This window comes from Achroia grisella, unplaced genomic scaffold, assembly GCF_030625045.1.
Source record: "Achroia grisella isolate CSIRO2021 unplaced genomic scaffold, CSIRO_AGI_Agris_v1 utg770, whole genome shotgun sequence".
Lineage (NCBI taxonomy): Eukaryota > Metazoa > Arthropoda > Insecta > Lepidoptera > Pyralidae > Achroia > Achroia grisella.
In genome coordinates, this window is record NW_026713016.1 from 1700982 (window position 1) to 1753700 (window position 52719).

Consider the following 52719-nt stretch of genomic DNA (forward strand, 5'->3'; position numbering starts at 1 on the left):
CGATAGTATGAGTACAACTTCATTTGAGCCAGGTCACCTCATATCTACCAAACACACCCAACCAGATAACGACAATATAGGAATTCCAATTATAGAAGACGCTATAGAAAGACAGCAAAAACAATTCTACATAAGGTCCACTCCAGGATCTATATATAGAGTAGAGGATAGGTCCACAAATTCTAAAACAACAATTAAAGATGTATTTATACCAATTAACAATACTGAATGCGAAATAATAAAATTTCTAAAAGAGCATACTGTAGCAGATAGAGTTTTTCAGTGTTACTTTCTCGACGAAAACCTTTATTTAGAATTTTCAAAAATATATACCACAGTCTTTAATGAAAGAGGCCCAAAGTTATTTAGGTGTACAACCCGTGTCACATTAGTAGAAAATAAGACAGAATAACAAAATCTTATAAAAAAATATATCACGAAGGTAAAAATATACATCGCGGTATTCAGGAAACGTATAAACATCTACGTAGAAATTATCACTGGCCGAACATGCTCCTATCAATTCAGGCTTTTGTAAATAAATGTGACATTTGTTTAAAAGGTAAATACGAACGCAATCCTTTAAGACCAACATTGATGAAAACGGAAACACCTACTAAACCTATGCAACACTTATTTATGGATCTATATTCTACTGGCGGAGGAACAAAACCAGTTTTTAAAGGCCCATATAAAATTATTCATTTACACCCTAACAATGACATACACTTCACTACCCCATATAACCCCAACTCAAATTCCCCTATGGCTGAAATAATAGGTAACCACCATATAACATTCCAAATCTATAAGAGTACATTTCAAGTTATTACGAAGACCCCACCTTGTTCCAGGACGATCATCTCCGACAAAACAAAACCAGAGCCCTCATGCTCACATCAGCAACCACCGTGAAAATCACTCCCATTGATAACTCTAATGGTATACTTTTGCTAAAGCAGGGGTCAGTCCTTAGACAAATAGATACTTTTTACAACTACATTAAAGCTGAGTTCTCTATATGCAAGTACCAAGTTTTATGATGATAAGATAATTCCAGGAGAGTTGCATAAATCATATACAGATCAAATAGAGTATAAAATACAGATGATACAAAGCAAAATAATAGCTATTATACCCCATAGTAGAGTACGACGCGGAATTTTTAACGGATTAGGTTCTTTAGTAAAAACAGTTACAGGCAATCTAGATTACGATGATGCAGTAAAAATAGAGCAACAAATTTCTAATCTCAATAATAAAATACATTCTATACAAGAAAAATCTATTGTAATAGCTCAAAAGACTATTGCAGAATTTGCGAATCAATTAGATAAGATAAATCAGAATCAAAATAGGTAAAGTTTAATTATACAAAATATAACGCAGCATTCTAATATAGTATTTAGGCAGTTTAGTTTATTACAAGTTCATATACAAATAGATTTTAGTTTACAGTTAATATTAGATAAGCTAATGATCTTAGAAGACGCTATGGCATTCGCACAAATAGGTATCATGCACCCCAGTGTAATAAATACTAAAAACTTAATTATTGAAATGTTAAATATGAAACGTAAATATAGCTTCAATCCCGTGGCACCGATCTATCTAGAAAATATTCACGAAATAGAAAAGTCTATAGAGGTTAAAGCTTATAGTACAGAACAATCATTAAATTTCATTTTAGTAATACCCTCAGTAGAAACAGCTACCTATGACCTTATCCATATGTATTCTATTCCTAACAAAGACAACCTTACCATTATTCCCAAATCCAAATACCTAGTACTTGGAAAGGGAGAGTACACGTACATAGATGAAGATTGTCGCAGCATCACCGAAGACGTACACATCTGCAAGCAGTTGTTACTGAAATCCTTACAAGACGCTGGAGATTGTATCACAGCAACAATAGAACATAAAATCAACCACGAATCTTGTCCATACGCAAAAATGATGATAAAAAAGGAAAAGTTACAAAATATTAGTCCTAGTAGCTGGCTTCTTATCACCAACACTCAAGAGGTCCTGAAAGCAAAATGTGGTACTGAAATAACGTATCACACCCTCAACGGAGTACATCTCATCGCAATCCCCAACGAGTGTTACGTACGTAAATAAAACTCTACAAACTCATAGCAATACTGTAACCATTGAAGACATTATTCCATTACCAAAGCAGGAGGCAATAAGAACAGATGAAATTCAAGCAAAAATACAACTAGAAGACATCTCCTTAGACAATATACATGAACTCATAAAAACAGCGCATTATATACAAGATGATGTGGATAATAATGAGACTTTCATATCACTAAAACCAAGTTGGACTCCCATCGCCCTATACCTCCTTGGGTTAGGCTATTTGAGCTGGAAATTAATTACATATATAACTACCCGAAGGAAGAAGATGGCCGCAGACCAGATTGCTAGACCATCCCCGCAGAAGAACAGCGAGACGCGGTTCTATCTAAAGGAGGGAGGAGTTACCATGGCGTAACGCCTGGTAAATTGCTGTGTGTGGCACAATAAGCTGACACCGCTACCAGGAACAGCAAATTACCACGAATCGGCACCTAACATCAATTATTAATTGTTATATTTTTACAGTAGTCTTGTTCGATCATTAGACATAATTATACATTTTATACTTTAATAATTTCATTGTTTTAATTAAATAAAATATATTTTTAAAAGGCAAATATAGCCCGCCGTAACATAAGTCTTGACGGTGACAATTTGTTTACAATTTTCGTTATTTATTATGAGTTGTTTTGTAATAAATATTACATTACATTACATTTGTGGGAAATTAATAATTATGACATAAATGATCTGTTGTTGTTTTGCACGTTTTGTTTTGATTCGTATTTGTTTTTATATTAGGTAAAATTTCCCGTACTGTAATTACAAAACAATACAGATTAAAGTTCACAATGATCCCGGGAAAACACTATTTGGCTATCTTGAAATTCGCATTTAATTTCGGTATTAAAACTGCTTACCGTTTTGATCCCATGGCTTTCTCTGTATCACTTATTTCTCCGCCAAAGTACTTTATAAGCTGTCTGATGAGATATGACAGTGAAATAGCAGAGTATACTGGCATGTCATCTTAGTCTCCTGAAACGGCAACACTTGCGTACCGACCACACACACACTTGATATGATGACAATATTACTTATTATGGTGATTCATTTTCTAGTGATATAATAGGTTGTATTTCCAATTAATCTAATTAAAAAATTATATATCTATTAATTATATTATTCTGTATATATAATATAAAGAAAGATTATTATATTTGGTTTCTCAACAGTAAGTAGTATATAAATTTTTATTATATTTCTTCAATAGAAAATTAATATCATTATACCAAATTTAAACGTACATAGCCTTTTAATTAGTAAATCATTCATAAAAATAAATCATCAGATTATGGTTTGTATTGGCTAAAACACGTTCTTATTGAGGTGTGTGAAAAAATGCCAAAGTTACATTATTGTAGTCATAGTTCGTATATTATGTGCTAACCCTATTTTTATCTGTTATTATTATCTAAGAAGAGAATATTTATATAATTTTATGTTATTCTCAGTTATATATATGATTGAAAGGTTATCTATTAATCATCGCGTCATTACGACCGAAATTGTAAATATATAGTAATTTGATCTAATTTCGGAACAGGAAATATATTAGGTCCGATTGTTTAGGCTGTTTGTTAATAGATCAGTCAGTTATCACTATGAACTAGTCACTTTATGAAGAGAAGAGAGAATTAGGAGAATGAGCGAGATTAGAAACGTCGTGTTACCAATGGATGATATTTATGTGTATTTTGTTATAATAATTATATTTCTTTATTCTTTATTGTACACACACATGGGAAAAAAACATTTATATAAAAAATGTAATATACATTTACAAGGTCGAGCTTATCTCTAAAAAGAGTTTCTTCCAGTAAACCTAGAATTCGGAAATTATTATGCTCTTTTTTACATAGCAACTGTTAATTCTTACAGTAAAAAAATATGTATATACCTAAGTTTTAAAAATGTCTTATATGATTGCTTGCAGAAAAAAAATACGTTTTTTAGTATTAAAAATGTCTTACGTATAGGAATAAATTATTTTCATGATGACTCTAATATCACAATGTACTATAATACCTAAGCAACTACAGTAACTAGATAACTACAGTCTCTAAATAACTACGATATCTAATCTCTATCCAAATTACAGTTCCTTTTTTGAACTGCATCAAGGACATCAAATTACCATGTGGTGATACGTCCGTCATACCATTCTGACGGACTAAGATTATCATATCCCTTTACCCTGTAATATCACCGCCTATACTACCTCCCTACCCTACAATCAAAACAGCTTATAAAGCATCCCAGACGAATTTTACAAACCTTTTTACTGTTTTATAAAGACTTTTTACCACTTACAATAAACCTGGACCTATAATATTTAGTCATTTATGGTAATTAAAGGAAATAGAGCAGGTAATCTGTGACGTAGTATTACGCAATGAATAAAATCCTATTAAGAGTCATTACAAACGTTTCAGGTAGGTAAATAAGTCAAACTTATATTCCATAAACGTAAAATTACATATATATAGAACTGGGATTATGGAACGTCATTATACAATTGTGAGGCATACAGTGTACACGTTGTTTGTTTATTAAATTAATACAGTGAACTTTCCGTAAACGAAGTCATAACAATAATTAACAATAATGGCTCCCATAACAATTAGTCTGTTTGTAAGTTTTTTTTTTAACTAGTTCGTTACTAGTAACTTTAAATGTATGTTTTTGGTAACTAGTTATATTCTAGTTCTGTAGGAGTTACCAAAATAATATTATGATATTGTTTTATATTATATTATATGTTATGGAACGTAGTCTGCGTAACCAAAACGGACTGTAATAAAAAGTAGTTCTAGACTACTTTTTATTACAGTCCGTTCTATAAGAAATATTATAATTTTACAAGTTCTTTAGGTTCTTAGTTGTACAATTAAGTTATGTAAATTATTGTTTGAATATATATACCGTCGAGATACAAATTATCTTCACGTCAAATTTCATTTAAATCAGTTCAGCCATTTGTCATTAAAAGGTATTAAATAGTAATCAGACCTTCAATTGGTTACTTTAATGTACCTGTGTATCTATGTCTATGGCACTGTAACTGCTACGAACCTATTTTTTATAAATAAAGTCGTTAAGCCCTAATAGTAAACAAACATTCAAACTTTTGTGGGAGTTAATATATAAATAAATATTGATACCTTTATTACTATCACAGATGGGGCAGTTTGACTTTATGTAAATTGTTGTGGTAAACACAAATTTCGCCATTGGAATTTAAATGCCTACATTTGAATTCAACATAGCAGTGGCTGTGCTTAACGTAGTCATTCTGATTTGGATTTGTTATCGTTTATATTTCTGGCTGACTCTTAATAATTACAGGGGAGTTCGAAATATAAATTAACACACAACATTTTTAGTTTGTCAAATTTGAACATAGGGTTCTAAATCCATGATGCTGTATATACGTTACAATTTATTTTATTTTATTTTCTAATTATTTTTTTTATTTTTAGTTCTTACTGGTGACTGTCGCTGTAGTATACGGCATGCCTAATGGCAACATAGAAGGTAAAATTTCAAGATTTTGTTCATGAATATTTTAAGTGTACTAACCAATCACACATATTTGTACATTACGGTGTATATAATAATAAAAAAAGTAGGGTGTTCAAGCAACGAAAAAACCGAATCGATTGCTCTATTGAAAATAAGTGGTCAAATCTTGATCAAATTTATATAAAGTTAATCAACCCATTTATTAATATAGCTCCGCCTTATATAATTTGTGAGTGTACCTTGGTCTCACATAGGTCAGCCGTTAAGCAGAAGACTTTTCGTACATTTCACGTTACATAAAAAAGAGGCATTTTATGTTATTTGGCTCAAATTTAATTGCATTTTTCTATTTCAGTAACTATGCCACAGCACTGCCAGAAGAATTATTGTACCACACCGAGTGAAAACTACCCATTTGAGCTAATAGATGATTTGCTTGCCGATCTGGTGAGTTATTCCATCTTTTTTTCCCATAGACATATGATCCGTGCTCTTTTAATTTGTTTTCTTTATTCATAATGCTAAGATTTTCATTTTATTCTCTCATAATCTTTTACCAATTCCAATTCTCAATGTATGATCACTGTATCTCCCACAATATGAATTGTTCCATCTGTATATTAATGTAAACCTGAAGTGTACCCGTTTTTTTTTATAAATTTTGATGCTTGAGTGGATGATCAGCTTATTATATTTAACAAATGCTTATAAGATATATGCAGCAGATACATATATATATATATATATATACATATAGGAATATAATATATATTATAATTAATGAAGATTCCATAGCAAAACGAGTGGGTGAAGATGAAAGAGGCGATTGTGAGAACACCAAAGATGTAAGTTTCTACATTTATTTCCGTAATTAACTACATAATAACAAATATAATAAAATTAATTAATTAATATTTAATATCTATATATATAAACATAAAACAAATATAATAAAATTAATTAGTTTAATATTCAATACTATATATATAATGTTTAAGGATGAAAATAATAATGTAGATATTTATTTTTCCATCAACAAACGTAATTTTCTTTCATTATTATAGCAGTAGTGTCGCCATGCGTATTGTTGTGTACATTATACAACTAATTCGCGTGTTTCTGCATAAAGGAAGTTTTATGTGAAATAATACCTATTCTACTGTATATGTAGGTCTGTTACAAATACTTATTAAATCTCTAACAACCAATATTATAGATATAGTATAATAATAAATAATATATTTTGACATTTTAGCCGCTTATGAACGTCAACATTTTTATTCATATTTTTTCACCACAGAATCAATTTTTTTTTATCAATTGAAATGAACTGGCTAAGAATTCACTGATTTTTTTTATTATTCCAGTTTATTTACACTGTGTACTTATATGGGTATCTATGTATAACATTAAATAAAAATACCGTGTATGAGCAACTATTGCTATGCACGTTTGTCATTTAACTAATCGTTTAATGAGTAATTTAGTTTAGTACGACTTAATAGCAACTAATAAAATGTAATTACTAGCTGTTCCCGCGATTCCACTCGCGTAAAGTTTATAGCCTATGTGTTATTCTGATGTATAAACTATATAATTGTAAAGTTACATTAAAATCCATTCAGTAGTTTTTGTGTGAATGAGTAACAAACATCCCTTCATCCATCCACACTACCAAACTTCCGTGTTTATTATAGTAATAATATCGTTCCTTTTATTTCAGATGAACCCGATATATCAAATAATTGACGAGAACGACCGCGTGCGCTACGTTGTACAATCGAAGAAGTACAAGCAAATTATTGAGATTGAGGAATGCGCGTAAGTAAAAATTTATATACAGCGAAATCCCAAAATGTCACCCACGTAAATTCTGGTAAAAAAATACCATAATTTCTCTATAACATCTGTGTATATAAAGATGGCTTCGGTGGTCTAGCCATTTAGCACACCGCTTCACTTCCAATGGTTGCGGGTTCGATTCCGCCTATTATAGTATATTATTATTATTTCTGTTAAGAACCTGAAAAACGTCAAGTACCTATTGGTACATATTAATGAATTATATTTACCGTTATTTGTATTATATTCTAATAATGTTTTAAGGAAAACAAGTTTTGTGTCTATATTTAAATCTATTTTAATTGGGAATATATAGTTGAGGCCGGGAATTTTTAGAAAAAACCATGGTAATTACCCTGATTAAATGTAATTTCATATGTTCCATGCTAGTTTTTTATGTTCTCCGAATGGCAACCACCCTGGTGGTAACCCTCGATTATATACATAAATAGCATGACGAATATCAGATCGCCATCTTAAGGGTACTGGATAAATGATAAAAAACTTAATAAAACACACCACGATCAATACAAAGAATCATACTCATTAATACACATATTTGTTTCGTACGAGGAATCGAACCCGCGTTCATTGGATCTAAAGCGTTGTGCCAAACCGCTAGACCACCGAGGATCGTGAGTACTGTGAGGACTCACAAAAATGTCTGCTAAACTACTGCAATCTGAGTTCAATAGCGCCTAGTCAATACTACGCAAAAAAACTAACGCTGTACGTGGATCTATTAATAAATTTATTACAATACAACTTCCTGCGTGGATCCAACATTTTCGAGTTTCGTTATCATGGGAATTTCGTTACGCATTTAAACTGTTATTATCTCATGTTCTGTATTTTGTCTATGAAAGCTGTGCACTATGATTCCTAGCTCACTAGTTATAGAGGTGCTTCGATATAAAATTAAGTGGCTTCTAAGCGAACATCCATAAATCCATCAAACGAGTTTCATTTTTTTAACCCCTCACTGCCCCCTCCTTGTCGCAGCTGGTTATAGTACATTTCTAAGAACCCCCCTTCCTGGTGTGAAGTCAAACATTTTCAAATTTTCAAGAAACTTCAACAAATGATATAAGATATATTTTAAAATTTTGGTTAAAAGTTCAAATTTCTATAATAATAAATTATTACATTTTTAACTGTAGCCTGAAGAAATTTACCCCTTCTCATCGCTTGTCATGCAATGTCACACTTTGTCGACCCCCTCGTCAACTTTGGAGGACCCCTAATCTCTTCGTTAGTTTGTGAATGGCCCCTAATATCATGTTCTTCATTAGTTATATAACAACCGAATATGATGTAACCTGTATTACATAATTACTACCATTGTAACAAACTGACAAATAAATAAATAATTATTGTTATTAAAATAATTGAACTTTATGAAATTTTCAACAGATATCCCGGTCGTCTAACCAGTGGGGCGATGCATTTTACTGACATTCAACTACAAGAATTCAATATGTCTTGCGAAGAAACGCATGTGGACTATAGTTTCTTGGTGCTCTCTCTGAATGGCACTAAACTGGAAAACGTCAAAGCTAAAGGCGGCATACCTGTCTACTGTGCTTGTTTATTGAAGAACATGTAAATATTAGCCTAACGCGCTTAGACTTCCTCCGGAATGTCAAGGTATGGGATGTACAACAGGCAACGCAGGATGGTGTTCGTTTGCCATTCATATATATCGACGACGGTCGCCACTTTACCGGTGGACTGTCAACTTATTTTAATTTGCAGTTACATAAAAAAACTTTCGAATCAATCGTTGGTATTTCCCGCAACAATGACTCAACATTGTTACAATCAAGGAACGTTCAAATGGACGTTACCGTTTGAATTGAAGCTAATAAATTCGAGTTCATACGTGAAACCCCCCATTAATTAGAACAGATGACCAATGTATTACATATACGACCTTTTGCACGAGTATCTACACCGCTTACACTCATTATTAGCGGTTATATCGAGAAAAAGACCTCAAATTTGTAAACTTCAAATCTTTATTCGATTTTTGAATAAGTACATCTCAAAACTGTTCTCAATGTAAAACACATTCAAGAATAGAAAATCATTTATTCAAATCGAACTTTTGAATTTAAATTTTTTTTTTTTTAATCGGAATCTGTATTCGATTTTTAAATACGTACATTTCAATATAGGTTCTATAATACGAATTGAATTAAGAACGAGAAAACCTACCGATTTAATGTAGCAGTTTATTTTTGTATGTTTATTTTTAAGTTGTTTTTGCTTGCTAATACGGACTACAATTAATCGTTATATATAAATATGCCAAGCATATGCATTTCTGCTTCTATATAATAGAAAGTTACTGTATTACCTATAGTTCCTATATTTTTAGGTTAAAGTTTATTAATTAATTTAAATTATAATAACACATTATTTTGTTAATTCTAAGCTTACTCTAAGATTATGTATGAATTCTTATAAAATGTATTCCAAGCTTAAAATATCTTAAAAAGCTTAAATTAATGGCAGCAAAAAATACTATAATATTATATAAATAATATACGCAATGATGTCTAATAGCTAACTATTTATCTTATTTATTTTCAGTATTAATAATTTTCTACTAAATAATAAACATTACATACGTAAATATAAAATGAAGTATTCATACTAGTAATTGCATGAAACGATTGTTAAGTACATTAGATAAAATTTATTAATTATAAAATACTTATTATTTTTTATTATAATGACTACTTTTAATTATAAAATGTAATAACGATTTCTTATTTCCATTCAATAATAATAGTGAATAATTGACATACATATATAAACAAAATAGAATTTATTTTTATATTTTTTAGCCTATGAGTTATAATATAAATAAAAATATTTGGAAAACGTATAAAATAGTTTCATTTAAACATTATTTCATCTTATTAATTTGTAAAAAGATGACAGAATCGTATCCTAGTGGTTTATTACCTTGATTTGGACTCTAGGTCTTAAGTTCAAATATAGCTGGCGCAAAAAAAAAACTTGTATTTACATTTCTGACTTACTAATAGATGAGTGGTTGGAGGGTAATTTTAGTATTAAGTAACAGATAATCAGACTGACCTCCACGCGGTGTCTACTGGAAAACCATAGTGAATTCGCCATAATGAATTAACTGACCTGACCTCATGCTCATCCTATCACACACAAGTTTGTTATAAAATTCTCATAATTTAAGAAACAGACTCTCCGTTGATGTACACAGCGATAACAAAATAAATTAATGACAGACAGCGGTGCACTTGACACGTTGGACTCAAATGTAGCCTGCGACGTTGACTGCATCTTCTTTTATACCTCATCATTATCGTGGTTCCTATTACTTGGGGTCAGCTTACAATAGAACATTTTCCTGGCATTGATTTTTACCACACACAAGGAAAATGGCTTTCATTAAATTGTTGCATAGTACATAAAATTACTGTTAATTTTTTTTTGTACTCAAAGATTTCTTTTTCCTTCAATAGAATTCTCTTACGTTAGAGTATGATTCATTTGCTGGATATCAGAAATGAATGCTAATACATGAACAATTTTCGACTTTATATATTATATATGACTGTACAGATATGTTTTTACTAATATATCAAATTGAAAAGGTTATTCAAACACGTTAATCTCTAGAACTGAAGAAAGATTTGAAATATTTTATTTTACAATTAAAACCCAAATTCTTTAGAAACGGTATAGATTGCAAAGTATCACGCTATCACCTTTAGATACCGAGTAGAAAGAAAAAAATATAAAATAAAATTTAAATGGTCTTATTACGACATCACTCGATTTTATTTTAATTAAGCCGCCGCAGGAGTCACAGTCGTATGCGTACTCGATCCCGCGACGCACGCATGGTGAAATTCCTTGTTTTTAGTGAGGAAGAGTCTCACAGTCTGTGTCTGTGTCTCTCACTCACACATAAGAGATATCCTCCCCAAAAAAAGGATAGAGATAGCCTGGAGAATATCGGTTGAAAGAAGCATACCTGCTGGTAACGACCCGGCACGACTCGGCCTTGAGGAATCGACAAAGATTATTATTATCATTACAAATATTTTTCCGGTTTGAATTACGATTTCTACACACAGGCCTATAACAGTACATTGTCTTGTGACGTAATAGATTTGTCAGTTGTATTTCCTTCCGAGAACTGATGACTCGTTTTGCCTTCTCATGGGTGTACCCGATAAGTCACACGATATTCAAAACCGATTCTAATTTCATTCAGTACATAATCCCATAACTAAAGAAAAGAAGACATTAAATAGTTTTTTGACAACATATAAACAATAAGTAAATAATAATACATCTATATATACATGTATATATATATATATATATATATATATATACACACTCACACACACACACAAACATACATCTATATGTACATATATATATACACACACTCACACACACACACATAAATTATAAGTTAGTCCTTTCCCACCACTGCCCATCAACCGCTTTCTGTTATTACCTAATGGTTAGCTGGTAGAGAATGCCATATGGCATTAAGCTCGCCAAATTGTACAATTTTTAAAAGTGCAATAAAGTATAAATAAATAAAAAATAAAAAAAACACACTGCAAATACATACATACATACGGCAACATGGACAACACTTGAATAAGGAATGAATGGAAGCGAAAAACATATGTATTACACCGACCGAATTCTTCCTTATACCATTTATTTGGGGTCGGTGTAGTAGGTGATGAACATGAATGACATTTACTGCACAGCACAGCAGCTGTCAGTGCATGACAGCTAACTACCGCGGCGCAGGTATGCTGTATCAGACAGTTAATGATTAATCATTAATGACTATTCTGATGTCATTAATGATTAATCATTAATGACATCAGAATAGTCAATCAATCAATGATAGTAGTTTAAAGAGATGAACGGTCGTATGGTAATATCGTTATTTTTGAAGCTTGAAACTTATTTTAGGTTGTTGATTAAATATAAATAAATATGACATTCAAAGTTTGCAAAAATGCAACCCTAAGAGAGTAAAATAAAATAGAGGATAACAGTTTTGAAAAATTTTGAAGGTAGAATGATGAAACTTTTTTCTTTGGCTTGTTTGGGTTAGAGTGTTAGACCTTCTCACTGTTTGATCAGAGTCACTAGGTATTTATCGAATCAATCAAATTTTTGACATATTCAGGATGAATGATTCATCGAATATACTTTGAATAATTTTTGATTCATCGCAAATAGGATCTAATATCATATAATTAATACATATTTTCCCTACTTATATTGATACCTAATGTAGACCATTCAGCGTACTTAGAATTACTGACTTTAAGTTTCTTTACTGTAAAATTTTTATCAAAATGATTTTTTATTATATTGAACTGTAAATTTTTTTTAAGTTTATTACATTATGTACTTACGTAGGTGACTATGTCGAATATATATCTGTCATTCAAGAAATTGATTATTGTGTAATAGGCTTTGCTCAATAAATATGATTTGAATTTATTTAAAGGTAATTCCACTTTATCCTTCGGTATTATAAATCTCACTGCTTTATCTCTTATTTCAACCAAAATATAGCTTACAAAGCAAGCTGCAAGCCAATAGGTAAGACAAAGACCCACGCAGGTGACCGGCATGGACGAAGTAGTGACGAATTACTTGGTACGGGGTACTTACGACCAAAGAAACGGCCGTTCACGTAATCCTGGAGTGCGTAGCAGTGACCACACAACGAGCACAAATCCGCGGAACTATAAAACCTGTGAAGACACCAGAATGTTTCTGCGCTTCTGGGAGAAGCTTGACTGGCTACTTTATTGGTCTCGACTCTACACGCACAATGGCCCAGATGAGAGGGTAAATGCCGAGAATAGAGTCTAATTTATATATTCACGTACATTTACTTGGTACAGGGGCATGATACCTCAGTCCTTTGGTATGTTGCCGTAGTGTATTATCACCTCCGATCGATCCCCCGTTCAATTCAAATCGGGGATCGAAATTACGACCGGCCGAGGTTCGTAGCTGTGCCTTAGACTAAAGTCGTATCCGTAAGGCGGGAGTTGACTTTCAGCCGCTCCTTAAGTCCATCCGCGGGGTTTGAGTACCATCTGCACTCGCCCTAATCGTCCGGTGAAAGTAAAGGCCAGCTGCAGCCAACAATATTAGACTAGTTCGAAAAAAAATGCTGGGTATCACATACTTATCACTTACCATGATTTCTATTTCAGTTATAGAAAAAAAAGTTACCCTTGGTAATGAAGTTTAAAAATATAACTGCCAGTGTACTATAGAGTTCCTGGGACATAATAATAAAGGACCTTGTGGGAAAACCCATATATCTAGTGTAGTATCCGTTATGATGATAATAACTTGTTCAGCTGCGATATACGCACAAAGATATCTCAGTTGCATGTACTTTGGATGTCCACTTTTGCCTATTCACACAATGTTAATGGGTAGTTACAAGCAGAAAAAAATTGAGTACACTAGCTATGCCCGTTACTTCGGCGTGGAATAGTGTGCGTAGTTCGCATTTTAATTAATTAGTCTTTTAGAAATAAGACAAATACGTATAAATACTTTAATAAGTGATTTGCATTGTTTAAATCCACGAAATCCATGAAAAATTTCATAACCTATTATCCTTCCTTAAATATAACTTTTTTACGATCCTTCATTATCATATTTATTATCAATTTTGAGTACAGCCAAAACAATAACTTACAAGTCTCTACCTTAAAACATGACAATAATTTTATACAAAATTTCGTTTCCCCTTTTTTCAAAATAAATAGTAACATATGTCTTTTCTCAGAATCTATATTATATGTAGGTATACCAAATTTCATTTACTTCGGTTCAGTAGTTTAAGCGTGATAGCACTATAGACAAATACATAGAGTTACTTTCGCATTCATAGCATTTACTAAGGATTTAATATTATACTGGTGAACAGGTGTTGCTTGTAGGGACTGATCTGTTCTGATCACTACGACTGATTGATTTTGTTGTTTAAGTAAATATTTATTTAATATTTAGAATTTTGCTATTTGACAATTTGTATGTATATTTTATACACAAATCCTTAAAAATATAAAATGGAACAAAATTGATAGCAATGTACCATTTCAGATGGATCCTGCGATTCTGCTGGTTCGAGATAAGTTCCTAGTAAATTTGTTACGATGGGCTAACTGACCTGACCACATCACTCATCTTATCTTCCATCACAAGAGCCGCGCCTGCGTAACCCGTTAGCGCTGGCAAGTGCACCGTTCCATTATTTGGTATAAAAAAAAATATCATCTATTAAAAAACTGCATTAGTATAGTCGAAGAAAAGCTTAATATGCTCAAATATCTTAGGATATATTTTAATCCAACATAGCAAAGGGTGACCCTACCATCGTAATTTTATAGTGGTATAAACATTTCCTTCATCCTCTGACTCTCCAGTCAGAAATATAAATTGACTCCTTCGTATTGCTCTTAGCACAACGGTCAGAGTTATTATGGTACATGGTACAGTGAGAGGCAGATGTCATCCGTCTTACGACAGCTTGCCACTTCTCCCTATTTGTACACTCGTGGATTGGACCAAGTTTATTATAATTTGACACAAAGTTATTTTTTTGGGGGAAAAACACAAAAATTAATCTTCCAGTAACTTAACCATTAGCCCACTGTGGTCTCGTCAAGATGATATTTTTTGTATGTGTGATTTGACTTTCATAATTTTCAGTTCGATTTTCAATACGAAAGTCTGTGATAAAAAAATAATAAAACAATAGTATCTACTTTAGAATAGTTACTTTAAATATGCAGTTTTGGTTTCGCCCAGGTTTTTATTATCATTACAATAAATAATTAAATAAAACTGTTTGTAATATCAAATTTTAACTGCTTTTCACTAAATGCAAGTGAAAGTCTGTAATGTACTTACATTAAAAAATGATTTTAATTTTTTTTTGTCTGTCTGTATTATTGTTCTAGAGATCAGCAAAATCCTTAAAACGGCTGAACCGATTTTAACGTGACTTCCATTTGCAAATGTCTATGTTATTAGGAGTAATTTTACTTTAGGATACTTTCAGAAATTGTATAACAACTCTAGTAACTTTATAAGTTTTGTAAGTATATATTAAAACAATATATTCACTGAAATAATGTACGTTTTAAAAAGCGAAAATATTTATCAAATCGGAAAAGCAATTCCATAGCATACTTTCCTTATTATGATTATTTTTTCAAAATCTACTCTTTCTCCACATAATATTACCATAGATTGTATTCATTATACAGTTTCCTATAGATTTTTTATGGTTCAATATGAAATAGTGTATCTGCCTGGCCTGAAGGTACAGCTATAAGGCAGTAGTGTAGGGTGATAGAATTAGGAGAACGGCAGGAAAGATAATCCATCGTGAATTCACCAGCAATTAACCATTATAGTTTCCAGGGGATTACGAACAGGAATGAATAAATAAATAACCCTGGACAATTAATATTGTGCCATCTAGTCCCACGGTAAGCATAGCTTGTGGGTACTAGACAACTGACATAAGTACTTAGATTTTTTTGTAAATACATACATGTTATATACATAGAAAACAACCGGACCTATATTTACAGTCATACTCATGAATATAAATATTTGAACCGTACGAGGAATTGAACCCGCGACCATCGGAAGTAAGGTAGAGGTATAAAAGGTAGTGAATGGAAGAGAAAAATATATTACACCCACCCCAGTTTATTATGATAAGGAAGAAGCAGATGATTTTCAGGCGGGGAGTCTCCATTATTCACAAGTTTACATAACTAATAATCCCCCACGATTTAGGTACTCGGTGCGTTTATCTCTTTGTCTGCGGTATAAACGATTGTGCTCGTATATATATATCAAAGTGACTACACTAGCCGTCATTATACAACTGTTTACGATCCTGCGTGCACACTCGTTCCATGCAGATATTTTGAATTACAGTTAAAAAGTGTAAAAAATATTAGTGTAAAGTGTAAAATAAGTGTAATCAACATGTCTTACAAAATTATAAACTTAATTGTAAGTTGTTTCATTAATAACTATTTTTCAGTATAGTTCTAGACTTTACGTATTTAATTAAGCAAACCCTTTCCCAGCTGTTTCGGTGTAGAAAGAGAAAAGAAATAGTAATCTTAAACGATATAAAGATCATATAATTATCCTATACCTTTAAAAATAATAACGAAATAAAATTATTTACTGCATTCAATATTTATGTAATTTTAGTCATTTTAGAAATTCCTACTACGTTTATTCTATACTAGCTGTATCCGCGGTTTCACCTGCATGAAATTTATAGCCTATCTATTATTCTGATGTATAAACTATATTACTGTAAAGTTTCATCGAAATTCGTTCAGTAGTTTTTGCGTGAAAGAGTAACAAACATCCATCCATACTCACAAACTGGCGCGTTTATAATATTAGTAAGATTTCTGAAAGACAGAACAAGGATTTCTTACCTAATAATAAATTAATTAAAAAATCTTAAGGAAAAACATTTATGAAATAAATCTTTTCAAAGAAATCACCAATTTTTTAGTTATTATTTGTCAATAAGGCTGTTAACTTTCCAACAACTTTTTAGTTTTTAATTTCTATGTAGAGTGTACTTTGTACAAATTGTAAAAATGATTGTCACTTTCCGAAGATTTCCTCTGAAGTAGACCTTAATATTAATTTTGCTTTACTGATAATTTAATTTCAATTATGGTTTATTCAGATATTACTGAATTATAGTATGAGTTGTTATTGTAAAATTGTACAATTCACTCTTGTTTTCAGTCCAACACGGCAGAAAGCTAGTCTCAGATTAATTTTATGATAATAAACCATAGAGTAACTATTAAGATATTCTATGTCAATGGAACGAAATATTTTTTTTTTGTACTCGACTATTTTTTGATCTCGAATATTCAGTCATAGGTAGTAAAGAACTATGCCTTTGTGCTATCTAAAGATAAAAGAAATATCGTTATATATTATTTTCTCCCTGATCTATACTTACGTAAATATATGGTTGACAGCGCGGAAATACCATAACGTGTTGTCAAAGACCGCTCTCTACATGAGTCGATATCAATATACTTTTACCACGATGGTTTAGCGATAAAGTATAGAGTTTTAATGCAAGTTTTCCTGCTCTCACACAGGCTTCATATTTTTAGTTTATTTTAGGACATGAGAGAAAGGGATTACATATATATTGTGGATGATAAAAGTAACCAGGCATTTGTCGTAAGATATGTACTGTGATATTATTAACAGAAACATTACAAATTAGAGCCAGGAAGAGAAACCGAGAGGATCAATAAATGAAGTTACAATTTAGAATTTGGTTTTCAAAATATAAAGCTTTATAAATACATTATAGACTAAGTGGTCTGTATTCCACAAATATCTTTATAGTAACTCTAAAACTGTATGTGTATTTTAGTATGTACATAAATATGGTATACTGTATTAACATGGTAGCCTAGTGGTTAACTATTTCTACTTGGATCCAAAGGACCAAGATACAAATCTGGTCGACACCAAATAAATATGTGTCGATTTATATTTCTGAAGAAATTAATCTGGTACTGTAATTTAGCTGAATTCAAATATTCAGCGAAATTTGAGCACATACTGCTGCGTCTCCTACGACGCCAACAGTCGAAAATAGTTCACTCTCCTCTGATAACCCCGTCTGTTATAACAGTCGTGGTTGTATAATATTTATATTACTGTATATTTATGGTGAATACATGTATAATTTCAGGTCGTCCTTGTGATTATTGGCGCTACTCATGGAAAACCTACCATCTATAGCTATGAAAATGGTAATTTTGTTATTGTTATACTGCTTATTATTCTAGATATATATGAGAAGTCAAATTTAATTGAGTTTATTACGTACGTCTAACGATGTCTTCACTGAACCAGAATTAATTATGATGATTGTATTTGAAATTGATAATGAATATATTCACCATAATTAGTAGTTGGTGTTGTATTCGTAAAACAAAATTTATTTATTTAAATAAAAAAATGATGAAGTGGTAATTATATTTGTGTAATAAAAGGTACTTATATTTGCCTCTAAGAGCGTGACTCTTAAATTATGAATGAATGAATACCCTCAACTTTTTGTTTTTTAAGATATAGCCTAAAATAACCTATATTCGTCCTTGTGGCATGATCTACTTTTATGTAAAATTTAATCAAGATCCGTGCGGTCAAGTAGTCGTGTAAATGTAAGAAACAGATTGACAAACAGGCACACTTTTATAGTTATAATATTAAATATAGACGCCGTGATATAATTGTTTTTATTTCCAATACCTGACTAATATTTGCTTCCTATTTCAGCTACTTTACCTGAAGACTGCAAGAAGAATTACTGCTTCTCGCGTTCCCAATACTATCCTACTGAACTCATAGATGACATGCTCGTAGAACTAGTGAGTTACATATTATAGATTTTTATTGAGTTCGTCGTTACCCAACTGTTCTGAATTCAAATCTTTACGACCCAAAACGTAGTTTGTGAATGTATATTAATAATGGCAACGGCCTATTTATACAGCGCCTTCCAGTTCCAAGTTAGACAAAGTTTGTGGTGCGTATAGTATCAATGATTGTAAATATTTAAATACATAATATACATAGAAGGCTACCAGAAAATGCAAACAATTTCAGTCAGGAATACCAATGTTTATACCGTGCAAGGTATAGAGCTACGACCATGATAAGAAAGCGGAGTGCTAGACTAGACTACCAAGACTGTCTAATTGTCTAAGACATACATATTTGTCTCTCTTTTTAGTAAAACTCTGTTTTATTAGATTTAGAAGGACGCTATGTGAGTTATACAGAATTTTTCATATTAAGTAGTGGTCCCCCGTGGTCGAAATTCAACCGTATTTCGTTTAAGTAAGAACATTATTGCATTCTATTGCCAAACGTATTATCGCATACAAAAATATGCCAAACGTATTATTCACTTTTGTAATGTTTCATTGAAAAATAAAAACTTTTTCATTTCTTCTCTATATAAACTTTAGCTGTCCCAAATTTCATACTCCTTCACGTAATTTTCGTTAAATGCAGTACATGGATGGTAGTTTATATATTAGTATTTAGTTATCAATGTCGTTGTAAATATTTAATACTTTATTTACTATGTGAAGATGTCCAACAATTTTCAGCCTTAACAATAATAATTACGCAGGTATACCATATATACCTACATTTTTATTAAACGCAGAAGCATACTAATTATAAACGCTAATGTCAGTAACACCCATGAATAGATCTTTGTTTATTTACCTTTCATGCAAAAACTATGAGGCGCATATGAATTTTGGTACACAATTAGATAATAGACCAGTCTTGGTATGAATTTTTAGGTGGGGTCCGGATAGTATGGGAAAATTTTACCGATGTCCAGAAAAAAAACAACTGATAATAATTAAGTGTTACCGATAATAAAAAGGTTATTAAAATATTTTGGTTAAAAAATAAATTCTGGTCTTCTAGGTCCGTTAAGATGAACGAGAATTCTTATTTTAAAAATTCATCTTTGTGAAAGCTGTTTCACAGTTTTAACGGTCCAAGTTTCGACCTTACCTAACTAACACATAGGATTGTTTGTACCGAAAAATGATTAAATAAATAATTCTTAGTCTGTTACTTTTCAGGACTACAATATGAACGAGGATGACGATTTTATCACCAAAAGAATTAGTGACAACGCCGACTCCGAGAATGATTGCGAGAAAAACAGCTATGTTAGTGTTTTATATATTTTTATTTACACTTAATACTAAGATATATACTAATATTATTCATGGGAAAGTATACATCTTTGTTTATCTATCTCTTTGGGACCTATTCACGAAAACCTTTTGACTTCGATTACCTTAGTGTCTCCATTATTTTTTTTTAGTGTTATCTTCACGCTTCAACCGAAACAGCTTATAAAAAAAGTAATTTGGCAGCAGAAATATGAGACTCTAGGACACTGTATAAAACTAATCAACTGAAACATAACTTACAAATCAATTATCTTTTCGCCTAAAATAGGAGAATCTAGAGGGAAAGAGGATGGAAATGAAATAAAATTTATTGATTCAAGTTACTGTAGTTACAATTGCTTTTAGAATAAAAATGTACGAAACAGTAAAGAGGGTACGGCCGCCTAGATAGGCCAATATAGATCATCAATAACCTGTGTTTAGGATCGTTAGTAATGTGGACTAATAGAAGAATCAAAATATGACTATTCAAAAGTGCTTGTAATGAGTTTATTTGAATAAAGATTATTTATATTTCTATTTCTATTAATGACTTCATTACTACTAATGTCAGGTTGATCTTCACGCAGTTTCCCGTGGAAACCATCGTGATAAATTCTTAACGGATTCGCCATAATGTGCTAACTGACCTGACTTGCGCTTATCGTATCATTCTCCACTCCATCTATCCTAGTCACCCAGCTTATATTATAGTTTAAAAAATATGTATTATGAGTTTAAAAAACTTATGTATCATTTATTAATTTACAGTATCAACCTGTCTACCAAATAATTGACGAGAACGATCAAGTGCGGTACGTTATACAATCAAAGAAGTTCAAACAAGTCGTTCGAATTGAAGAATGCTTGTGAGTACAGTTTTTTTATTGTATGAAATATATACATATATGCATACGCCTCATCAGTAAAACTGCTATTGTCTACGGGGACCTAAAATTCAATAATTCATGCACATTGAAAATCATAATTACTTAAGCAAGTGTCAATCTACAGATTGAATCGAATCAAGTCAAACTCATTTATTCACATAGGATCTTTCGGTCTCATGTGTGTTTATTCACATAGGATCTTTCGGTCTCATGTGTGTTTATTCACATATGATATTTCGGTCTCATGTGTGTTTATTCACATAGGATATTTCGGTCTCATGTGTGTTTTTTTTATCACTATCCCTACAACTAAACTGTGTATATTTTTCTTATATTGATTGAATAATTTAATAATAGTTGTAGTAATGCTTAACTATTTTATGCATTTATTGTTCTGTTTTAATTTCTATATTGTTTAAAATAATTTTGTACAACTAGTCAGAAACTAATCAGATACTATATTATTATTATTATTATTATATTTAGTTTTATGAAAATTTTATATTCATTTTATATATTTTTTTCATCAACAGGTATCCCGGACGTATCACCTCTGACTCGAAGCATTTTACTGAGACTGAACTCAAATTTATCCATCTCGCTTGCGCTGAGACATACCTCGACTATGCCTTCTTGGTTCTGTCTCTAAATGGCACCAAAATGGAAAGCGTGAGGGCTAAAGGTGGTATACCAGTATACTGTGCTTGTAAACTTATGAGCTTGTACTAGAAATTAAAAGATCATTACGAGTCTGATTCCCTGGTACATATTACGTTCCACAGTGAAGTGATGAAATACAGAAAGCATAGAAAACACGACCTTCTGATGCCACCATTTTATTCTAGTCAACGTGGGCGCCTAAAAATATAAGAATATAAGATACCATTTATGAAAGAAATGAAAAGACTTGACTGTATTGTTCTCATAATCTTATATTTTTTAGTCCCAAAGCGTCCAAATGCGTGTATTTCTTTTAACATAAACAGTTACCGAAGTACACCAGATTTGCAAATGCTGAACAGTATTGTTCTGGCTAGAGATAGCTGGATATGTAGCAAAAAAGAGAGGCTGTCCTTAAATCGAGACGGATGGTCAGAATAGAAACATCACATGAGTGGATAAAAAGAAAATTATTTAATTGATTTCGAATTTATTTATATTTAAATAGTACCGAAGAGTATTAGTCAACTAAAGACGTCCTTGTTTGATTAATATTTGTAGATTAATATATTGACGTAATATTTACGTCATAGGCACATTTTAGTGTTATAAAGGAAGTAATCTGTACTGCGGTTTCCATTTTTAAAATATGAATACTACTTTATATGGACAGAGTAACGTATTGTCATTGTCACACAATGCATTAGTTTGTACAAGCAAATTCAGCAACTATGACTGTATAGCATATTTCCTGCGTCAATCCGTAGTCACGTAGAGTAAGAATTTTTAAATGAATAATTTTTTTATTTGCGCCATTGCATCATCGTATATCAATAGTATTTTATGCGGGAATGAGTCATGTTATTATAAATATATTATAGGAAAAAATAATACTTATTGAAATAATAATAATGTTTTGAGTAATTGACTTAAATTCTAATATGGCTAACATTTCAGCTTTTTGACAGTATTTTTTTTTCTCATAATGATTGATTCAATATCGCCAATTGTCATAAGATGTATTAAAAATGCTTTTATGGTTAAAAGTGTCAACATATTAAGGTATTATTTTCTATTTGTTACTGCAGGCAGTTGCAATGAACATAGTAGATATATAATATATTATAGAACAATCATCGTAAATGACAGTACATACATGTATGCAAAAAGATACACATATATTTGTATGAGAGAGCAGTACTAGTATAAGATCATTATAATTGCATAGTATAAAATAAAGTTGCTGTCGCTCTCTGTCTCTATGTATGCTAAAATCTTTAAAACTATGCAACGGATTTTGAAGCGGTTTTTTTGAATAGATAGTGTGATTCAAGAGGAAGGTTTCTATATATAATACATGTACACCCGTGCGAAGCCGGGGCGAGTAGCTAGTAATGCAACATTACAGCAAAATAGTGACTGACTCTACTCTTGGTCCCAACTAAGAATATTAGCTCATACTATTATATTTTACTATATATGAACGAGATTATGGCAGCTAACTATTATGAATTAAATTTATATTAAATTATTTTATCTATAAATGTTGGTAATTAATATTATCGTTTAGGTTTATTTTTCAATTCTTTTATTGTACTTTAAAAGAAGTTAACTCTCTCATACGGTCCTTAGCAAGTGGCAGCAAGAAGAGTTTAAGAAATAATATTTGTTATTTAGCACACCGCTTTACTTCCGATGGTCGCGAGTTCGATTCCTCACACGATACAAACATTTGTATTAGTGTATATGAGTGTTTTGTATCTAGGTGTTACTTTGTATATTATATATGTATCAAAACGTGTATTTATCTATTAATCAATTGTCATAATACAAGCTCTACTTAAATAAATAGCGCTGCGTGAATTATCCTGGAATATTATTATTATGTAATGTAGTTTCATGAAAATTACCGCTACATTTCTACTATATAATTATAATTATGTATGTCATATTGTATAAATCATTAGGTATATAATGATATTTAATTATGTATTCATATTAATATTGTGAATTTGCGACATGCAATATTTTACACTACTTATTTTGTAATGTTAGCATTTATTAACTCCACTATATTTAATTATAATTATTTTATAATAATGTAATTTTATTTAATGAGATAACAATGTACTTACTAATTTATTAATTTGTAAAAATATATTTCATTAATGCAAACAGCAAATTTTTGTTTTTTAAATAACTTGTTCCCAACTAACCTTATTCCTTCATGAAGTAGGACTACTGGCCGATGGTACTAGAAGGGTATCGGCGCAGACTGCCATCGTCAGTGCCTTGTCCACAGAGACTATTTATATTAGAAATAATTTTGAAGCTTAAATTTGACAATAATTAACCGCCTCGTGGTCGAGCGGTTTAGCACACCGCTTTACTTCGGATGGTCGCGGGTTTGAATCCTCGAACTGTACAAATTCATATATCTTTGTATGATTGTTTGTATCGATCTGGGCGTTTTCTATGTATAATTGGAATGTACGTACAAAAAATATGTCTAAGTATTTATATCAGTTGTCTAGTACACATAACATAAGCTCTGCTTACCGTGGGACTAGATGGTGCTATATTAATTGTCCAGGGTAATTTATTTCAAATAACAAATGTAATTATGACGTGCCGCGTCCTTTGTTGATGATGTGGAAATGTGGGATACAACGCATGAGATGGTTTCACACGTAATGTAACCATATTCTATGTAATATTCACTTATCTGTCCTATGACGTATAAAATGACATGTGCTACTGTCACTGTAACTGCGCTATTATCGGTGACGTCAGTCATGTCGGTAATAATGTCCTTTGGTGCGGTCTGCTGCATTTATATTAATTTTAATATACATTATCCTTACTTCGTTACTAATATTATGAATGCTAAAGTAACTCGGACTGTCTGTCTGTTGCTGTTTCATGCGAAAACTACTGAACCGATTTTAAGGAAGTTTTGGTGCACAGATATTCTAAACCCAGAGGAAGATCATATGCTAGTTATTAATGATAAAAAAGTGTTGTAACGGGTTGAAAGGGCAGATAAAAGGTTATATTGTCATTTTTAAAGCTAGAAGCTTGAACTTACGTTTTGGGCTATTGCTTGCTATAAATAAAGATTATATTTAATTCAGGTTATGAGGAAAATAATAATATTCATCATAATTATGTATATTTGTTCCATAATGTTTAGTTCAATGTTTATTTTTACGTGTAGTTAATGTCTGTTACATTGCTTAGTCTAGTCTCGACAGAATTTCTTTTCTGGCGTCAAAAATGGCGTCATGTAATAATAATAATAACAATCTCCCTGGACAATTCACATAATGGCGTTATGTGAATTGTCCAGGGAGATTGTTTTAAATTTTTTAAAAAAGTTTTTAAATGATTAAGTAGCGCGAGGAGCCCTAAAAAATATGTAATTAAAACAATAAATAAAATACTGCTCATTTTTTCTAAAATACTGTTTAATTTTCTTTATAGGCCTGAATTTACTTTATTTCTTGTAAAAAAGTTGGCAAACCTAGTTCCAGTGTGGTGTGGTGGTGAATTCCCTGTCGGTGGCGAGCGGTACGTTGGTAGGATATAGCCGTGGAAATCATCATTGTAGTAATTATTATGTTTATATATGACATTATTCAGTAAATTGTATACTCATCACACGTCTTATTATATTTGTCTTTAATCTACGTATCATATAATTATAGTCTCTTAAAAAAATTTTGTACATTATTTATTTCACGATATAGTAATATAATAATTTCCTTGGACAATTCACACAGCGCATTCTAATTCCAAGTTACGCTGAGCTTGTGTTACGGGTAGTAGACTCACTTTTCTCTGTAAATATATACCTAATATACGTAGATACAAACAATCTTACTCATGAATATAAATGTTTGTACCGTGCGAGGAATCGAACCCGTGACCATCGGACGTAAAGTGGTGTGCTAAATCACTAGATCACCCAGGCAAAGGCCTTTTTAGGTAAAGGCCAGCTGCGGCCAACAGCATTAGAATGTTCCAAAAACAAAAGGTTATAAAGGGCCTTTATCCTTTATCCTTTAATGGATACCCAAATAAAAAAAAACGAATAAATATAATGCTAATAATATAAACAAAATTCTTTAACGAGTATGAATAAGAATGATTAGAATAAATAAAAGTCAAATATAAATAAATAATGAAACTTTTTATTTTACTTATTCGTTACTGTTAACAATATTACAATAACACCAAACAGCAATTCTTGCGGTACTTTTCTCTAGCTGGTTAGTCTTGGGATTCAATGTGTGTAATTGTATTTCACTATACTTGGTAGCACATGTTGCACTGTACAGTACTGTGTTCAGTACGCCACCCATGCATGATGATGATTCTTTTCTGAAATAGTCAAGAAAATCAAACATGTAATGATTATATAATATTTTTATTTGGGAAAAATCCACACAGCCTCATTTAGTTCTAAGTTAATTGTATCTTATGTTATGGATACTAGACAACTAATAGAGATACATAGATACGTGATACATAATATACATAGAAAACACCCAGACCAAGACAAACAATCATACTTATAAACACAAATGTGTACCGTGTGAGGAATTGAACCCGCCACCTCAGAAGTAGGCGGTGTGCTAAACCGCTAGACCACAGAGGTAGTCGATACTTGTTTTTAAATATAAAAAAAAACTATTTATGCAACTTGTCTATGTATTTGTGCAAGCTTATCTCAGAAACAGGTTTACACTAAAGTATTGTAGAATTTAAGTATGTAGTACAGAAGTGAGGAGAAACATGTGTATGATTGTTATATTGTAAAATGAACATGAACCTGACGGTCACCTAATGGTAAGTAGCAACCATCGTCTATGTACACAGATCTGGTTAGAGAACTGACTATAGAAATGACTCTATGAAGGCACAACGGCCAACAGTTATCAGATGACGGTTGCCATTCGGAATAATTAAGCATTTCGAGTGGCAACGCAGTCAGCAGTGAGTGTTAGCGCCATATTCATATTTTGTACAAGTTGAAATGTAAATCTACCCACGCAATTGCAACATTTCAATTTTTACCTATTTGTCGCTGGAAGAAGGTAGTATCTATGATACAGGCTCGGTAGTATAGATGCTACTGGTAAATTATATGTATGATGTGTATTTAACAAAAATGTAATAGTTTATAAGGAGAATAACTGTAACTACTTAAATTGGTATCAATAAAAATATATAAAAAAAAATATATAAAAATATATAAATGTAATTTCACTGCCTTATCTCCACCCCTCTACCGGGAAACTTAATTTTTAGAATTGTTTAAGAGAAAACACTCAGAAAAGTCTAAAAAGAAAAATTCTCATCGTAGATTATATTAGAATAATTATGTTTATGCAATGTATGCTGAGGTATCATACAGATTGAAGAATCTGTCTCGACTCCTTGACGTTAATCTGTATTGACTGAGCATTATTCCGACGTATAAGTGTTACTGTAAATGATTAGTTAATATCTAATCAATCCAATAAATTTTTCTGCGTTTATAATATTGCTAGTTACCCGCCCCGACTTCGCACGGGTGTATTCAAGAGTAATTCAAGAGCAATGTGTATATCTATACTACACATAAACATTGCTTTTGAATCACTCTATCTATTGATAAAACCTGTATTAAAATCCGTTGCGTAGTTTAAAAGATTTAATCGAAGAGAAGGCGGACGCAACTTCATCATTACTTAGTAAAAAACTAAGTTGCAGTCGCTGTCTGTCTGTCCCTATGTATGCTTAAATCTTTAAAACTACGCAACGAATTTTGCAGCTATTTTTGTAAATAGATAGAGTGATACTAGAGGAATGTTTATATATATATAATACATGTACAGTGTACACCCGTGCGAAGCCGGGGCGATTAGGTAGTTTCATTATATTTTAGGAGATGTTATGGTTATGAAATATCGGATGCGGATAGGTTTCGGATATAGGAATGATTATTATACCGGATACGGATGCGGATATGAAATTGTTTCGGATCATTCGTTAGTTTCGGATATTAATTTATTTAGAAATTTCAAAAATTAAATTCAAATAACTATTAAAATGGTTACATAACGTGTCTCAATTATCTGTAACTTTTATTTCGCATTCGGTTACGGTTCATCATCATCGCAGCCCGAAAGACGTCCACTGCTGGACATAGGCCTCCCCCAAAGATCTCCACGACGATCGGTTACGGTTACGAATATTTTTTTATAGCGGATATCCAATAGTTTCGGTTACGGTTACGGAGATCCCTAACATCCCTGATATTTAACTATATTCTATGTAATGATTTGGAAGTGTACTTACATGCATTTCACTTCTGTTATTTCCTGTTTATAGTGGTCAGTTTGTACGACCGGATGCAACAAATCCCTGACTCTGATTCCAAACGGTTGCTTTTTCTAAAATAATGAAATTATACAATTTAACATACTGTAATAACATTACTAGTATAGACATATTTACCTAAGTTAGGTAAATATCAAAAGAATGATAAATCAATTAAGTAATGAAAACAGTACTAAACCCTTGTGTGTAATAGTAAAAGGCATTTTTATTATATTTTGTAATGTGCCAATATTCCTAACATATAAAATAAAAAATAAAAAAACATACCACATATTCGGCATGAGAATCTTCATAATGGTATTAATCCTGCCAATTGTACATTTATTTTAAATATAAAAAATAATAATAAACTCTTTATTGTGTATACAAATTAAAACCATATAAATAATTTATTACACAAAAACTAAAAATTGTGAAACCGCCGAACTGTTGTAAACAACTCACACAACGTCTTCACCATCTATAAAAAACTGTGCTGCGGTTATGTTATGGATACAAGACAACTCATACAAATACATAAATACATTTTATTTTATAAAGTCAATAATATACATAGGAAATACTCAGTCCGATATAAACATCCATTCTCATGAAAATATTTGCACCGTGCAAATGGAAGCCGCGAACATCGAAAGTAAAGTGGTGTGCTAAACTGCTGCTCCATAGTCGTCACTGAGACATAAGATGCTTGGCTAAAATTTACATCTGGTAAAGTGCTTTGTAAATTATGATATGATGAAATCTACGATTTGGTACCGACATATGTGCATATATATAAACAAGTTATGAACTCTAAGCTACTGATTTTTTACTCACCAAGTCCTTTACAACGCTAAGGAATTTATGTTCTGGATAGTTCTTCGGTTTATGATAACATATATCTTGACCGTCACATTCTGGAGGAAATATGATTTCTGTTTCTGTAACAAGGAATTCCATCAGTAATTATAAATTATTTTTATACTAGCTGCTCCCGCGGTTTCACCCGACACACGACTAAGTAATAACATAGAGAATATTGCAAAAACGGGGTATTTGTGACCAACACCAAGTTCCACAGGTTAGTTAAAATCACAGATAAGAGAATATGATAACCAGAAAACAACATACCTGTTTCATTCTTGAGCTCTCCTCGGACAACGGCAAACTAAAATAAATACACACTTTATTAATAAATTTAAAAGTAATAGAATAAAAAAAATTAGAACAATATATCAGAAACGTTTATAAATACTTACCGCCAATATTAAGATGGCAGATTTGAATAACATTTTGTTCATTATTTTATTAAAACAATTACGACAATAAATTAATAATTTATATTAAATTATTTAATTAATTTATATTTAAATGTTTCACATGAAAATAGGTTCGAGTTTAGCATGTGAGGATTCAAAATGAATTACCCATCATTGAAACATTTCAATTTATAATGTAAATTTTCCTGTATAATGTTTAGGTATTAATACGTAATACGTAATTTAATATGTATTCATTTGAAAAGTGATAATAATTATAAAATATAATTAATTATCATTATTTCCCAGTGTGTCGTTCATTTTTCTATAAAACGGCATACGGTAATATTACCAAATTAATTTGTTAAATTAAAATAAAACATGAATTAATACAATTATTCCTGCCGGCATCATGATTTAGCGGTTTAGACTTGCTTTTATTGGTCGCAGGTTTGATTTTCGCACGATACACATACTTAAACATTTGTATGATTTTCTTTAAATTATGATATTGGAATGGTGCCTACCCTAACTGGCAGGGCACCAGTGGAGAATGATAAGACGAGCATGAGGTCAGGTCAGGCAATTTCACCAGAAATTTATCACGATAGCTTCCAGGGGTACCGCGTAGAGATCAACCTGAGATGATACATTGCTAGCAATGAGATCATTGGTCCACAGTACTAACAATTACCATCCCCCAATGAGTATGATTGTTTACATTGGTCTGGATGTTTTCCAATTACATGAATACATAGATTTATAGTAATCATTTGTCTTCGCTTGTCTGAATCGCTTGTCTGTCTATGGGTATGTAATTGAAAGTAAAGTGGTGTGCTAAACTTGCTCACGTTAACAGAGTAACTATAGTGGTGTTCAAGTAAATAACGTAGAATAAGATAAACAAAATATATTTCTAATCAAAATAAAATAATATAAAAACACATTTAATACAATATACAGATAAGTTATAGATACATCAATGCATATATATAAACACACTCTCTTTTCAAATATTCAAACATACTTCATTTTACCAGCAAGTCTAGACATCGATTACAAACCTCGTTCTAACATCTTCCTCAATCGTTGCCTTCAGACTTTCTCTTATGATAACATATATCTCACACACAAACTAATCCACAACACCCATCTCACTGGACAGAACTATGATTTCTGTTTCTGCCTTTGTCATAATATCCACCATTAATTATCTCCAAATATTTCAAATCTATTACTCCATTCTCTAGAGTCTCTCGACACAGTGATAACGTACATAACATGTTTGGTTTGCTGATGGTGTACTGGATTATTTGCTGACCAACTGACTATCAAGTTCCACAGGTTAGTTAAAATCTCTAGAAACGCTTTAAAAAGACAGCTTCCAGAAAACAACATTCACTCTGTTTGGCAACATTCTTTGAGCTTTCCTGACAACGGCAAACTAAAATAAATACACACTTTATTAATAAATTTAAAAGTAATAGAAACCTTGAACTGTTCCTCGTTCAGAACAATATATCAGAAACGTTTATAAATACTCAGGATACTTCGTTGCCAATATTAACAATTGCAAATTTGAATAACATTTTGTTCATTATTTTATTAAAACAATTACACAATAAATTAATAATTTATATTAAATTATTTAATTTTTATATTATAAAATGTTGACCATGAAAATAGGTTCGACTGGTTTTTCCAGAAATTTGCGAGGTTTTTCAAAATAATTACCCATCATTTTTGAAACATTTCTCTTTATAATGTAAATTTTCAAGAACAACTGTTTAAAGGTATTAATATTTTGACATACGTAATTTAATATGTATTCATTTGAAAAGAATGATAATAATTATAAAATATAATTAATTCTTCTCTATTCTCCTTGTATATGTCGTTCATTTTTTATAAAACGCTCTCTAGCTCGGTAATGTAACTTAATTTGTTCCAATTAAAATAAAACATGGTGCCTAATCAAACCATACAAAGATTTCTTTAATAGACATCATGATTTCTTTACCTTTTTCTTGGTCGCAGGTTTGATTGCCTCATATAAACACTTCTTAAACCATTTATGATGTTCTTGACATCCATGTGATATCTGGACCATTTTGCGCTACCAAAGCTATCAACAGTCTCAGTGAGCTATGGGCACTACAGGGGAGAATGTCTCATCATAATCAATGCCTTTCCTTTGACTGAAGCCTCGGGCAATTTAAGCGAAATTTATCAGTTTTATTCCTGTTAGGGGTTACCGCGTTAGAGATAACTATAGAGATGATAAATAACGTAGAATAAGATAAACAAAATATATTTCTAATCAAAATAAAATAATATAAAAACACATTTAATACAATATACAGATAAGTTATAGATACATCAATACGATGTTTTCAAGATGACAAAACACACTAGATTTATATTCAATCATTTCATCTTCGCTTGTCTGAATCGATTGCAAACCTCGTTCTAATGTAATGTGTAGAAATAAAGATAAAATTTTAATGAAGGTGTTACATATGAATGTGGATGGTTATAAGTGCAGAGGAACGCCGAAAAAGAAATGGATGGACTGTGTGAATGATTAGATGGTAACAATGGGAGTAAATAACGAGATGACTGCGAACGGGGATGAATGGAAGAGAAATAACTTGGATAAGGGAGAAGCAGATGATGATGATTATACATCTATAGTAACATTAAAGAGCTAAAATTTATGAGTATTGATGTTCGGGGTGAGTAGGATCTGTAGTAGAATTGAACCGATTTTGAATTTTTTTAGCCTTTATATTGAAGTATTTAGTATTCTACGGGATTTAGAATCTCACTCTATGACTAATAGGAGCAGTGCTGGGATGAACTATGTTACAATAATGGGGAAAATCTGATTCAGATGCGGAACAGCTAATTATTTATATATTTAGAAAATAATATTATCCCAGGACAAATCACACATCGCAATCTAGAGCACAAGATAAGCGGAACTTGTGTTATGGTACTAGACAAATGATATAAATACATTTTTTTCATAAATACATATATAATATACATAGGAAACAGCCTGATATAAACAATCAAACTCATGATTGCAATAGTTGTACCATGCGAGGAATCGCACACGCGACCATCGGAAGTAAAGCGGTGTGCTGAACCGCTAGACCATCGAGGCCATCAATAAAAATTAAGATATTTGGTCAGTTATCATTATTTTATTATATACCTACCACATTACGTCAGGTGAGCAGTCAGTTTTAGTCATATTGTACCTAAATAAAAAAGACATTGAATATATATAAAATATCTACTTTACAAAATTAATAAGCGAATAATAATTGTAATTAGTATAAGTATTATTATATACCTATGAATTACCTATACCTAAATCATTACCGAATATTATTCTATGAGGTATGTAGGTATGTGTATGGTATGTGTGAGGTCTATATTGAGCAAATTATTGTTAATGAGAAATATTGCTAATCAAAATATTCAGGAGCATGATATAAAAGTTTTTTTCAACAATTGAAATAGGAAACAAGCTCATACTAGAGATCTATGTACGTACGTTCACGTACTTGATGGTAAGCGCCATATTTTTTTTAACCCTGGACAATTAACACAGCTCCTAGTCCCACAATAAACAAAGCATGTTTTATGGGTACTAGACAACTCATATAAATACTTAGATTTTTTTTTTGTAAGTACTTACATAATATATATAGAAAACACTCAGACCGATGCATTTGCACCGTGCGAGGAATCGAACCCGCATCATCGGTGTGCCAAACCGCTAGACCACCGAGGCCGTCCATTGAGAATAGATACATGTTATTATGTCATATTATGTTATCTGTGATGTTATATTGTCATGTGACGCCCGCGATATCATTCATGCGTTGCCATTCCGGAGAATTAATGTCATGAGTCTTATCCTGTAATTTCACTGCAGGTGAGGGAATCATTCCTCAACCATTTAAAATATTAAACAAAGGTAAAGTGTGACAGGTGTGATAGAATACATTTCTAGCAACGTGGCTTCTAAACCACATTAATAACAGAAGGAATAGAATAGAATAGAAAATAATTTATTCAAATAAACTTACATTAAAGCACTTTTGAGTAGTCATCACATTTTTTAATCTATGGCTCATTCGGAATATTGTCTCACCACTAAAAGAACAAGCAAGAAACTTGCGTATTGCTCTTTTAGTACTTCATGGATTTATATTCTTTTGTTTAATTCCGCTATAATTAGCATGCGTGAGACCACAAATATTCGGTGTGGAAACTTGACTACCGTTACGACCATCTCGAATGCCGATCAAATTCCGACCGTTATTGAGTCTACACCCATATCGCGACACGTGTTTCGCCTCTGAACGAGGCATCATCAGGCGCTGAATAGAGTTCTGGTACAGCTCGGAAGCCTAGTGTCGACTCATCGGCGACCAAACCGCGACACCCCGATGAGTGTAGACTCAATAACTGATAAAATATATTGCTCTTTTAGGTCTGCTGGACACAAGATCGTTACGAATGTCGACGATATAAATTGAAAGCGAGAACATTTCTAATAATAATATATAATAGGACGAAGACGATTGTTAGAAATGTGTGTGTCAGACTAACCACCACGCGGTTCCCCCTGAAAACCATCATGATAAATTCCTACTGAATTTATCAACAGTGGACTAACTGACCTCATATTCATCTTATCACCCTCTACTGATGCCCCGTCCGTAAACCGTTAGCGCACCCAGGTGAACCATTTAAATATCATCCATTAAAAAAATACGATATATTTTTATGTAATTTCTTAATGGTCTGTCGTATTTTTTGGCGTATCAGTCTATCGTCAATTATTTTGTACGTCCTAGTTATTCTTCTTAGGGGTCCCTAAGCAAATTGGTTGCAAGCAGTCCTGTCAAAAAGACCACAGTGCTTTCCTTCGAGTTATATAATATCACAACGTACTTGTGGTCTAGCGATTTAGCATTATTTCCGATGGTCGGGTGTTTTGTTCCTCGCACGGTACAAACATTTGTATTCATGAGTATAATTTATTTTAATCTGGGTGTTTATACGAGCTCTGCTAGCTTGGGACTCGATGGCTCTGTGTGAAATGTACGGAAATATTATTATTATTATTATTAATTGATTCACGTAGGTACTTATATAAAATAAACTAGTAATGTAATAATACTGATAACATGATTACATTGGTTGGTTTGTTTCAAACCGCAGTATACAATAGATAATAATTATAAACAACATTATGTAAAACACAATTAATATTAATTAACAGATAAATACATATATAAGGTATATAATATGGATCATTAGTAAATCAAATGTAATAATATATACAAGAGAATGTATTAAATTTAACATTTTCTACAGTAAATTATAATTATGTTGTTGTTTTATTTAAGTAACTCGAATTGAAAACTAGAATTACGATTTTGATTTATTTAACTCGAATGGAAAATTACCTTATGAACCATCTTATAGAAAATGTCAACCTTAGAATCGCCTATATACATGAACATAGCCATGGACAGAACATAATATATATTTAGTACTTTTTATGCATTGCCCATCGAAAAAATCGCGCAGCTAAAGTGGCCTTGGTCCGATGATGTAGGGACCTAGGATGGAAGCAGAAGGGTAGGCATACCAGATGCCAGATGGTCTGATGACTTCAAAAAAACGGCAGGACCAACCTGGACAAGTTATGCTACAGATCGAACAAAATAGAAAATTATGCAAGAGGCATACGACTAGACAGAACAGACATACATTCCTACTGTTGCTGGCAGTTTGTCCACCATTCTTTTTATAAACTTTGTATTTTTGATATTTGTTTTTATATGTCACTTTTGACTAGTTCCTTCTTCTTTTGACCCTTTTGGGACATATACACATTTATTACTATTAAAGATTTTAAATCGTTATGTTCCCGATCCAGACTCACCTATATACCCTCTAATTCCACTGCTACATAGTTTACGAAGCATAGGTAGGAGTTGAAAAGGCAAGAATAAAATTGATAGAAACTGGATCTTTTAAACTATTCCTGGTATTGGACCATGGCAGGTCGACCTTCACTTAGTCCTGAAAGCTGGAAACTATTTTAGATTATTCCATCATGAGCTAAGTAACCTGAACCTGATATTCATATTATCATCCTCCACTTCCCCAGTGGAAACCGTTACCGCAAACAGGTATAACATTCCATTATTATCCATTAAAAAGAACTGGAAACTATCTTAGATTAGTCCTGATGGATTTGTCACTTTAGACTACTATACTAACCTGACTTGACTAGTAGGCACTGAACTCAGATTGCAATAGTCCAGCAGACAATTTTTTACAAAGTCAGCATTTTGAGTACTGTTTTACCATTTTACCGATCTATCACGAACGACTTCGGTGGTGTAGCAGGTTGGCAAATCATTTACAGGCAAATATTATGAACAATATAAAAAATTTGACGTTCTTAAGCGGCTAACGCAAATTTTTATATTGTTATTTTTACTACCTTTATGGGTAAATACGGTATGTGCAGAGGGCATAGGGATACATTTAGCGAAATATTCCAACATTTACTATTCTTCCATTAATGAGGAATTCCAAGACACCGTTCAGATAGTGATTTATGACGTTTGTATTTTATATTCGTCATCCGCACGTAATTACTGAAACCGCAGTGCGATAATATGAATTACTAATGGTTTTACGTTAAGTAATAATTGTAGGCGTCAGTTTTGGTCTTGGATATTCCTAATAAGGGCTGCATTATATCTCAGAGGAAGACTGTATAAAGTAATTTGTGTAGATACTTCTGTATCACGAATTTCAGCCGCTTTTTAAGCTGTGTTTCGGGTGGAGAATGACTTGTGGCTATAAAATATGTATGATATATGAGTCATAACAACTTAATTCTCAGGAAACACCTAGGAATAGTCAAGGGCGAAATGATATATTTTAAAACCGACTCGAAAAAAGAAAGGGGTTCTCATTTTGGCTGTATATTTTGAAATTAAAATTTTATTTTAGTGTTTCATAGCTGATGATTACAAAGACTCCATTAGGTTATCTATCATAAAAAAAATATAATTTTCCACTATCAAAATACAGTCTATTAGTAAAGATAACAAACAGACAGACGTCGCTTTCGAATTTCTAATATTAGTATGAAAGTATCGACTATATTTTAGATGGTGATACAAATGTAACAGAGGTCTCTACATTTCGAAACGGTACCCTGACTGTAGTATTTGCACTTACCTCCTTTATGGTAGTTTCAGTTGACAATAGATAGGTACCTACTGTTACGTGGTAGAAAAACATAGATTTTTAATTAATGGTAATGGAATGTTGCTCCCATCTGAGCTAACGGATTACACTGGCAGTGGCAAATTGGCAATCTTTATTCAAAAAACTTAATATAAGCACTTTTGAATAGTCAAGTTTTTTTATTCTACCGCTTATTCGGAATGCAGATTCATCACAAGAAGGATAAGCAAGAAACTTATGTGTTGCTCTTATAAATAAATATTGATTTACTTATATTTAATTAACAACAAGGATTAGGCATGCGACAATCAACATAGAAACCGTTGATAGAAACCATGAGTTCAGATTAGTTAGCCCATCGTGACAAATTCACTAGGAAGTTGTCATTATGGTTTCAACCCGCGTGGATTGAACCTGACCTATTCATCATCGCAGCCCGGAAGACGTCCACTGCTGGACATAGGCCTCCCCCAAAGACCTATTACTAACTGATTAATGAATCCATTACATTATATCATACATTGTTAACAATCCCATTCCTCCCAGAAACACTTAGGAATTGCTGTCATTTACTCATTCTATTATAATTACGAAAGAGTATTGAAAACCACCATCTTGTTTGTTATCAGAAACCCAAAGTTTGCGGTTTGATTCGTAAGCCAATAACATAAATTTGTCATAATTAATATAATTAATTGGCAATAAACAATAATATAAAACAATCTCAAACAATAAAAGAAATAATATTGCTCATATGATAATTATTATTGGTATACGTCATAAAATTATGTCACAAGCTATCTAAACATTACGTATCAAAACCAACTCATTTTTAAGAACAAACTATAAATCAGAATGATTATAAAATAGTGACAAATGTAACAATAAGAACTATTTTATTCTCAAAATATTGTAATGTTAACCGCACATAAAGATTACACGTTGTAATTTGAATCTCAACTCGAAGACCCTAAAGGGCCGCACACGTACATGGCATGTAGAGTCTTGTATGACGACGTACTTCTAAATGCATTATAATAACCCACCACATAAGCATATTGTAGAAAGTTGTAGAATAATAATAATAATAATAATAATAAGGCACACAATAACTACACACATACATACACGCGCACACACACATACACACACTCTACACTTACTTGGTTTCGGCCCGTAAGTGTGGAGAAAACCAGCAATAGCTGAGAAAAAATAAAGAATAATAATAATCTTAGGACAATTCACACAACGCCATCTAGACCCAAGTTAAGCTAGCTAAAGCTTGTGTTATGGGTACTAGATAACTGATACAAATACATAGATATTTTTTTTTTGTAAATACACACATATTATATATAGAAAACACCCAGACCGATACAAACAATCATACTCATGAATACAAATGTTTGTACCGTGCAAGGAATCGAACCCGCGACCATCGGTCGTAAAGCGGTGTACTAGACCGCTGGACCACCGAGGTCGTCAGAATGCATGTTACACGGGAGCTTCGGACTACTCTAATAGTGTTGGCAGCAGCTGGCCTTTTCAGCTTTACCAGACGACAGGGGGCGAGTCCAGAGGGCACTCCAAACCTGCGGAAGGACTTATGGAGCGCCTGAAGCCGGCCTGACGGATACGACTTCGGTCTGAGGACACCGCTAGGGGTTCGCGTCCTCGTTTGAATTGGACGGGGTTCAATCGGAGGGGTTTTAAACATAGGAGAGTTGTATATAGTATACATTTGGTTGTAAAAAAAAAACTTAGAATTAATATAAAATAGGGGATACTAAATGTCACTGATTTATTTTAATATGTATTTCGATATATATGTAGACATAGTTTCGCATTTATAACATTAGTATTGATTATCAATTTTTCCCTAACTCACCTAACATATGAGTGACAATAATATTATATGACGACTATATATATAGTATGTGACGATTTTCTTATGATGTGGAATGTATCTTAGTTCGCCATGTTAGTTGATGTGGCTCAACTAAAAAAAAAAAATAAGTATACTATCTATTTATATAATGGGACAACTAAATACTAATTTCATAAAAAGAAGTTTATCAATATGATTGTATTTTTTATGTATGGATACTTCAGAACTTCGTTCTAGGTGAAAAGTTTTGTATGATTCTTTTTTTTAAGTGGTTCAATATAAATTTGATAAAGATCTGATCAGTTTTTCAGTTATCTTTAAGTCGTATTTTTCGTAAAAAAAAAGCGTATTGTTATGACCCAGTACGTAATAATAATACAAACAATACAAACAATGAAATCGTATTGAAATCGGTTTAGCCATTACTAAGATTAGCAACCACAGTGCATTTAGAAAGATAAAAAATACTCAAAATTACTTTTTGACCTCAGTGCGAACAAAAGACAAACTCTTGTCATAAAAAAATATTTGGTGCAAATGTACAGACATTCTCGGTTTTATTATATTCTATGTATGGTTTGCGGTTTAACCTAAATATACGTCATTCCGTACCCGTCCCGTCACACGCGTATCATCTACGTTGATCACATTCATTTGCTCTGTCATCACTGCTTCATCATCATCATAATATGGTGAAATAGACATCGAGCGGTGTACAACACTTTAAATGAATGTAATACGAAATAACTCGGTTCGTCTCAAGTTCAATCCAGTCCTCAGGTGCAACTCGTACAGAGTTGACGTACGCTAAAAATTCTAGTGTGTTTACTTTGAACCGACGTTGTGTCTACTGCATAATGATTATGGAAATATTTATATTAACTGTAAGTTACTTTTGTATTATTGTTAATAAAACAAGAAATTCATAATTGCGAACTCACGTCTATTAAGTAGGTATTATGTTTACGCAAATTGACCGAATTGCGTTCGTTATTTTGAAATCCGTTTTGTTTTATTATTATAGGTACCTGTGTTTTAAATTACTATAATGATGAAGAGCATTAGATGTTATCATAGTAAATGACAATAATATTATCGTAGATATTTTTAAACGTTTATTAATCATTGAAAATATCTCATTTAATTAGTTATTATCACTTCACTGCCTCTCGGAGTTTCATAAGTATGTGATGTTATATTCGAATATATTTACTAAAGTTCTATACCTTTTTCTCCTCAGATAACATTAGGAAAATAGAATAGTAATAGTAGTACTAGTAATAGTAACTGGTACTATTTTAAATATAGGTACGTGGGTAGGTATTCTATCTATAATTCTTACAGTTTGGTCATATTGTGACGGCAGATATGCTAGTCAAATGAGAATCATAATACAAGTACGAGATTATTAATCTTTTGTTCGATGATATTTCATTTCATTCATTGTACAATGTTTGTACGATATTTTTACCTACGAAAATCGAAAATACAATGAGGTTTATCCAAATGCAGCTAATTACGATTTTATATTTTTGCTACGGGGCAAATTTTTTAAAGGTAAACAACCCTTTCTGACGACCGATATATTATTATAGAATGGTGCACATACCTGCGCTAACGGTAAACGCTGTCAGGTTCCGATACAGGATCATAGGATAAGTATGAAGTTAGGCCAGTTACTCTATCATGGTGAATTCACCAGCAATTAATGACAATGGTTTCAAGGAGGTACCAAGTGCAGGTCGACTTGATATACTATCTTAGGATAGTCGCTTTGCCAATTATCTACCACAAGAGAGTAAATATGTCAAGGTAAATTTGAAAGATATATTATTAGTAACTTGCAAATGATAGAGTAACTTTACTAACAATCCCCGTGGGAAGGGGATTGCTACTAATGTGGACTAATGAAACCATTACTAGTAGTAATGTCCCATTTAACCTCAACGCGGTTCCTCCTGGAACCTGGCTAAGTGACCTGCCCTCATGCTCATCCTATTACCCTCCACTGGTGTCCCGCCAGCGTTAACGTAGACTATAATTGTCCATTAAAAAATCATACGATTCCCTGCGCCATCCATACGACCGTATAGTTACAATATTTACCAAATTTCATATGTTTGTATTGTATATGACTAAGTTGTTTTATTTTAACTGGTTTTATGTCTAAATATTTCACTTGGTGCTATACAATGAAACGTATTTCCCATGATGTCCATACTTAGACAATGATTTAAGTAGATACCTAACGAATCTGTAATTATAGTTTACTCAGCAGCCACAAGTATGTTACTCGATTCGTTAAATAAAATGTATATTGCTGGAGATAGTAAAATTTTTATACATTAAAATAATATTATGAAAACTTTGTCAGACAGTATTAATATTAATTATTACAGTACTTATTTATTTATTGTTTCATAATGATCGTTGTTCACTCGGATTGATCCAGAATAATGTCATTCCTCGCTTCATGGTTTCCATTCTCTCTTTTCTCTATCTCACTTTATTTATATGATACTATATGGCTTTGGCTGTATTAAAAAGTAGTTTACGTTAAAATAACTTTTATAAATCAAAACTGTATGTACGTACTAAAAGCGAAAATTTCTATTAACTCTTATAATTTTTATTAACTCTCGTAATTTGTACTTATAAAGTATAAAATAATATATTGAGGATACTTAATGTTTACACTAACATTACAACATTGTGTTTTGTAAATATACACTTGGTACATATATAGCCATAAGTCTGCCATAATTAAAATATATTATTGCAAGCAAAACCAGTTTCGACATTTATTGACATGTTTATATTAATTACAGCTTGGATTGTAATAAAAAATGTATTACAAAGGTGATGTCTAATAAATATACAATGACCTACTATTATCAGATTGATTAAGTATATTGAACAAAATAGACATATATTAAACATAAATTACTATCAGTTACTTGTAGTGTAAGTATATGTTGCACAAAATATAATTTAGGCAATTAATTTCTCAGAAATTGCTTTCAGCTAAAAGGCCGCCTCTATATATAACGATCTATGTATATAGGCTACATAGAATAGAATAATAGAATAGAATAGAAAATCATTTATTCAAATAAACTTACATTGAAGCATTTTTGAATAGTCATTACATTTTTTTTAATCTACCGCTCGTTCGGAAAGCTGTCTCATCACAAGAAGAACGAGCAAGAAACTTGCGTGTTGCTCTTTTAAATAATTTTATTATTACTTTACATTTTTAAGTTTAAGTGTGTGAATACAAACCACCAATTAGCACTAATTCAATTAAATACTCAAAAAGAAAAAATATTGAATACATAACCAACTGGTTAAACAATTAATAAGAGGAAATCAGTCATAGTGATTAGAAATAATTATAATATATATACATAAAATTACATATCAAAAATTAATACTTTCTATTCGAATTCTAGCGAGCAAAGTAGCAATACAGCTAGTACCTCGATTTGCTTCTTGTAGGTTTAGTTGTGTTGTTGGTACGAATGACCTCTACTAAAAACAACACATACAAACATACGATGGATATTTATTTTCAGGTTTGTGTGAGAATACAGAACCTGAGTTGGCATACGTTTATTTTCCTCTTGGAATAAACAAATAGTACATGACCCTTCAGGGATGCCAACTGTACGAAGATCATCGTACTAATACGACATTTCGATCTTTGCTGCAAGAACATTTTCATTATAGTACAAAGTTGTACGAGATTTTATTAGAGCCCGATTAATTCAGATTTTTTTATTTATTCGTACGAGATTAAGTATTTTAAAATTGGCATCCCAGCCTTCAGCCTTCATTTAGCAACGAAGGTTTATTTAATAATTATCATTATTTGAGCCTGTATCTACTGTTGGATATAGGTCTTTCCTAATACCTTTCTCCATGTGCGATCGACTGCCTTCAGCATCTATCCACTCCCGGCCATCTTCTTGATGTCGTTCATATTGCAGGGGGCACCCGACACTCAGCCAATCCATACACGGCCTCCACCCCATAATTTCTCTCTCCCATCTACTAACTTGGCTGATATGCCCAGCCCACTGACACTTCAGCTGACAAACTTTGAGACCTACTCGTTTTATTTCTGTCAGGTATATCTTCATAAAGGTCAACTATCTTAGATGATTGGGGGATCGTCTAATTTGTATTATTCTCCGGAATATTTATATTAATGATACAAATATTTATTAATTACCTCAATTTGCAATTAATTTCTAAATATTGATACTACTTATAATTATAGGATATGTAAAATAGTTCAGATGTAGATAAATTGTACGACAAGTACTACTTTCTACAAAGCTACCTCGACGCACTTAGTGTGCTGAGAACAGAATCTCTCTTTTAAGATTTCACTTAGAAAACAAATTTATATTCTGTAGCAATGATAAATTTCTAGATATTATTGAAAATGTCATTAAATTAAAGTACTGTAAGTACATAATTTTATAATATATAGTACCTAGTATATTTACATTCAGTTCTTAAAATGATTAAATTTACTATGTTGAAAAGTTTTTACACATTTATATCATTTATCATTTACTTTACACATTATTATCATTTGTTTCATTTTTTACCAAAATAAAAATTCTTTAAGAATTCGACGTTCAGAAATTTGTGAGAATTCTGTAAATATTTTTTTTATTTAATAAAGGAAATATTTTTACTTTCATACTAAAATAATGTAATTGTAAATATCTACCCCTAGTGGTGGCCACAGACTAAAGTTGCATAGTTGACCTTAGCCGCTCCATAAGTCCTTCCGCGGGTTTTGAGTGCCATCTGCACTCGCCCCCTAACGTCCGGTGAAGCTGTAAAGGCCAGCTGCGGCCAACAGCATTAGAGTAATCCGAAAAAAAACTAATATGTAAATTCTCAATTAATGTCGATACATCGACTACAAAATGATAGCTAGGTCGTAGTAAGTTCTGAAAATAAATTGAAATAATTATGTAAAAGACGGTACAATTGATAATACCTAAAATACCTAAATATAAATGTGAATGAAAATGTATATATTTTAACGTAATATTCATACAGGTTTTTACAATTGATAGTGTATATCAATTGTAAAAACCTATTCTGTTCTATTTTATTATATAGAATTGTTATTATGAAAACAGTTTTGATTTATGACTTATAGTAATATCAATTTTGGAGTTTTTAACCGCTGTACGTGTCATACGGTTTCGCGGTCAAGTGAACAAACACGCAAAAAAAACCGTAGTACGGCCATAATACATTGTAGATTTTGAGACAGATCGAGTATATCCTGACTGAGTTATACTTTGGTATCTCAATTGTATGCAGACTCATAAAAAACAAGGTCAGATATATTACTTATATGAAATCAAGTAAAATGCGCCTATTGCGTTAGGAAATAAAGTTCAAACGAAACTACAGATTCTTTTTAATATAGAATGAACCCGTCGATCACACGAACGTTATTTGGCACAAGTATGGATGATTGGAGAGGTTGTAAGCTATAAAATAATTCAATATCCCCCTGGGAATATATTACTTGTAACAAAATACAACCTCTTATAAGTCATGCCCACGTTTTATTTGAGTACAAGAACGCAATATGTTATCACCTTATTCATCACCAAGTTACTAAAAAAGGCTATTAGAACTAAGCAGTACCTATTAACAGATTGATAAGAGTAGATTAAAGATATACATGTAGCAGGAGCGTAAAGATTTATTTTTTTTCTATTTATATTTACCTTCCGCTGTTCATGTGTGTAAGTTTACGATTTTCATCAGCTTCTTTCTTAATCGAGTCTCATAAAACCACCAGGTTTTACCAGTATATACTTATTTACCAAAAAGATTTTTTTTGTACTGAAAGTAATTAGAAATCAATAAACAAAAAATTACAGACAGTGACAAACCCGAGGGGAAACCCTGACACAATTGTATTATTTTCTATAGAAAACATATTTCAATATATATGTACAATAGGTAATTTTGTATTCAAACTGTATACTAACTAAAATAATTATACATCTAGTCACGTTTCAACCAGCCTATCTGCCAGATTACATAAAGTTGTATTTAATAGGGATTTACCGAAGCATATTCTAGATACATATTCTCTATCTGTAACTTAAGACTCAAGGAGGTCAGCAAAATTAAATGTTATTTTGCGGAAGTCCATTTCTTGTATTATTTTATTTAATTCCGATACTATTAGCACGTGTGAAACCACAAATATTCAGTGCGGAAACCTGACCATCGTCAACAGAAGCGCTATGACCTTCCCTATTAGTGATCAAACTCCGACCGTTATCGGATCTACATCCATATTGCGATACGTGTTTTGCCTCTAAACCACGCATTGTCAGGTAATTACTGAGCTTGGTACTTCATGGGGAAGAAAACTTAGATTATTTAGCATTTCGTATTCAGATAAAATTCTTAAAAATGTAACTGCGAACTACATTTATTTAAATGAGCAGCATGCAAGTTTCTTGCTTGTTCTTCTTGTATTGATGAGTCTGCGTTCCGAATGAGTTGTACTATAAAAAATAAGACTTGAAAGTGTTATATTAAGTTTATTTAAATAAAGATTATTTCTATTTCTATTATCACCAGCGCACCAACCTTAATGACGATTACATACACACACTAAATGGTCTAATTAACACTATACATGTATGATGCCAATGTCCCTCTATTTACTCTGATTCGCTTCTTTGTGTGAAATTATTGCAAATATTATTGTGTTGTTATGCTCACGATTCAATTGCTATTTCTTTTAATTCTATTAATAATACTATTAAATGAAAAAATACATTCTCATGCCCTTATTATTATTCTCATATTTGTGAATTCCTGTGATCTGTTTTACACGAGAATTGTTGGCCATCACGACCTGCATTTTACTTGTTTCAATAGCGCTTACTCCTAAGTTTGTTTCATAATAATTTTAACATGATTTGATTTTTTATTTATATCGTTTTTTATATTTATTATGTACTTATCTTTGTTTACAGTTTTGTATGCACTACTTTAATCATGCTGAAGGAGTATCAATAAGACAAAGTAAGTGGTATATATTGATATATATGTTTATTGTAAAAAATATGATGAGTATATAGGCCTAATGTTTCATACATTTTTCCTGCCAGATTTTATTTAATTCGTAATTTGTATTTTCTCTACAAATGTAGGGTAATTTAAAATATTGTAGATACACGATCTGTATGCTGCCATAAGCAGCAAAATATTATTACTGTAATTAGTAGTTAACGTAGTGTGTGACTCATTTACTAAAAAAAAAGTTGTAAAATAATAGCCTTAAATGACTAATAAAAAAAAAATACTTCTAGATCATTTCTGGTCAACATCAATAATGTTACATTAAAAAAATACTGTCTTCTGTTTATATATACTTTAAAACTAGCCACTATAATATGACGTTACCCACATAGTATCCCTGGAAATATCTGTCTTCGGAAATAAACTATGTTTACCTATTTACAAACTTTTACATGTTTATATGATTTACCAGATACTGATTTCCTGTCTTTTATGTCCACCAGATTTGTATTCACAACCTCTGTGGGTCAATAAATCGGTGTATTGAACCACTAAACCATAAGTAACTACACTATTAATTTTCTGGTGTAAACTAGTTTTAGTGATTGTGTCTACTAATGAATTTACGAATACATTTTCCTTAAACTATTATTATGAGATGGTGGATATACATAAAGTATACAGGTAGGTATATGATGACATAATATTATGCTAGTTGGATAATAAGGGCCTTTGTTGATTGTGATTTACTGCACAAACACACACACTCGCATACTTGATGGATGAGATTATTTGAATAAACTTGTCGTGACTTATGGGAGGGCTTCTAACAGTTCCACTTTTAACTTGCAACATTGCCCCGGGATTGAGATGTATTTCTGATGTATTTATTAATCGTAAAAAAAACTATACGCTTTCGTCACAAATTCACCTTATACGACAGAAAAAGAAAGAGAGACAAGGGCAAGTAAGAAATAGAATCAAAATTATATCTTGGCTACATAGTGACGCTTCTCCACGTCGACCCTCCCCCATCCCCCCTCACCTTACAGTATTTTTTTATTATTGAGAAAATGAATATTAACGTCTCTGACTGTTTACACGGGGCGATTTAGTAATACACGATACATACACACTATATAGCCCCAGATTTTTAGGATCGTGTGTTCTCTCCTCCTTTAAAGTTACGATTGCTCTTCAAGAAAATATAAATAGTATTATAGCCATTAAACGTTACTTTTGCAAATAGTCTGTACGTCTGACGTTGCATTATAAATTGAAAACAATTTTTTTCCAAACATCAAACTCCGATTAATTTTATTATTTGACTCCGCATTACATGCGATGGTCGAGAGTTCGATTCCTCGTACGGTATAAACTTACATTCACGGGTATGATTGTTTGTATCGATCTAGGTGTTTTCTATGTATATTATATATGTATTTACGAAAAAAGGTTACTATATATTTATATCAGTTGTCTAGTACCCATAACACAAGGTAAGCACCTTCGGACTAGATGGTGCTGTGTGAATTGTTGAAGAATATAATTATTATTAATATTTTCTTACCGTTTCGTACTTCTTTTTATTTTCAGCAAGGGATATTTCCCCTATCATCTACCCGGGACCGTATAAGGGTGTCACCGACAACAGGTATGGGTCCCCCGACGACGACCTGCCCAGCCAATGCAAAAACAAGAATTACTGCTCCATTAAACCGCCTGGCTACCCTCAGGATAGATACAACAAGTTATTTAAAGGATCTGTAAGTACTACTACTTATCTACATTTAAGCGTGTTCGCTATCAATGGTTCGTTATGCCTGCATAATCAGTCAATTCTCAAAAACAAAACAATAGTCAGTATGTCGATAAGATTTAAAAAAATATATTTGTTCTCAAATAGAACATGATTCGTAGAAATAACGACCGATTGCCATAGAAAGTAGAAAAAATATTTCGGTATTTAAAAACTACCATAAACAACACAATATATATTTATTATTATTATTTATTTTAATTCGGATTACATCCATATTGTGTTAGTAAAAACTTATAAAACTATGTTAGTAACTTATAATATACAGATACAGAGATACATTTAATTCATATATTTACTTACTTTGTAAGTATTTTATTTTACTTACTTACTTTACATATACCTACTTTGTAAAATATTATATATTTTTAGTTCCAATAAAAGAATTATTATTATTATTATTATTATATCTGTGTCCACGTCCAGAAGCACTGGGTCCACAATTCAACTATATCCATCGCAACAGTTGTTAGGATGCTGTTTGTGCTCCCCCGAATTCTAGACATCAGTGATGCATCTTTTACGCATTATGGCTTGAACTCCATCTATCTATATTTATTCAATATAATTTTTATATTAATAAACGCGATACAATATTATTAATATTTTTTTAATAAAATAAAAATAGGGATTTTTTCATGACTGAAAGACAAAGTTAACGTACTTTCCGTCATTACGGTTACCTTTAACCTTAATTATTCCTGATTACTTAGGATTCTCATTCGTTTCATACTAATACGAGTCGAAAATTGGATTTACACGTGAGAATCTCGTTTCAGAAAACAGTGTCGCAGCCTACCCTCATAATATCTCAGATCGAAGACAGATTAGAAGATCCAGATGAACATGACGGCTGCGAATCTGATGTATCTGTAAGTACATTACTAAGAATACCTTATTGCTAGCAATGCATCATGTCAGGTTGACCTCCATGCGATTCCCCCCGGCAACCATCTTGATAAATCTTGGTGAATTTATCACGATGGGCTAACTGACCTGACCTCATCGTCATCTTATCATCCTTCACTGGTGCCCCGCCAGCGTAAACCGTTAGCGCAGGCGGATGTACCATTCCATTATCATCCATAAAAAAAAACTAAGAACATCTAATGACTAACTATACACACCAATGTTTCGATTAGATTTATATAAAATAAATATACACCATATAGCAATTGAAATGTACAATTATACTTACAAGGTAATGAGGTGAGGTGAACTATACTTACAAGCCACCCAGCTTAAGAAAATATATAAATAATAATATAATACCTACTAATTTTTAACTGTAATACTAATGGGAAACTATTTAGTTAATAAAATAAATTTATTATTTATTTATTAATAATTTTCCAAAAGACATTAGAGAATTGAGATCTCAGTTCTCTAATGAATTTCGAAGTTCAGACTCAAAAATTGGCTGCCGCTTAATAATTTTTACAGTGTTCAAGAATATTTGACAAAAAGGAATACTTTGTTATAATTTGCATGCCTGTTATGATAAATATTCTTGATGAATATTTTAACTACTCGTATTGTACCAGCATTTCGCAAATAAATCATTTTATTTCAATACTGCACGTTAATAGTTAAGAGATAGATATAAATAAATAATAGGGATTTTATATGGATGATATTGGAATTGTGCGTAACAGCATATACCGATATGCTGACGCAGCACTAGTGAGGGACGACTGTAGCCCATCATGACATATTTACCAGGAAATAACCACGACATTTTTCTGGCGACACCGTGAGGATGTTGAATGATTATGCTTATTTTAATAGTTCAAAATTATTAAGAAATATTAATTAGACTTATCAATCATCAATAGTCCGAATCAATAGCTATGGCAATAGTTTTTGCTATTCTAGTACCCAGTGAAGGCTGTTTTATTGAAATTTTCACATAAAGTAAAAAAAGTGGATAAAGTTGCAAATACCTTACGTGCAATTTTTAAACCAGTTCGCCTCTGTTCTTACATATTCGACAAACAAAACACGTTAGTCGAGTTATTGGCTGAACTATCATATTACAACAACTATATAATGATAAATACCATCTAGTACTGGATGTTGAAGTAATTATGACAACAGACAGTGACTAATATGTTACTGTACGGAACAAACTTGTTCACGGCCTTCCTTGTCTTAATATATAAGTAAATATATATTTCTTGAGACGATATATTATAGACATATCTTTGTACTATACATTTTTATGTAATAGTAATAGTAGACAAGCGTAACCGTAGTCGATATACATGAACTATGGACTATGGACATCCTGTAATTTCACTGCCTATCTCAACCTACACCTAGTAACACACCATAGAAGATATGCTACTTGGTGGCTGAAATAAGTGAGACTGACGTACCCAGACTACCTCTGGTAAATTATGACATTGTGACAATTCCGTAACTACGCATTAAGAATCCACCAAACGATATAGATCTCTAATAAGAGATAAATTTAAGTTAGTGCAGATGAAAGTGATAATTGTAGTCCATATAAACAAATTATATTATCAACAAGCTGTATTCAGCCAGCTACTTCAATTGTGAAGAACTGGCCAGAAACCAACTGATATCAGTAAGCCAATAACTTTCTCTACTATTTTAATGCAACAAATAATAAATATTATAATAATTATATAAATATTATAAAATAGTTATAATATGTCCAACTAGCTATTCCCGCGACTTGATCGCGATTCTCCGCGTGGAATTTTATTTTATTTTTCTAAAATAAAAATAGCCTAAGTTACTCACAAAAAAAGTCGCGACAAAATCTGTCCAACCATTTCAGAGATTAACCGGAACAAACAGACCGACAGACAGATAGACAAAAATTGTAAAAAATGTTATTTTGGTGTATGTACCGTATTTATATTCATATGCATGTAGTAAAAAACGGTTATTTCAATATAAAAAACAGACGTTCTAATTTTATTTTTATGTATAGATATAGTTATTAGACAGATTAACGTTTATTCATTTCAAAAATTTGCAAATGTGTAGTTTAAAGTCATCTACGTTGATATATCTGTCTCACCCATTTCGAACAGTTGCTTCTTTGTAAATTTTATTTCAGTTGGCTGAGATACAATAGTGAACTTACAGGGTATGGAGGCATAACATCTTAGAATTTTCTGAAGGCAACGCATGAAGGGTACTTATTAAAATTATCATGATAAGATTTAATTCCGTGGCGCTCTTCTTTTACCTCGGGATGGTGGCCACAAAACACCAAATACAACATCAGCTTGTTTGCCACTACAAATACTATAGTTGGTCGTTAATTTTAAGATTATCTCATTATGATTACAGTACGAACCTCTGTACAAAGTGCGAACAAAACGCGGTGACTGGCGTTTCGTGGTACAGGCACCAGAAGAAAATTACGTGCAAATGGTACGATTGGAGACTTGCAGGTGTGTACATCTTAGTTTATTCTTCAATTATTTCATTTACTTATAAATCTTCCTTTTAAATCACTCTATATATACCTGAAAAATGCCATATCTTAAAATCCTTTGCGTAGTTTAAAAGATCTAAGCATATAGACAGCAAAAGCATAGCGTGAATATTTCTTTTTATATATTTTAAAACCGTTTTCTGTTGTTAGCATTTGTATATATAATACCTATAGTAGATACATATAATCCATAGACCCCATCAATAAAAGTAATGTTGTACGTAATTTCAATGTCAATTCATTATAATATAAAAATTAGAGATGTTATGGACGTATAGGTTTCGGATATAGGAATGATATGAAATTATTTCGGATCATCCGTTAGTTTCGGATAATTTTGGTTACGGTTATTAATTTATTAAGGAATTTAAAAATTAAAATACAAATAGCTAATAAAACGGTTTTATTTATATGTCAACATTTGATAGAAATTATAATCAGCCTCAATTAGGCTTCGCCCCTATTGATATTATCCGAAACTTTTATTTCGTATTCGGTTATGGCTACGAATATTTTTTTGTATCGGATATCCGATAGTTTCAGTTACGGTTACGGATTTTCCTAACATCCTTGATAAAAATTATTATTATTGTTGTTATTTCTGCCACAAAAATCCAACGGCATGTTCACATAGAACAAACTAAGTGAATTGTAGTTCAGTGTTTTATATATATGATTATATTTTTAATTGTATTTATTGTAAACACTGAATAAATGTTTATTCTTTCTTTCTATTCTTATCACCAGAGAGCCTGGTACCAGCTGCTTCACAGATATAGGCACATTTAATGGTATTACAACAATGTGCAAACAGAAAACAAGCACATGGGAATTCTTAGTTGACAACGGACGCAACGGCACCGAGAAGGCAAAGGTTGATCTCCCAGTCTGCTGCTCCTGCCATTACAGGATTATTTAAACTGTTTTACGGTTACTTACAATTGTACACATTATACAGACTAGTGGTTACCCAAACTACGTCCCCTCCGATGATCCCCCATCCGCCCCCCGATCGATCCCCCGTCCAATTCAAATGCGGATCGAAATTACGGCGGCCTGAGCCGAGGTTCGAAACCCTAGCGATACCCTCAGACGAAAGTCGTATCTGACAGGCTAGAGTTCGGCTCCAAGCGCTTCATAAGTCCTTTGGATGGTCATGTGCACTCGCTCTATATCATTCAGTTAGGCTGTAAGGCCTGCGGCCATCATTCCTTTTATACTACTATGGTGGCAATTAGATTAGTTCGAAAAAAAAACGTCTCTACAAACATTCATATCCATCTTGTTTATTTTTAAATATACTATTGAGAACTATCACAACAAATTGAATTAGGATCTGTTTAGCCAGTAGTCGTAAGAAGGTAACAAATAGACAGAGAGACAAACACATCTTCGCATTTAATAGAGAAGGCCATCCGTGATCAGGCCCTAGGATGAAATATTGGGATCTTATAATATCATGATGATGTATTTGTTTTTACAATAAAGCTATAAATTCTCCATTAAGTACAAACGTACAATTTACAGGCGGCGACTCGAACCTATTTTTTGTAATATTTTTTTCCTACTGTAATTGAGCTAACAAATATAATTACTTCC

At 31.9% G+C, this 52719-nt stretch overlaps 3 protein-coding genes across 3 annotated transcripts; 2 read left to right on the plus strand and 1 right to left on the minus strand.

Moving 5' to 3' along the window:
* The first annotated feature begins 16556 nt into the window (after positions 1 to 16556).
* Positions 16557 to 23054, plus strand: LOC131850546 (uncharacterized). Its single transcript, XM_059200798.1, has 6 exons — positions 16557 to 16617; positions 18359 to 18419; positions 18949 to 19040; positions 20280 to 20369; positions 21147 to 21244; positions 21799 to 23054. Exons 1-6 carry the CDS (start codon positions 16591 to 16593, stop codon positions 21992 to 21994), a joined length of 564 nt encoding a protein of 187 aa, XP_059056781.1. The 5' UTR covers positions 16557 to 16590; the 3' UTR covers positions 21995 to 23054.
* Positions 23055 to 26127: 3073 nt separating this feature from the next.
* On the minus strand, positions 26128 to 31660 carry LOC131850570 (uncharacterized). The gene is made up of 5 exons (XM_059200854.1): positions 31571 to 31660; positions 29423 to 29459; positions 29129 to 29232; positions 28271 to 28365; positions 26128 to 26308 (listed from the first exon to the last, which is right to left on the minus strand). The coding sequence occupies exons 1-5, from the start codon at positions 31658 to 31660 to the stop codon at positions 26128 to 26130; spliced, it is 507 nt and encodes a 168-aa protein (XP_059056837.1).
* Positions 31661 to 39520: 7860 nt separating this feature from the next.
* LOC131850527 (uncharacterized) lies at positions 39521 to 52249 on the plus strand. The gene is made up of 6 exons (XM_059200775.1): positions 39521 to 39621; positions 45778 to 45826; positions 47420 to 47589; positions 48422 to 48514; positions 50973 to 51076; positions 51868 to 52249. Exons 1-6 carry the CDS (start codon positions 39595 to 39597, stop codon positions 52037 to 52039), a joined length of 615 nt encoding a protein of 204 aa, XP_059056758.1. The 5' UTR covers positions 39521 to 39594; the 3' UTR covers positions 52040 to 52249.
* Positions 52250 to 52719: the final 470 nt, after the last annotated feature.

What these genes read in the sequence shown, in the direction of transcription:
- LOC131850546 (XM_059200798.1), top strand. Translation starts at nt 16,591, where the DNA reads ATGTCTTACAAAATTATAAACTTAATT. An exon ending in ATGACATGCTCGTAGAACTA is followed by an intron (nt 19,041 to 20,279) that starts GTGAGTTACATA and finishes GTTACTTTTCAG; the next exon opens with GACTACAATATGAACGAGGA. An exon ending in ATTGCGAGAAAAACAGCTAT is followed by an intron (nt 20,370 to 21,146) that starts GTTAGTGTTTTA and finishes ATTAATTTACAG; the next exon opens with TATCAACCTGTCTACCAAAT.
- LOC131850570 (XM_059200854.1), bottom strand. Translation starts at nt 31,660, where the DNA reads ATGGTCCAGATATCACATGGATGTCAAGAACATCATAAATGGTTTAAG. An exon ending in AACCTGCGACCAAGAAAAAG is followed by an intron (nt 29,460 to 31,570) that starts GTAAAGAAATCA and finishes TATTTATTTTAG; the next exon opens with TTTGCCGTTGTCCGAGGAGA. An exon ending in TTAGCGTTGTAAAGGACTTG is followed by an intron (nt 28,366 to 29,128) that starts GTGAGTAAAAAA and finishes TCATTATTTTAG; the next exon opens with AAAAAGCAACCGTTTGGAAT.
- LOC131850527 (XM_059200775.1), top strand. Translation starts at nt 39,595, where the DNA reads ATGATTATGGAAATATTTATATTAACT. An exon ending in TGGAAATATTTATATTAACT is followed by an intron (nt 39,622 to 45,777) that starts GTAAGTTACTTT and finishes CTTTGTTTACAG; the next exon opens with TTTTGTATGCACTACTTTAA. An exon ending in ACAAGTTATTTAAAGGATCT is followed by an intron (nt 47,590 to 48,421) that starts GTAAGTACTACT and finishes ATCTCGTTTCAG; the next exon opens with AAAACAGTGTCGCAGCCTAC.